General features: G+C 40.5%; 2 protein-coding genes and 1 long non-coding RNA gene across 4 annotated transcripts in view; 2 read left to right on the top strand and 1 right to left on the bottom strand.

Annotated features, from left to right (window-relative positions):
- LRRK2 (leucine rich repeat kinase 2) overlaps window positions 1–8,906 on the top strand; it is a 119,175-nt gene extending 110,269 nt beyond the window's left edge. The window contains exons 48-51 of the mRNA XM_032803987.2: window positions 1,267–1,419; window positions 3,575–3,783; window positions 6,450–6,521; window positions 7,238–8,906. Coding sequence (XP_032659878.1) covers window positions 1,267–1,419; window positions 3,575–3,783; window positions 6,450–6,521; window positions 7,238–7,359 — 556 coding nt within the window. The 3' untranslated portion in view covers window positions 7,360–8,906. The remainder of the gene's footprint in view (window positions 1–1,266; window positions 1,420–3,574; window positions 3,784–6,449; window positions 6,522–7,237) is intronic.
- An 8,388-nt stretch (window positions 8,907–17,294) lies between these two features.
- Window positions 17,295–22,388, top strand: LOC142047844 (uncharacterized). Its single transcript, XR_012657113.1, has 3 exons — window positions 17,295–18,636; window positions 19,635–19,755; window positions 22,006–22,388. It is a non-coding gene; the product is annotated as an uncharacterized LOC142047844 (long non-coding RNA).
- A 1,133-nt stretch (window positions 22,389–23,521) lies between these two features.
- Window positions 23,522–64,466, bottom strand: ERGIC2 (ERGIC and golgi 2). 2 transcript variants are annotated; one of them, XM_032803978.2, is made up of 16 exons: window positions 64,415–64,466; window positions 63,816–63,864; window positions 62,227–62,372; window positions 59,306–59,414; window positions 57,162–57,208; window positions 54,605–54,675; window positions 47,198–47,238; window positions 45,766–45,867; window positions 43,881–43,976; window positions 41,936–41,991; window positions 40,280–40,378; window positions 38,757–38,854; window positions 34,003–34,165; window positions 31,832–31,905; window positions 31,379–31,433; window positions 23,522–30,536 (listed from the first exon to the last, which is right to left on the bottom strand). In XM_032803978.2, exons 3-16 carry the CDS (start codon window positions 62,330–62,332, stop codon window positions 30,511–30,513), a joined length of 1,143 nt encoding a protein of 380 aa, XP_032659869.1. In that variant the 5' UTR covers window positions 62,333–62,372; window positions 63,816–63,864; window positions 64,415–64,466; the 3' UTR covers window positions 23,522–30,510. The 2 variants fall into 2 exon arrangements, with proteins under 2 accessions (XP_032659869.1, XP_074921012.1); XM_075064911.1 differs by lacking the exons at window positions 63,816–63,864; window positions 64,415–64,466 and having other exon boundaries at window positions 59,306–59,975; window positions 62,227–62,314.
- Window positions 64,467–72,089: the final 7,623 nt, after the last annotated feature.

Here is a 72,089-nt window from a genome sequence, read left to right as displayed (position 1 = left end):
GGGGGGCTATTTTAAAAAGTCCAGGGTTCCCACTGCTTCTACCGCCCTGGCCCTTTAAATAGCTGCTGGAGCCCCGCTGCCACTACTCCAGGGGTCTGGCAGCTATTTAAAGGGCCAGGGTGGTAGAAGCAGGGGAGCCCCAGGCCCTTTAAATTGCCCCCAGAACCCTGGGATAGCGGGGGGCTCCAGCTGCCTCTGCCTCTCCGCTCCTTTAAATAGCCTCCGGAGCCCCACCGCTTCCCCCAGGCCTTCGGCGGCCCTGCGAGGTGGGGGGAGCAGGGGAGGGGCCAGGGGAGCCTTGGCCTTTCCAGCTGGGAGCTCAGGCGGGCCAGAGAGGAAGGTCCCGGGGGCTGGATGTGACCCGCAGGCCGGAGTTTGCCCACCCGCCCACCTGTTTCGGGACCAATTCTACACCGGCTTCTAAATTTAGCAACCGGTTCTTCCGAACCAGCTCCAGCTCGCCACTGGTTATAAGTTATGTGTATACGTCTTTGCCCAATATACATACATTGCATATGGTTCCTTCCCTCTAATTATTAAGAGGCTAAAATTTTATTGTGATGAAGATAGCAAAGGTCTTATTCTTATATGAGACTGTGAGGCTGAGTTGTTGAGCGTACAGTCCTCACCCAAAATCAGTGAGGCAGACGGATGCTCTTTTCAAATTGCAGAGATATGATGATAAAAGTGTGCACAATCATGGGATTTGTAAGAGATTCAAATTACTAAGTACTCAAAAAAGTTGCTACTAGAGTTAAAAACAGACGTAAAGCAAACTGGGCAGAATCAGGCTGCACCCCTTTGGGTCTGGTCCTGTGTTGTGCTGATCAGCTTTCCAAAGGAAGTCAGAAGTCCTTAGCAGCTTGCAGGATCTGGCCCTTTGTTAGAATAGGAAGAAGCAGTGTTTGCTCTGTTGTCACCTGACAGTTATGTTTAGGGAAAATTTGTTAATAGATACTGAACTTGGTTCTGCTTCCACAGAATTCAGTGGTAAAACATCCATTGACTTTGTTGGGAGCAGGAGCAAGCACATTGAGATTTCCCATATCTTGGACCAATAGTTACATTATAGGCCTGAATCTGATCTCACTTAAAATGATTTTATACTGGTGCAACTCCACAGATTGTAAACATTCATATCAGCTCGTTTATTTTTAAATTGATCCAGGCCCGCTTTGTTTTTAGGCTTCACGTGTCTGTAATTGTAGCCAGAGCTTACCTGTTAGGAATATAGTATATGTTTAATATTTTTTTCCTCTTCCTTAGATTTTGTCACAAGGCTTACAGTGATGCAAACATTATTTCAATAGCAGTGGACAAATCTATCTACTTGGCTAAGAAAAACAGCCATTTTGTGGAAGTTTGGGATAAGAAAACAGAGAAACTTTGTGAACTAATTGACTGTGCACATTTTCTAAAGTAAGTGTCTTATTTTATACTGTCGGTATTGTATGTAATAGATGAATAGTGGATTCTTCTGAGAGATTGTCTAGTGAAGGTACTTCACATTTTGGGGGTGGTGGGGAAGGGAATCACCGGTGACACCAATTCTGTTGTCAGGCATGGCTTTTCCTTCCCCTCTTATAGAATATCAGGGTTGGAAGGGACCTCAGGAGGTCATCTAGTCTAACCCCTTGCTCAGGGCAGGACCAATCCCCATTTTTTTATTTTATGTATTTAGCCCCAGATCCCTAAATGGCCCCCTAAAGGATGGAACTCACAACCCTGGGTTTAGCAGGCCAATGCTCAAACCACTGAGCTATCCCTCCCCCTGTCTTCTGGGCCTAAGTTTTGGACTGGTCCAGGCAGGCTCTCAGGACCACTCAAACTACTGGGCTATCCCCCCTCCCCCCACAAAAGGAAGAACTGAATTCAAGGAGAGTCCTCAAGAGATGCCCTCTGAAGATTGTGGAGGGATATCACAGGGGGAACTGTCTCTTCCGCCTGACCAGGGACTTGAATCCTGGACCCTCAGGTTAAAAGTGTGATATGCTTCCAACTGAGCTAGCCAGGCTCATCAAAAAAAAAAGTCATTGAGTCCAGCCCCCTGCCTTCACTAGCAGGACCAAGTACTTATTTTGCCCCAGATGGCCCCCCTCTAGGATTAAACTCACAACCCTGGGTTTAGCAGGCCAATGCTCAAACCACTGAGCTCTCCCTCCCCCTCTTCTAGCCTTAAGTTTTGGACTGGTCCAGGCAGGCTCTCAGGCTTTTTCCATGGCCTTCATTCTTCAGCTTCTATTAATTTTACATCAAATGTTTATTTCACTGACTACATATGACCCCAGATTAATGCTTTAACTCTGTGGGACTCCTGTCCATGCCATGAAAGCTATGGACTGACATAGGATAGTTAGGTAACATTATTATCTCACACTCTTTGCTCCATGCCCAGATTGAGAACACAGACAACATATCTCAGAATTTCAGATAGGGTGGTTTAATTTTGCTATCTATTGCTCCTGTTCTTCAGAGCCTAAACCTGCAAGGTATTAAATTCCTCCTGGGCCTTTTGAGTGCCCTCAAATCTCATTGAACTCAAGAAACTGAGAGTGTGATGCTGAGATGAGGGCATATCAGGAGTTACCCAGGAGTTACTCAACAGGTCACGGCTTCTGCCTTCAAGAAAAGAGGTTCTAAGATGCCAGAAGTGATCACCATTAGTATTAATCCATGATGTAGTAGCTTTTCCTCCAATATATAAAATGCACATACTGGATCCTCTGGAGACCATAACTATAACACATATACTATATGTAAATATATACAACTACACATATATGGTACACACAACTATATGTATGTACATTAATTGAAAATAAATCTACTCATGCTGATTAAAATTACTCATATTAGCACACTGCAAGAGGAAATCCTGGCTCCTGAAGGGATTGCATTTTTTGGTGGGGGAGGGTGTTTTAATTTCTTTTTGTCTGTACAGGGATTTATCTTCCCCTCCCCATTGCCTTGCCAGTCTTTCTTTTTCATATAGGAGAGAATTTAGAATATGGAAGGGAAGGTTTCGTTTCTGAGTTTCTTTTGTCCCCAATCTATAAACAGTACTAATTAAACTGGCAACCAAAATACCTTAAAATAGAGTCCCCATCCTCAAATTACCTCCTAATAGGCTACACAAGCCTAGTTAATTTAACTCTTTGTACACACTTATCTTCTTACTTAACAAAGCTGGTGAAAAAGAGTGTTGTATGTCAAGTCTGGTTCAGTCTCATGCTCCTGTGAGCAGTAACATCAGTGTCATCCTCTCCTTTTAAAGACTAGAACAGGGTATTATTCAAATACAGCTTTGAGACTCAAGGAGAAAGGAGAGCTACCCGTGTCCAATTTAAAGCCCTTTTCAGGTTGCCCAAGTTAAGACTGATGGTTCTTAAAACTTCAGTAGTTTTCTTCCCAACTTGTTTAATTTAAGGAAGTTTCTTAGGTTGGGATTCATGCAGTCTGCATTGACACCAGATGTAAAATGTTTTGTCCTGTGTAAGGGTGTGAACTTAGCAGTTATCCAATGAAATATCATGCATGCAAGCAATTTTAATACAAAATCTCTTCATATTTTTAGGGAGGAAGTGGTGAAACTAGATGAAGAATCAAAAAATACAGTGGCTTATTCTGGAAGAGTGAAGACCATCTGTCTACAAAAAAATACTGCCCTCTGGATAGGAACAGGGGGAGGACATATCCTGCTGCTTGATTTAACAACACGTCGTCCTATACGAATAATACATGATTTTTGTGATTCTGTTCGAGTCATGCTGCCAGCCCAGCTAGGTAAATATTCAAAAGAAACAATCTTTCATTATAGAATTATTGACAATTCCTGTTTGAGATGCCATTCCATGAACTAATTAGAATATTCATTTTTTCCTTCACTCTATTCTATTTGCATGTTTAATCTAACCAATCGAAATCCTTATGTGAGTAAATACCAAAGACTGTGCTACTGGTGCTAGATGTGACAGCAGTGGCTCATGCACTTTTTCTAGGAAAGCCCCACTTGTGACCAGTAGCATCTCATTTATGCCCCTTTTGTGCCATGCCCCTACATTCTTGCCACCATCTGTCCACTTTATTTCTCCTGTTCTGTCTGCCTGTTTTCTCTTCCTTCATTCTCTCCCTTTTTCCTTTTCTTTCTTTCTCTCTCTCTCTCTCTCTCTTTCTCTCTCTCTCTGAATATGTATATATGTATGTATAATCTTGTTGCTTTCTAATCATTCTTTTTTGCTTATTTGATTTGTGGTGCCCACTCTCAGTTCCCACTCAGCAAAACTCTAATTGGTGCCTCAATAGGGCAGAGTTACATGTGCAGCTTGCAATTCAGCTGTTTGAAGTAGGAGCAGGGAATAGAAACTTGGGTTAGGGGGCTGCTGTCAGAGCCCACAACTTTGCATATATGAGCTGCTCCTGTCGCCATGGCCACCTCTATTATAAGCCAATGTGGAAGCAGGGACTGAAAGTGGGTAGTTTTCAAGGAGTTACTTCTGCTTTATACATAGCCACAGCAGCACAGGTGCAGAGGGGTCAGATTTGGGGTATAGTAATTTCTCCATCCTCACTGTTCTTCTGTGTCCCCCAGACTAATCTAGACATCTCCAGGTTACAATACATTATAGTGCAGGGATGGAAAACTGAAGTATGTGTATTATAATAAAATACTCTGGGATACTGCACATGGCCTACATTCACCTTCTATGAAACACCCCTGACCTGCATCTCCAGTGTCAGCATGGAATAAAGCATACCCATAGTAGGAAAAGTGACTCTAAAGCTAACATTGTGGAGTTCCCACACTTACTATATTCCTGTTAGTTAATTCTATACTTTAAAGCTCTGATATCTTCTCATTGGCATCACTGTAAATTTAACCTGGGATCTGAAAACCCAATCTATGTTCTGTCTGCAGCACTGACTCTATTAAATATATTCTACAGTCAGACATAGCTGGTGATGATGATGATGATTCATAGGGAAGAATAAATTTCAATTCACTCTGACTAACCCTTCAACAAACTAGTATTATTGTAAAATGTACTTGTTAGGATCCTATCACTGTAGAATTCGACACCAAAGTGACCCTAATCCGCTCTGGTCAGACTAAATGATCACAATGGTCCCTTCTAGCCTTAAAGTTTGAGTCTGAGCCTTCTGTATCACAATTAACTAGTTTTCTGCATTCTCCATATATGTAATAAGATTAACAGCATGTCACTTGGTAGAACATTTAGGGTATGTCTACATAGCAGTTGGGACATGTAACTCCCAGGGCCGGTAAACATACATCTGCCAATTCTGCTTGAGCTAGTGCCTAAAAATAGCCGTGTGGAGGTAGTGGCACAGGCTAGCCACCTGCATACATGCCTAGGGCAGGTGGGCAGGATTGTACTTGGGTGGCTAGCCCAAGTCTCTGCCCACGGTGCCATGGCCACACAGCTATTTTTAGCACATGTGTATGTCTACCCACACTGGGAATCACACCTGCTAGCAGCTGTGTAGACATGCTTAGTCTGCTCTGTTTGTACTGTGAGTTGAATAAAAGTTCATATTGTTCCATGCTTCAACACTAAAAGCTAAGTATGGCATCTGTCACCAAAAATTCTCACTTGACTGCAATTTTGATTTTATTTTATTTTTAAACTTTTGGCAATCTGTAGTATACTCACAAACAGCATCTTCTTTACAATCTGTTTACATTAACTGTATACACTGATAACCCAGAATTTCCTCTAGTGGTTTTCTGTAACAAAAATGCATACTATACTTACCTAGAATCCTGAAATGGGAAATCTATACAATCCAGAAGGGGACAGGCATACTGTTCCAGACGTCAGTCACCCATAACAAGCAGAGCTAGCCCAGCATGAGGAGGGCGCACTGTTATTTTCACAGTGGGATAACACTGCTCTAGCAAGCACTCCCTGTGAGACTCAAGAGGAATTTTGGCTGATTCAGGCAGAATACCTCCTGGGACTTCCAGCATGGCCCCTTAAACCTTCCACAATCCCAGTTTTGGTAGTAAACCAAAATCTAGCCTTATATATGCTCCGTAAGACACAGGGACGAAGCCTGTCCTCACTCCCACATTCATAAAACTTTAACATATTTTCACTGCAATTTTTTCTTTTCCCCTTGAGGCTGGATGGATGTAAACGAAGATAAATGATTTACAATATTTATGTAATTTGTCCTTGATCTTTGATAAATCCCTCATATTAAATGGGAGCGAGCACACACACACACTCTGCATTTTTTCATGTCACTTTGATTGATAATGTTGAATTTTGATTTTTTCTAACAGTAAAATATATAATATGCGCTAGTTTACTGAAATCTGCTTTCTGTTCTTTCAATTGTGCATGTAATCTGCTTTTTCTGCTCTTAAATGAAGGGAAATCCAAGTGCTAGTTAAAATTAAAATCTAACATTTTATTTTTGAAAAGGGAGCCTCAAGAATGTCATGCTGGTTTTGGGATACTGCTATAAATGTAATGAAGACAACAAACATCAGAAAGGTATCTGGTAATTTATTTTACTAATCCATATTATTTAGGTTGTAAAAAATACTGTACTTTTTTTTTTTTGAAGATGTTTGTTAGGAATTTGATTATATCATTAGATATATTTTCATTGCAGCTTTCTGATGATTTATTGTTGTCTGTGTGTTTCTAGACTCCTGCCAAACTGAGCCTGTAAAATACAGCAATGTCATAATCAATATAAAATTTAATGTGATATTAGGGATGGGTTGATTTTGATAAAAGAAGAACCAGACAAACCTTTGCCCAAAATTCTAACTGAACCAGAACCTCTTTTAAGGGTCCCTGATTATAACTGTAACAATATCCAAAATTATACCTACAGTAATCAGAATTGAGACTAGGAAGCCTTATCCAGCAAGCCCTTTTCATGCAAGCAGTCCTTTCATCCCCTTACTCCACTGAAACCAATGAGACTGCTTCAAGAAGAAGGGACTTACTCCCTGCATAAGGGTTGTGGGACTGGGCTCCCACCAAATATAGTCTGAGCCATAGTAAATTTAGGGTTCAGATCTGCTTTAATTCTATTTTAATGATTTGGGCCTGAATCTCATTCACGCTAAAGCTCATTTACATTTCCAGATCTGTTATTTCTGACTGTAATTAAAAACAAAGCAGCAGAGTCACATTTGTAATGCGATAATTGTATCTGTGTAGTACTTTTAAATGTTTTTTTTTAATTATTTTTACAGAGCTGCAGTCGTGTATGTCTGTGTGGGACATTAAGCTGCCCCATGAAGTACAGAACCTGAAAAAGCACATTGAAGTGAGACAGGAACTGGCAGAAAAAATGAGAAATTTTTCTTTGGATTAAGGAACCCGAGACGAGTGGAGAGTCACCTTGTTTCCCAGTTTTTCATTGGTTTAAACTTTTACTATATATTACATTACTTTTGTGTTTAAGAAACAAAGGGAAGTGACTGTCATCCCTCAAAATCATGAAATATCAGAAGAAATAAGGAATACTTTTATTTATAATATTTTGATTTTTATAATATTTTGAAGGAGTCAAAACTATTCATTCAATCTGTTTTCAGCAACATTGATATAAATCCAAAGTATCTTCATTGGTATGTTTCTGATTTTGGTTACACCAGCATAAATCCAGAGTGACTCCAGAGGATTAGATTCTTCTCCTAGTTACAACCATCTATATGCAGAGTAACTTCATTAAGTTGACACTGTAAATGAGAGCAAAGGTTAGGGCTCACTATATATTCTGCTACCTGCATATGTGAAGTTTACTGATGGTTAATATTGTTAAACTCGTGTTTTAATAATTTTGATTGAATGTATACAGCCTAGTTTACAAAGCACAGGCTGAATAGGTCAGGCTTTTTTCTTTCCTATGTACATTAGAGTTTGACAGTTTTCAGTCTGTTCATAAAAGGCTGTGCACTGCAACAGCAAAGACAAAATTCAGAATGAAAGTGTCTTTGAAGATAGTGCTTTTTTTGACTGAATGTATGCCTGGCACTGGGCAATGCAATCTCATTCACAGAAACACTATTGTTTCATAACATATTAACACATGTAATTCTACAAACTCTCTTTGCATGGTCGGGAGAATGCAGGGTAAAATTCTTGTTATGAATGTAGCTGTGCACAGAATGTGGTATGACACGGTTCTTCCCAGGTAGCCATCCAATGTGCTATAAAGTGCCTATGGAGTATTCATGCAATAGAATTGTCCAGTTTGCTGATCTCAGTCTGAAAAAGAACAAAAACTATAGTATTCATATTTACCATGTGTGCAAAGTTTACCATCTAGCCTTGCTAGGAGCACCTTATATTGATATTTTTGGAGTATGTAGTGGAGCCTGCAGGCATCTAAGATGGGCTAATTCTTGCCTTGTGTAACCCCATGGTGAAGCTGCTCACACACACACCTACCTTTATTCTGGAGATATCATTTCATTGCTCTATATCCATTAATCCAGTTATCTGACAGCATGACTCAGTGCCTTACTTTGTCCTTCAGACCACAGACACTTTTCTCGAGCCCTAAGACTAAGAGCATCTTCACCATAACAAGCCTGCAATGCCAGGGAGCAAAAAACCCAAAGTCATTCTGAAATTTTGTCTCCTGCCAAGCAGAGCAAGGTGTTCCCACCAAACAGGTCCCCCTCCCTCCAATCTTTTACAGTTATAAATAATTCCTAAACTAGGATAACAGAGAGCATAGAACCTTCTCAAAATGAATCCGTATTTGGCTATTTGGAGTCTTTTTGTATCTGCACTGTTTATAATGTGTTTGTGTTGTATAATGTGCTATGAATAATGCTATTTATATGGGATTTTATAACTCAAAAATACATTATTTTTATCATAAAGAAATAAACTTAAATATCTGATATTTCACGTGCTGAAGTCAGTTTATAGATCATGTTGAAGTGTAAGCCTTGTATCTATTTATTGGAACACTATTTTGTGGATATATGTTTTCATGGACAATTTTCCAATAGTAGGCTTTATTTCTCACAGAATTTCTATATAGCTGGGGCCTGACTGCTTATGTGCAGGAGTCTATCAGATTCGCAGCCATGAAAATTGTGTCATGGACCGTGAAATCTGGTCTTTTTGCGTAACTTTTACCCTATAGTGTAGGGTAAAAAGTATACAGAAGTACACAGTGTTTCTCAGACTGGTGGTCCTGACCCAAAAGGGGTCACAAGCCTGTTGTGGGGAGGAGTGTTCACAGTATTGCTATAATTACTTCTCCACTGTTGAGGGCAGCTACTCTGCCTTCAGAGCTGGGTGCCTGGCCAGAGGCTGCTGCTTTCTGGCCACCTAGTTCTGAAGGCAGCACAGAAATAAGGGTGGCAATACTGTGACCCTTCTACAATAGGCTTTCCGACTCCCTTTTGGTTAGGACCCCCAGTCTGAGAAATTGTTATAGAGAAATCACATTTTTCGCAGGGTGGTCATGGCATAAATTACACATCCATGTAATTTGCTATTTTTGCTGTGACCGGACATTTTTTGCAGGTTGATTTTGCTGCAATTTGAGTAGCCCTCTCCTAGGCATGTGTACAGGGTGTGCTGGGTTTGCCCCAGCACACCCTAATGCAGGGTGGGCAAGCTCATCCTGCCCAGCGTGCCTGAGCTCCTGGCCAGGGAGGCTCCCCCACAGCCCCGCCTTCCCCCTCCCCCCGGCGCTGCAGTGGCATGGCTCCGGTGGGACCTGAGCTCCTGCCGCTCGGAGCCGTGTGGTAAGGCGGTGGAGCTGCGAGCTCCGGCAGACTGAGCAGCAGGAGCTCAAGTCCCACCAGAGCCATGCCACTGCAGCGCTGTCCAGGGTCACTCCTGGATGCGGCTTGCTGAAGCTCCAAGAGAGGAGGGAGGCAGAGGTAAGTGACATGGTAAGGGGGCCGGGACCGGGGGGATTGGATAAGGGGCAGGGGTTGGATAAGAGTCCTGGGGGCAGTCAGGGGACAGGGAGCAGGGGGAGTTGGATGGGGCAGAGGTTCTGGGGGGGGAGGGCAGTCAGCGGACAGGGAACGGGGGTTGGATCATGGAGTTCCGGGGTTGGTAAGGAGGTGGGAGGTGGATAGGGGTGTGGCGGTCAGGGAGGCGGGGAGGGTTGGTGGGGGGTGGGATCCCGGGGTAGTGGTTGAGCGGGCCTCAGGGAGGCAGTCGGGATAAGAGAGCAGAATGGGTCGGGGGATTCTGAGGGGGGCAGTCAGGGGCAGGAGTGGGTGGGGCTGGATAGGGGGCAGGGCCAGGCTGTTTGGGGAGGCACAGTCTTCCCTACCTGGCCCTTCATAACAATTTGGAACCTTGATGTGGCTCGGTGGGCCAAAAAGGTTGGCCCACACTGCCCTAATGATAATCAAAAAAAAAAAAAAAAAGTGGCTTTATGTTTTAAACTTAATCTCATGATACGCTCTATATAGAAAAGCCCACGTCGCTTGCAGCATGTGTCCCATATCTTCAGCTCCGCATTACCAGTGTCCTCGGCCTCCCTCCAACTACTATTCTAGAAAATTCTTTGACCTATGTATAGCGGCTGCATCAGGCCTGCCCAGCGCAGTGTCTACAGTTTTGTAATCTTTGTCGCGTGTACTCTACTGAAATAGCTATAACAACGCGTGTGGGCTTTAACGTTAAATAAATTCGTGTGATTGACGCTCGCTTTAAATTTTAAAGTATGTATCAGTTCGTTAAGATAAAAAAAGGAGCAGACAAGCTGTTCGTTTGAAAGAACCTTTTCGAAACGAGCACATGTAAAAAACAAACTAAGTACAATGTTCCAACAGCGCCTCGACTCATTCATAATTTTGTACACTGAACAAGAATTGGCTTTGTCAGTTAATTACAGTGATGTGACTGAGGCATTTAAATCCATAACACCTGGTGAGCAATGTCTCATTCTCTAGGATAGGAAGATGAAGAAACCTTAATCTGTTTTGGTCAATTGGGGTTAGCTCATTATCTGGTTAAAGATAAAGATCATGAAAATTGACTGTATCTTTGTATACACCTGGTTATCACTACAGCAAAAATTTGGTATTTTGTGTCTCATTTTTTAAGTAAAGTCTAGTTGTTAATTTAAAAAAAAATAAGTTTAGTTAAGTTTTAGTTTCTTTAGTTTGTTTGATGAAGAAAAATAATGTCCTTTATGATTAAGTATTCAATAAATGTTTGCCTTTAAAAAAAGAAAAAATTCCCTAGGTGCACATTCTAATAAAATGTACGGCACACGCCTATGATACCTCTATTTATATCAGCTCTTAAGCTTTCCTCCAGAAGCAAGTGATTTTATTCAGATGCTAACAGAGAGTGATGTAGAAAGTTGTCAAACCAACCTAACTTTGACAATTGTTTCTTCTTGATAGTTGAGTTACCACCGTTTCAAAGGTAAAAGGCTCATAACAGTGGTGACCCACTAGGACTCAAATGGGGAGAAAACATGCTAAATATAACAATATTGCAACCACCTTATAAATGTTTTGCAGAAGTCTGTTCATAACAAGAGAATACCTTTTCCGCTGCCTGTCACAGTACTAGAATTGTGTTACAGCAGCCCTGCTCCCTAAGCCTTTTATGCTGTTGATGGACTGTTGAGTATAACGTAAGTCCAGTTCCCTCAGCTTGTGGAACCCAGATTACAGCCATCAGCAATAGAAAGTCTGAGTGGAGGGATGGGGAAGTAGTGGCACAAGTTTCCTGCAATGTTAGTGATTGTGCTGGTTCTTTTGCTGATACAGAAGGTTGATTTTCACTTTTGGTGGTTCACAGTTCTATAGTTTCAGTATCAGAGTGTTGCTCTTTTAAGACTTCTGAAAGCATGCGCCACACCTCGTCCCTCTAAGATTCTAAAACACCTTCCAAAATCTGAAACTTTGGGTTGAGTACTGCAGCATCTTTAGAAATCTGATATTGGAACTTTTGTGTTTTGTCAAATCTGCAGTGAAAGTACTTTTAAACCAAGTGACATAGGCTGGGTCATTATCCAAGACTAGCATAACAGAAAATATGTCAGAATGTGGGTAAAACCATGGAGCAGGAGCCATACAGTTCTCCTCCAAGGAGTTCAATCACAAATTTAATGAATGTTTTTGGTTTGGTTTTTTTTAAACAAGCAACATCAGCATGGAAGCATGTCCTCTGGAATGGTGGTCAAAGCATAAAAAGGCATATGAATGTTCAGCACATCTGGCGCACAAATGCCTTGCAATGCCAGCTACAGACGTGCTGGGCGAACACCTCTTCTCACTTTTGGAAGCCATTGTAAATAAGAAGCAGGCAGTATTATCTCCCCTAAATGTAAAAAAAATGAAGTAGGACCGGGTGGACTTGTAGGCTCTAAAGTTTTTACAGTTTTATTTTTGAATACAGTTATTTTTTGTACATAATTTACAAAAAAAAATTAACTAAACCCATATTTTAAAAAAAATGCATCTCAATTATTTTGTGTACTTGACTTAAACGTGTTTCATAAAGAGACATACCATACCATGAACTGATTACTCATCAGCTGAATATTGGATTCTTTTTCTATCTGTTCCTCTCCTGGCTATTGGCTTTGAATTAAATTGAATCTACTTATTAGTTTCTAGCAAATGTTATGGAAGTAGTTCATCTATAAATTAATTTTTAATTGGCTTCTCAAAACAACCCAGTAGTTCCAGATTAATGACATTGTAAAAAGATATCCATGATTAATCTTTGTAAAGAGCAAGCACCACCTCATGGAAAACTGAGGAACATTCTGTGTACAAATAGTTCTGTGTATCCTCTGGGATGCTCAGCTGTTAAACGCCTCTGTGTAGCTATTTACATTGTCTATACCCACCACCTTTACTGACCCAGACATCACAGCATTTGCAGCATTAATTCTCCTTTACCAAGAAGAGAAAAGAGATTTCACCACCCAAGGATTTTTCTTGGTTCTGGCTCTATGAACCTACATCTCTGTCTCCCAGCACAGCCTTCCTACGCCGCCTCCTAGCCTCTGCACCAATTGGCTAATTAGTTCTTTAATCCTCTGCCATCCATTCTAATATGCTAATTAGGCACAGTCAGGTCCATCCCAGGGGAATTAATTGGTGTGTAAGTGATCAGAGTTCTGGCTCAGCTATTAGTCCCCAGTACTGTCACAATCCACTGAAGGGGTTTCTGCAACCTCCCATTTGAACCCATTCCAGTACTTAACTAGCCTTAGACAAATTTTCCTCATATCTAACCTAAATCTCCCTTGCTGCAGATTAAGCAATAAATTTCTTTTCCTACCATCAATGGACATGAACAATTGATCACTGTATTTTTTAGAACAGTCCTTAACACAGTTGAAGAATTTATTGGGTCTCCACTTAGTTTTCTTTTCCCAAGACTAAACACACCTAGTTTTTAACCTTTCCTCAGGTTACTGGGAAATGGCTCCTAAATTATGAGTTCTAGAATTAATACAACTTTTATATTTAACATTTATAGCTTGTAGAGCTGAGGATTGAATTATTTTATTTTAATGAAAGTTCTGAAATTAGATTGAGAATTTTCCCTGATTTTGAGGTCTAATATTCTCAACTGCTGTTGAACTGTCTAATGCCATTCATTGTTTGTTAAAGTTGATCTACGTACAAGGCTATAGCATCTGATCTAATATTTCCCATAGTGGGAATGAAAGGAACAGAAAACCCATTCCTTTCCCCAAGAACATTAGTGAAATGGGGATTGAAGCAACACAGCTTCTCTTCACAGTATCATCCCCCAGAAAGCTCCTTGGATTTTCTTGATAAAGTTGCTGCTGCTATCCTCAGTATTGCTGACACATACTCCCACCCAGGACCATTAGAACTGCGTGGGGATACAGTGCTTGTTTTCTGCCTAACGTGTGTCGTCCTGTGGATTTTTCTCTGGGAAGCTATGGTGTAAGCCACTATTTTGTTTGTAGATGAAAACTGTCATAACAGCCTAGTGCTGTGGAAGCTGCCTCACTCCCAAATTAGCCTGATCTTGTCGGTTATTTCCCCTAGTAAACTCTTGAGCTCTAACCCTACTGTATGTCTTTTCAAATTTCACGCTGTGCAGGCATTAAAATGCCAGAACAGCAAGGGCCGGGTCCAAAACCCACTGAAGTCAATGGCAGTCTGTCACTGACTTCAGTTGGCTCTGGCACTAAGAGAGCAGATGGGGAAGCTAATTATATACACTATCAATTTTCTTATCCTAGTGTAAGCATTTCCTGAAGCCTGCCCCCATACACAGAAGCTGAATGTTGCAATTTTAAGCCCACTGCTCTAATATCTAAGCTAGGGCTTTGGGGGATAAACAACTATTCTTGCTGGCAACACGTCTTGTAAAACCTTTTGTTTCCTTTCTAAACTTTCAAACATCACTTTTTGATATATTTTTTTAACAAAAGACAAAATAGAAGTTACACAAACAAAGCCTTTTGTTTTGTTCATGAATGGACAAATTAAATAAATAATTGTCCTGTTTGATTTTATACATGGTTCCTGTCTTGCCATACATGATCATATGAAAAGTCAGATACACTAAAGAAGTAGGATACATAATATATATGTAGGGCGGCTTGGGGTCATTGATAGGTGTCATTACAACCACACGCCAAACTGTCCTCTTCTTGTATCACTAGTAGCAACTGGCCCCTTTGGGTGCTCAGAATGTAGAATAGTGTGATTCAGATGTTTCTTGCCATATTGGATGTATCAAGCGAGAAATATGGTCTAAGCACTGAACTGCACCGAAGCGTAAGCGGTCAGCTGCTCATACCTATATTGGACCCTGTGCAAGATATGCTGGTTCATTTCTTTGTATTTAATAAGGCTAGTTGAACATTTAAGTAACTCTTGAAACACCTGACATTTACTTTATTGTGTAGTGGCACATATAGCAAACATCAGTATGACAAATGGAAAATATATATATATGTATATAAAATCCAAAGGGCTCTGTGAATCACTCAAAAACATTGCGGACGCCAGTTTTATGTCCAGCCAGAAAATACTGGAGGTGATTTGAGGCATTTCCAAGTTCCTGGGAATTGATGTCATGTCCTAAAGTGAGGCCTCCTTTGTGTGCCAGCATAGAAAAAGGCAGTAGTTTATGGGCTTGGCTGTGCTTTGAAGGTGCTTGGGAGTAATCAGAGGTCCACTGCCCCTTTAATAGCGCTGGGAGGTATCATGGCTCAGATAGACATGATGCTGCTGGAACAACAGGAGGAATGTGACCCATGAGCCACCCTTGCAACAGTGCTCTGACATGTCCTATGGTGTTGGCTGGTTTATAATGGGACAGATCCTTCTTTGGAGATAACAGGTACTAAAGTCAGCCCCTGCATTCCCTGAGTAATCGAACCACTATTGAATTCCAGTAATTCTGTGGGGGAGGGGTGCAAGAAAAAAGATGCTCCTTGCGCCATCTATCCCACTGCAATTCCCCCCCCCCGCCGTGTGGCATTTTCAAAAGCACCTAAAGAGTTAGTCCCCCAGGTCCCACTGAGCACTGGTCAATTTATAATGTATCAGACCCTAGTGATGATTAATAATATTTAAAAGGTCAATGGGAATTGGGCCCCACGTTCCTGGAGGCACTTTTGAAAACATGGCCTTATAGGCCTACATTAGCTAACCAACTCCATAGTAAACTCTAGCCCCAGTTATCAAAAGGCTTTTCCCTGTGTAACGTTACCATCGTTGGTAGATGACAGATCATTAACTTGCCAAGACTTTTAGCTTTGTATGCTCACTTCCCTATTACGTGGGAAAGTATTTTCTGGTGGAATCCAACTTTTAGGGTAAAACAATTGACCTAATAAACTAAAATCAAACAGAAATGCAAAGTAAAAAAAGAAACTAAGTGAATTGCTGTAGAATTAGCAGAATCACAGCGTATCAGGGTTGGAAGGAACCTCAGGAGCTCACCTAGTCCAACCCCTGCTCAAAGCAGGACCAATCACTCTTTGTATAATATGCTGAGCAGTGCATTGTTCCTGCTTTTCAGCTTTAGTAGCTGTATGTAGCAGCGTATCGCAGCAAATGAAAATACCTACTGTTATCCAACGCAAGTTATACTCCACTTTGGGAGGGGGATACCAACTGCATGTGATCTAACTTAAAATGTTATACTTTTAGCAACAGTCGCATGAGAAATATAAGCTATATAAAGGAATATCAAGGGCCAACTCTCATTTCGGCCTTCAGAAGTATTTGATGTCATTATTTTTCATGAGAATAATTGTAACTTAAAAATAGATAAAAGGGAGGGGGGTGCGCGTGCGCAAAAGAGACAGTGACATACCAACGTGTAGTAGTGAGCCTGATCAGGATAATTGAGCACTAATATAACAATAATGTTGCACTATTATATACTTAACAATACATGGCATCCAACATAAATGAAAAATATATTGTAATTGAATTTGGGCCATGTGATTGCTATAGATATTATTGTTTAATGAATTTCAAATCATTTAATAAAAGAGCTAAAATCCTGACAAACTGATTTCCAAACTTTTGTTTTAAAACTCTTCTTCCTTACAAGAAAATGTATCTTCAACATTGTCATGGAACAACAGCATCACCTACTGGCCAGTAAGGCACCTGCTAGGTGACTGACTGACCCTGCAAATATCGCAAACAATACACCACCTTCTGCTGTTAATGGCTATAATCAGAATTATGGTGTCTCAACTTCCTACCCTGTTCAACAGTGGTGTTTGTTTTTAACTAACACATTTGTTTGTTTTGGATTTTAGTAATTAACGACTAGCTAGCTAGATGAGGCATGTATCTTCAGTTTTAAAAAAACAAAATCTCTACAATGCCAGCATCATAAAATAGTCACCTCCATTACTGATTTATTTTCCCAGAACTAGTTTAAGAACCTCATACAGAAACAAATGTCATATTGGTGTATTCATATTATTTATTACAGAAAAGTTTGTAAAAGAAAACTGTGCTCAGTTCACTCATCCTCACAGAGGCACCTAAGCCCCCTTCCACACGGAGGAGAGGAGACCCATGTGTGGAAGACCTTCCACACGCAGATGTGGCTGGGGAGGGGGGGTCCACAATCTGACCCAAAAATGGTTTTACTTATGGGTTCCACCCTGCAGTCCCTAAACCAGAGCTGTCCCCTTGACGTCTCCCAGGATTTAAGCTGAACAGGACTTGGCAATAATTCTCTTTATATTTACTGTTTATAGCCTGAACAGTGTTGTCTCATAGTATCACTCTTCTCAGCTTTACATGCTATTTAAAAAATACAGTCGTCTAATCTTTATACAGATGTTAGTGGCCATCATTAGACTTGCACAGTTAGGCTTTACGGGGCTGTAAGGGAAATAAAACGGGCAGTTCTAGTTGTACTTTTTGGCACTGTGAAGAAATTCTGCACTTCCTGACAAGAATTCCAGGAGACATGGAGCGTGCATAATAGCATTTCTGAACTATATCTAACCAGCTGTCTGGGGACTTTGTAAATGTGGGCATTGCTTTTGCTTGTCTACATTGCTTTGCTGTTATTTTCTCATGTAAATTCTTCATCTGTCTTATGCTCTGCTTGTAGCACTGTAGATATTATATAGATAAATAGTAATCGGCAAATTTTTTTCCTAAAACAATATTTAAAAAGCCGAACATTTCTCATTTCCCATGGATAAGCTGCATAATACCGTGACACAGGGAACAAGAGCCAAATGAAACACCTAATCAAATAAATATTTGAAAGAGTGAAACTATTGCTCATTGTTACTGCTTAACAGAACAGGCTTGTGAAAAGGGTCAGGTCTTCAAGTACAATGTGAAAGCCTGCAACAGCTCTTGCTGCTCTTTATCAGAGAGAGAGAGGAGCTGTAATGTACAATAGCCCAGCTGATGGAGTGGTTGTCCTGAAAGACTATATGAAAATAGTGAAGGTATCTGTACTGAGAATGATCAATGTGATTGTTACGTAAATGATGAGGTTCTGAAGCCAAGCAGAAGGATTCGGATGAATGGCAACCTGTGATATGTATGCTCCATTAAACAATCCTCAGAGCCAGATTCTGCTCCTAGTTGCACCTGTCCAGCGCCATTGCAGACGTTTGGCTGACAGCAGACTCTGGACCACAGTATATTATTGTGAGGATTGTTTCTTTTGTATATGACTAAGATTTATCCAAGTAAGAAAACAGGCAATGAGAGAAGATACTGGGCTGTAGTTAGAGCTTTGAGAATAGGTGAGCAGATATCGGTTACTAGCAGAATGACTGATGTCAGTCTTCAGGCAAAACTAGGTGAAATTGTGACCCTGTTGAAGTCAATGGATGTTTTGCCAATGACTTCAATGCATTAATTTTTAAACAGTTTGCTACAGCTCAATGGGATAAAGAAAATCAGAGTATTCAGGTATTTTCTGGATTGCACAAAATTCCTAGAGTTGCAACTGACTAGATGTCTTTGTTTCTGTTTTTAACCCCCAGCCAGTAGCCATCTGGCTACAAGCTGTCATAGCTGTATCTGCCATGAGTCCAATACTGTTGTATGTTCACCTCTGACCTGTCCAAGCCAGCCCTCATGGAAATCAGGAGTGAGGCTGGTAAAACACAGACCTGACGATTCCTGCTGCGAATTTTTTTATTGTGGTATGTGTCTAGTTTTCAATATTTGCTAAATGTGGTTTTGGGATTGAAATGGGAAATTGTCAACTTGATTGAAAAAACCCCAGCCAGCTGTTGATTAGAAAGCGTAATAGCCTTGTGAGTGCCTAAAAGTAATAAACAGTAATGATGTTAATAAAGAAGAATAAATATTATTGAAAATACAGCAGCTTGCTAAAATTCAGCACCACTAACATTATTTAAAGGCTGAACATGTTTCTTTTTCAGAACCAAGGAAATGTTGCCATAACAACAAAGAATATGAGGTGAATTGCATGCTTCTTTCCAAATGCTGCAGCTGAATTACACTGGACATGCAAGGCACAATAGCTATGAGAGCTGATTGACATTTTAGGGGATGAGAAAGGTGAGATTTTGTCAAACATACAGGAGTAAGAGAGAGTGAGAGGTTTCTTTAAAAGTGTGTGGGAGAGTGTATGAGGGAGAGAAATTTCACTTTCAGCTAAAATATTTGGTTCCCTCACCCCTCAAAAACCCTGAAACTTGCAGTCTATCATGTGGGGGAGGGAATAGAAACAGTGATTCCCAACTCACTGTAACATCCACCTCTACAACTCAGAACTTTTGGAATCCAAGTTCTGTACTAAACAGGTCTCTTGTGAAGTGCACACACACATATACTAAGTTTAAAACAGGACATTATGCATTCATTTAACTTTTTCATTCAAGGGGACAGATAGCTAAGGAGACACACTTCCTCTCCATGCTCAAGTTGTTTAATAAGTCTAGGGAAATCATTTGGCTAAACCCCTTGTGCAGTGTTTTGAAACTGCAAGGGTTATTTCCATACTCTGCATTGACCACTGAGGCCTCAAGCCCTCAAAGATTGCTGCATGGGTAGATCCCTGCCTCTACTTAGCCCCCTACTGACTACAGGTTTATTTAGCACAGTCATTCCTACTGACTCCAGTGGGAGCTCCGCACAGGTGCAGGGGGGTAATTTCATATGGTTCTCTTTGCAGAATTGGGGCTTTCTTAGCCTGGGAGAAGGCATGGAAGGGGCTCCAAACACCTAACAGTCCCACCCAGAAGACAGCAATAATTTGATTGGTCTTGCTGTAACAGTCCAAGCCAGTAAAGCATGTAAGTGGAGGTAGAACTTTAAGGACAGTCTTCTATTTGTATGTATTTCTTATGCAGTTTCATCAGACAGCCAGAGTAGCTAAGTTATGTTTTCTTTATCTAACTTAAAAGGTGAAAAGAAACACACACAAAAAGAGCTCAGAGACCTTGTAAGGATAACACTGAGAGGCAATCAGAGAATGTAAAAAAAAAGATTAAACTATTCCTAACACTTTGGTAGAGTAATATACAGTGTTTAAAATCCTGATATTTTACAAGAAAATAATACCCTTACCACATGCCTGCTGAATTTATTGGCTGTAGACTTAATATTTTGTTTGGTCACATCGTACTTTCTCATCCAGTCACATTTATCTTTGTTATTTTAGATTGGCCAGACATTTGCTGATTGAGAGAATCCATGCCTCTTGGACATGTGCAAGGCAGATGGCTTAACAGTGCTAGTTCAGCACAGTTCCAAGCAGAGATTGGTGCAGCAAAGAACATAATACTGTGTATATATAATTAACAGATTCATATTTTCCTAATGGTCTTTCTTTAAAAATGGTACCTCAAAACTCTACAAACATGAGTTAATAACCATTTATCTGCACCTCTTGGTACATCACTGCTGCCAAATAAGCTGTGCAGATGGGGCTCTGGGCTGAAGGATAGGAGACTTGGGTTCCAATCTTAGTGCTGCCACTGTCTTCCTAGGGGTCTGTCTACAATGCCATTTTTAGCTCCACACCTCAAGCCCTGTGAGCCAGCATCAGCTGACCCAGGCCAGCCACAGTCATATTGCAGTGTGGACATATGCTGTGTGACTTCAGACAGGTCATTCAGGCTACAGCTACACTGCAGTGTAAGCCCAGGGTTAGCAGACCCTGAGTATCTTAACCTAGGGCTTGAGCCAGGTTAGGGATTGTTGAATCATGGGTCTCAACTTGGGGTTCCATCTTCTACCCTACATTATGTGGGCCCAAGTCCAACCACCCATATCTGAGACTTCCTAGCGCCCTCTCAAACATGGCCCTTTGTTCATGGTGCACCGTGGCAAAAGTTGACTGTCTAGAGGATTGAAAGTCGGCCCATGGGTTACTTCTGCCAGACTCCTAGAGCACAAGTCCGCTATTAACAAATCTTTGTAAAACACTCGGATGCTCCTGTTGAGGGGCATTGGCTGGGTAGCTGGCGTTGCCACAGGAGCTACTGAATCTGATCTGTAGATAAGCAAAGGGCTTTTGATCTCCAGGGCTGCCTGGAGCTTATAGCCACACCCCAACCTTTAAAAACAAGGTTAAAAAGCAATAGGGAATGTTGTTATGTAGGGCATACGATACTCTATAGATTCTGGTGTGGTTTGTGTTTTAAACAGGAATCAAGAATCTAGAATATGATGAAATTCTGCTAGACTTGTACAGAGATAGTTTACATAGAAGTTATGCTGAGCTACAATGCCCAGTGTCAATAGCACAAAAAAGCCTGTTTCTAGTTAATTCTGTTATAGTGAAACTCCACTTAGGAAATTTCCCTGCAGCCCAGGTAAGTGGGCTTTGCACAGAGTTCCTGCCTGGGAGTTGGGGGTTGAAATCTGCCCATGTGCAGGTGACAGGGGAGCTATCAGCTCCCCAACCAGAAGAGAGACTGCAACCCCTGCATAAGGATTGCAGATATGGGGCTGTGTAATCACTGATTCCCCCGGAAGGAGCTGCACCAGTGAAGAATAGTACAAAGCTTCAGTTCTGGTGGACTTTACCTTTCCAGACAAGAAGGAATGCAAGCAAGTACTTGTTAAAGTAGCAGTTAACATCAGTAACTGTAAAAACAAGGTTCAGATGGCAAAATGTGCTGGTGCCTGCAAAAAAACCCAATGTAAGTTACTAGGTTTTATTCAAATATATTTATAAAGCCTTGTAAAATTCTTCCAGCCTCTTTGTGCCACCCGAACAGAGGGATCAATGCCTGGGCCAAGCTGTGGCTTCACAGCTCCAGTGGTGTTGTTCTGTTGGTTTCATTAACTGGACAGTGACCCTGTGATTTTCCAACCATACATTATATATGCTCCTTGTTTTCTTTAACCCTGAGCCTTTCAAATGTTTGAGATTTTTCCCTATATAGTAACATATTGTGAAATAGAACGTAAATGTTAACTTGATGGGGTTTTTTTTTTTTTTTTTTTTTGCATCTTAGATAGTTGGATTTTGTATTTAAATGTTCATTATTACCAACTCACTGCTCCTTACTTCCCCCTCTGCCCCCCTCCCCCAGGTATAAATTACACTAAAAAGAGAAGTGGAGAATACATGCCTTTGCTGTAGAGAAAATCTGGTAACTTCTGAACCATTTCCGTCTTCTGCTCAGGAGGAAAAGTATTAAAGTACTCGTACCACTATATCACTTCCTGCACCTGCCAGATCTTCAGCGTCCTCAGCGTTTTACTAGATATTTTGCTTGTTCTAAAATTACAAACTTGAGATACTTATTTCCTCTGTATATAAGGCTGTTTTAAACCAGCAGAGAACTGAGTCTAACAAGCATTATTAAGACACATGCCAACTACTCAGCTCAAATTTGGTTTCTTTGTAAAAGGAATGATAGTTTCAATTAAACTTTCTGTCCTTGGTGTCTGACAATCACATCTGAAAAATAAATACAGCTTTGAATTAAATGTACATCATTCAGAGTTTACTGTCAGCCGGTACAATACCTGTATTGTTAAAAACAGCTAGCAGATAATTTTGCATTAGTACTGAACTATTATTTGTATTAAATCCTGAGATTAATTTCAACTGACTGGGAGCGAAAGATAAGGGACCAGAGCCTCATGTGGTGTAAATCCTTCACTGGCCACTGAAGTCAATTTCCATCACCTGAGAACCACTGGGAACACATCGTACAGAGTGGTTTTCACAAACCCAGAAAACCAATAAGTCCTAATTCACTGCTTGCAGCAAGTGGGTGCTAATTGCAGTTTTATACTGGCATTTATATACCAGGGGCACACACTGTGTTGTGCCTGTAGGCTGAGCATATTACACACCAGAGACTCCCTGCATCCCTCCACAGATGCCCCACAAGCTTCCCGTGCATCACCCTCCCACCTCCCTTTATTTCAGGAACCTGTTGCAGCCCCTCTCTATCCCCTCTCTCATGTCAGGGGCTCTGTGTCCTCCCCATCCCGCCTTCCCCTCCTCCACACCATGGTGAGGGCTGTGTTCTCATCCCCCTTTCTCCCTATAGCAAGATTCTCCCATTCCTACCTCCCCACACACCAGGGGTTCCATGGGCTTCCCATCATGCTTAATTCTTTCCTCTCTGTCTGGGAGAGAAGTCTTTCAAGATGTCAATGTTTTTAAACTGTAATTAGGAGAATCAGCAGAGCTGAGATGGGGGTATTGTTACATTGGGAAGCGTTAACGGCAGCTACCTCCCAGTTCCTTGATCTATAGACAACTACAGAGGTGGCTGAAACTGCTGAGTCTGCTAACCAGACGGCAGGTGCTTTGTGTGCCACACCCACCACGTCCTATTTCCTGAGCTTCAACAGATAAGGTGAATTTGAAGCCTAGAATATTCCCTGAAATTCTGGAGGTGTTTGGGTTCAGTGTTGGCCATTATCACATTAGACAAACAAACTGAATTGCCATCCAGTGAAGTGTAGAGCCTCACTTTGCTCAGCCAATTGCTGTAGCCCTGGCAATTTATCTACAGAAGGGGTGTGGCCATGATGACAGCTCTGGTCAGAAATGGAGCTATTTCACAGTCTAGAAATAAATAAATACTGTTTACACATTGTCACACCTGCAAATCTTTTATTTCCTGGACCGACACCTGAAAAACGCTGTTACAGTACGAGTGATGACTTCAAAACACAGTTTTCTGGTTAGGTTACTCCAGCCAGAAATACCCAAGGAAATGGACTTAAAATCCTGGTACAGAAATATTATCAGCTTCTGTTTTTGGAAAGTGTGAAAAAGGGGCACATTTCCACAGAACATTGTTTGTATATAATACTGGGAATGGTCATTGTACACTTCCTTTGCATTTGCAGATTTGAGGAAAAAAAACCTGTGAAAATTAAGTTGACAGTAACTGACAGTTCCATCTAGTACCAGGCAAATGGCAGCTCCACGGCACAGTCTGCCCAGGAACCTGAGAACAAAGGAACACGAATACCTGGCCACGCACTCTTTCACCAAAATCTAACAATTCCACAGCATTTGTAGTGTTTCCACTTTCCAAGTGCTTTACAAACATCTAATCAATCCTCACAACAGCCCTGTGAGGTAGGTCAGTATCATTATCCCCATTGTACAGATGGGAAAACTGAGGCAGAGAGGGGGAGTTACTTGTCCAAAACCATTGCGCACATTATCAGAGTGACACACATGATGTGGCTTAGAGTGGGCTACTTTCCTTCTCTCCTCACAATCCTTCTCTACCTCCTGTGGGAGGTCAATGAGAAGGCTGTAATGAAGCATGTGGCCTGCAATTTTCTGATAAACACAAAATATTCAATTATTAGGTTGCAGGTATCCTGGGAAATGCAGCATTATGCTGCGCAGTGTCATCGTACAAAACATCACTCAACTGGTTATTGAGAATGTGAGAGTACAAGGTGGGGATGGTGGAATGGGGGAAAGAATCCCTCTTATTCACAAAAGAGGGCCAATCAATAAAAATGTGAACCTTAACCCATTTGCACTGTTTCAGGCCCTCGAACAAAAATCCAAAAAGGGCTGCTGAAGAAAGGAACAACAAAAAACAAAAAAAACACCCCTCCCCACCACTTTCATTCCAGTCTATAATCCCCACTTGCCAGGAGTTCAGTGGGGAATTTCAGCCCTACCTCTTCCCAGCAACAGAGGTCACAGAGTCATTCCGATGAGCAAACAGAGAATAAGACTTCTGGAGTTTCTTCTTCTCTCACAGATTCCCTCATACATTATATAACATACGGAAACTACTAAAGCAGTGATGTGGCTGCACTATGAAATAACCCCACCTGGCGGGCTCTCAACCATGGACAGTCAATGCAGAAGGCTGGCACAATTACATTTGTATTTACCCTGAGACTTGCATTCAGGCACCTAGACACATGTTCCATTCCCTTAGCCTTGCAGAGACCTAGCCAATGCTCTCAGCACAGATTGCATTGGCTGTGTGCTGGAGATGCTGTGCAAGTAGCTTTGACACAAACCAACAGCAAACATGTTACATTATTACCCTTTAGGTCAACCTACTACTGTCCCTCCACACCAGTGGTTCTCAACCAGAGATACATATACCCCTGTGGGTACACAAAAGTCTTCTAGGGAGTACATCAACTCATCTAGATCATCTAGATATTTGCCTAGTTTTACAACAGGCTACATAAGAAGCACTAGTGAAGTAAGTACAAACTAAAATTTCATACAATGACTTGTTTATACTGCTCTGCATACTATACACTGAAATGTAAGTACAATTTTTATAATTATATGGTAAAAATGAGAAATAAGCAAAATTTCAGTAACAGTGTGCTGAGACACTTCTATATTTTTATGTCTGATTTTGTAAGCAAGTAGTTTCACCTCACTTAAAAACTTGGGGTACATGACAAATCAGACTCCTGAAAGAGATACCGTAGAATGGAAAGATTGAGAACCACTGGTCTAGACTACTCACAATTCTCAGCATGCACCTCAGGCGCTGAGTCTGGAATGAAATGGTGCCAGTGAAAAAGGCAAGGTGTACACAGAACCAAAGCAGTGAATTAGCTCCCTCCTTGGCTAAGAAAACAAATTCTTCCATTGCCACGCATTGCTGTGCACAGAGCAGATTCTTGTGTTTAAACAGCAAAGACCCCTCAACTGCAGTCATCTCAAGAATTTAAGATTAGACACACACCACCTTACAGGAGCTAGAAAAGACCTCACTGAAAGAGAATAATCTGCCACCTCGGCCAAAAGGAGCTGGGAGTGCTATGGAGACAGAGCACTGAGCCATGGGGTTGAAAAGAGAAGGAGCAACTACCCGGTCCTGCTGAACACAATGGCATCACTGACTAACTCAGGAGCCCGATAACCCCTGCTGAAGCCGAAGGCCAAGTGCCATGATGCTAGACCAAGTAGAATTCCTTCCATATGTTCTTAAGGGTGGGTGGGGGTGTAGAACACACATGTGCAAGGATGTTCTGTCAAAATACCAAACTACTCCCAGGGCCCCAATACCAGGGCAGGAGCCAGCACTTAATGAATTTTGATGGAAGGATCATTACATAAAAAATTAATATATGGAATAAACTACCACAGCAAGACCAGGTGCACATAGTACAATTGTTCTCAAATATTTTCACACCGTGGAGTCCTTGAAGGCAGAGACAAACCTTTTCATGGACACTTTCCCTCCCAATCAAACAATTTCGATCTCACATCTTCCAAGAAGCAGCTACACTGCTTGGTTGCATTAAAAATATATTGAGAAGGAACTTAAATGCCATGGGTGTGACAGCTCAATTACATCCCCTTGCTTTGTACTTGCACTGCTTATTTCCTATTCCTACATACACCGCTACCTCGATATAACACCACCCGATATAACATGAATTCGGATATAATGCAGTAAAGCAGTGCTTTGGAGGGCGGGGCTGCGCGCTCCGGCAAATCAAAGCAAGTTCAATATAACACGGTTTCACCTATAACATGGTAAGATTTTTTGGCTCCCGAGGACAGCGTTATATCGTGGCAGAGGTGTATAAGGCTTTATACTTTTTTAGTCCCAAAGCTTTCCTCTTTGCTTTCAGCCCCACTTCAGGACACTTGAAAGTTTGGTCCTGTCCTCCAGTGCAACTACTATCCCTCCAGAGTTGGTGCAGTATACAAAGAGCATCACAGCTGAGTTTACACCACAGAAATAGCTGTAACAGATAGAAAGACAACAAACAGCCAGGTAGAGATGTGTTGGTGTTTTGAGTAAGATGGTCAAGGTAGTCCCTGAAAATCCAAAGAGAATCCTGCACTGGGATACAGCTAAGAGAGAACAGTACCTCTTGAGAGTGAAATGCCTCACAGTTGTGACTGAGCACATCTGCAGAAGCAGCTCCACCTGGATGAGCTTCACACACCATCACTGGTCCATGAACATTGAGTGTGAGTGTACAAACACACACACACACACACACACACACACACACACAGAGCCAACATTACAAGGGGCTGCCCAAGTATCCTCATTTAAACTCACAAATTAGGCAGTTTTGCTTGGATGATTTTCACACCAGTGATTTTCTTAATTCCACCCCAGTAAATGCCTCCCACAACATTTCCTCTAGAAAAGTCTGAAGCAGAATTTCTCTCTCCCTTATCCACGCACTCAAATTATTCCCTTCACTTTGCCTCCTCTGAGTCCAACTCTGTATTTGAAGCTACAAAGGCAAAGGAAGAAAGCAAAGTAGAAGCAGTAGTGAGACTGAGCATTGATTTAGCTGCAACAAAGGCAACCAGTCACCAGGCTGAACAATAAGGAAGTGAAATAAGCCACAGCCAGGAGGGGCTCGGAAAGGGTGGCTAGTACATTGTATGGCTTAAGTGGTATGGCACTAGAAGCCAAGAGGTGGGACAGATTAAGCTTTCCAAGGCAAGGAGGCTGTAAGTGCAAATAAGTTATTAAATGATCTTAATGAAAGTCAAAAAGCAGCACAACACATCTAAAAGCAAACCTGGAGCAGCCCAACAGCCTTAAAAGGAAACAAGCACTAAAATATTTGCTGGATGTTCAGGCCCTGAATGTTGAGACTCACGCCTGTCTTTGATCGTGGGTATGGTCATCCTGATTCTGACTTTCACATTTCTCCCATGGACACATCATCTGTATTTTCTTTAAGTAATATGGTAGATGCCATACCAGGTCAGATCACTTTTCCATCTAGGCTCACATCCTGCCTCTGGCAGCCACCTATGGCAGATGAGGAAGGGAATCTGACAACTTAACAGTCAGAAACATATAATATATCACAAGTCTGTGCAAGGGCATGGAGAGGAAAGAAACAGAAATTTGTTCCTTACCCAGCTCATAATAAGTTTTCCCCACCCAAGAATTATTGCAGCTAATGTACCTGCAGATTGTATTCATGAGTCCATTTTTTTATTCTTCCTATTTGCCTTGAAAAGAGTTCTACTTAACTATATTTTGCATAACCATCTTGCTTTTATCCATTTAAAATGTCTTGTCTTTTAAGTGCCCTCTGGTTCTTGTATTATGATACAAGATACGAACAGTCTCCCAACTGGCTTCATTGTACTTATATTTATAGCTATATATATCTGCATTATTGCATCTTACTCTTTGCCTTCCCACATTTAATAGCCCTAACCAACATTTTCAGGAAGTTTTGGGGTGCCTTTATTTCTGGAAACTCAACCTTGTGTCCAATTTTTGGTTGGAGTATTGCTGTTCAGCACTGAGGCTCTAGCTACATCGAGAGCTTACAATGGTGCAGCTTCGGCGCTATGGGCTCTCTAAAGTAGCTGTTCTAATACGCTCAATTTCTAGAATGCTGTTATAACAGATTCTGAACTATTCTGTCTTCTGACCTCTTAGAACACAACGCAGCTTCTAGGTGGTGAGCACCTGAAAACCAACCATTCTGAGGGCTTGGAGTATATGTCCAGTGTTTGTAGGAGGTTTCTAGCACCTGGGAGATGGGTTTAATTTGGACACAATTATATTGAAATCCCAAAACATTCAAGTAACTGGAGAATTGGTCTGAAATCAGTAAAATGAATTTCAATAAAGACAAGTGCAAAGTTCTACACTTAGGAAGGAAAAATCAAAATGCACAAATGCAAAGTGAGAAATAACTCAGCAGGCAGTTGTGGAGCTGAATAGGATCTGGGGGTTATAGTGGGTCTCGAATTGAGTATGAGTCAACAATGTGATGCAACTGCAAAAAAGGCTTACATTCTGGGTGTATTAACAGAAGTATCATATGTAAGATACAAGAGGCAATTGTCCTGCTGCACTTGGCACTGGTGAAGTGTCAGCTGGAGTACTGTTTCCAGTATTTGGGCACTACACTATGAACAATGTGGACAATCTGGAGAGCATTCAGCGGAGACCAACAAAAACGCTGGTCATCAGAACCAGTGCAAGCAGAAGCAGGAGGGAGAATAGTCTGCTAGAGCAGCAGCAGTGGAAGATTCTGGCTTGAGGGAAGTTGGAGCTGAAGAACTTACAAAGAAGTAACTAATTCAGAATGAATGACTCTCTGAATGGTTTAAATATTCCCTCCTGTGGATGTTTCCTTACATTTGTTTATGGTAATTGTCATCAACCATCATGCTGTCCAAATACACATTTTTATCTTTCTTTGGTCACAATCTTCTCTAAACTTGACTAACTCAAGAGAAGTTATATTTAAGATGCAACTTCACTAGTTTCCTGTCCAACCTACCTTCCAGAATACATACTGAACAACGCTAACATTCATACTGGTCACTGGGAAGCCACACTCTTACACTTAGCCCTACTCCTTTGCCCAGCTACACAAAGCAATGAAGCATTACAAGAAACCATTGTAATAAGCTGACTTAACTTGCAACCCTTGTGTACCTTTTCGCATCCAAACAGAACGGCTGTCCAAGGTGCGGTTGCAATGTTAGTTAGCTGCAACACTTGGTACAAGACCTTCAGTTCAGATCTAGAGGAGCTGGTGCTGACTATAATGGCTTCACCCCAGTATGGACATGTAGCAACAAGCATGGCAGCTACAATGGTACAACTGCCTCTAACTATCCCACAATGCAGTGCCTCATATCTGGAAGTTACCCCAAAAGCCCCTGCTCCTAGCAAAGGTGCTAGGCACTATATGATGGAATGCTCTGGTATCACAGTTGCAATACAAGACTCATGTGACTGCACTAGACTGGTTCCACCAAGAATGGAATTACTGTGTGGGTGCACTACATGGTTGCAAGGGCACGTGATGCACCATGCCACTTCATGCAGTCTCACTGTGTGATGGTTTCCTTGCTTAAGGTAGCCAAGACTTTTGCTTCCCATCTCAGTCAGTTTTAATCTATGACAAAACTTTACCTCCGTCCTCAGATGCCCTAGTTTCTTTAAATTTGGGACTTTTTCAGTCAACCAAACACTCTATGCACAGGTTCTTCCCTTCCCACTCTTTATTTAATACTCTTCTGCACAATTCTCACAGCTTAGAGAGGCCTTAGCTTTACAAAAATCAGGGTGGTACAAATCAGCCTATACTCTGTGTACTCTTTGGTGGAGTAGCTGTGTTTCTTAATGATATGTTTTGGTCAGTAGTTCAGCAATAGTACTTAGTTCTTTACTTTCTTAATGCCACCAACTCCACTGACGTATTCCAGCATAAAGCTCAGGATGCTCCATTTACTTTAAGAACAACAAAAACCCTAAAATTTTCATGACCTGTAAATGTTAACTTTTCCTCATCACCTATACTACAGAGAAATTTATTCAGATTCTCTGCCATCACCTGTTCCTTGGTGATTGTCTTTACTATACCCTGGGTGGTCCAGCAGACTCACTGGCTGACTCAGTTTACTTGCTTCTGTAGTATTTAGTAAAACTGCTTTGCTGTACTTAGCCATTTGTTTTTCAATCTCTTCTCCCTCCTCTTGCTCTCCCGTTTTTTATTTGTCAAAGCTTATGTTCCAGCAGCAGGGAGAGTACGTGTCTTGAAAAGCAGTGTTGTGGCCCACCTAATCACAAGACATTCATTTCTTTTCTAAGCCATAGCAGAGAGGTGGTTTCTTACTTGCTGGAGATCGAGTTTAGCCCTGGGATAGGAAAACAGATAACGATTCCGGTCAAACACCTTTTCAACAGTGATTTATTATTCCTAGTTCCTTGGCTCAAACTCAGAGAGAATCTGAGTGTTGGCAAAAAGTGGCTGTGAGAAGAGACACAGAGAAATGCCATATTCCCTGCTCTGCAGTACTTTTTCCTCTTGTAGATAGATAATGGTGCTACTGGAGAATGGCAGTGACTGCTTAAAGTGCTATGGCTCTGTCTCAGTCCCTGAGACTGCTTCTATTTCAGGGTTTTCAATAGTGCCCCCTCCACACACACCTCCATCAGCATAGTATCTAAGCCTTCTCTACCTATTCATTTAAAAAAAAAAAAAAAAAATATCTCATGCCCCATTTCTGAAATCACAGCAGCAAATCCTGGCTTCTTAAAACTACAATTATCACGGCCACCCTTGCTTGCTGCACTGCACACTGCATGGGGCTCTCTCTGTATTCTGCATGTGTGTTAGCTTTCATAGGTGTTTGCCTGACTTCGCAGGCCTGGAATCCAGATCACTACACTGACACTTCAGTGCTGATGGCAGTTTTTGCAAAGACATTCAGTTTCACTGCAAATATTGTCCCTCTTCAGTAATGCTTCTGCTAGCTCAAGAAAAGATTGGCTTCGCGGGAATTCCTGGCCTCCTCTGACTCCATGTGCACTTAAAAGAGACAAATTACACAGACTGTTTTTTTTAAAAGGCTTGATTTTTGCTTCCCATGAGCACTGTCTCAACATATTGCACAATGTTTTCTTTATTATAAAAACTGTCTTCTGTATCAGGCAGAAAGAAAGAAAAAAAGTTTGCCAAGGAGGTGCTAATGCATACTGTTGTCTGTAATTAGAGGTACGTGGTTGTTTATGTGGCCATCGGGAAGTAGGACCTAAATAAACAAACAAAACAAAAACATTATTAATATCTTGTTCAAGAACTTCATCCATTGCATTTGCTTTTTTTAAATACACATTTCCTCCATTCTCTGCTTTTCTGTATCCTTAAATCCATAAAAGCGTGTGTGTTTTTCCCCCTTGTATAGTAGATTTTCCAGAGAACATCACTGTCCTTTCATTACAAATCTGGCTAAGGACCCATGTGTTCCAACTATTATAAAAAACTTTTGAATATGCTCCTAATGAAATCAAGGGAAGTTTTACCATGGATTTAAATAGGAACAGGATTAGGTCCTACAGTTGTAATCGTTCATTACAGCTAGCTACCTTTGCTAATACACAGTTGTTCTATTTCCTTAATTTCTATGATAAGAAAAGAAAATATTCTTACAGGTTTGTGAGAGCCCAGTTTGAAACGACAGCAGATAATTTCCACTATGAATCTTCCAATGCCATGTAAAACGCCTGTAATATCAAACAGGGTTTGAGTTTTCAAAAGGAATAAAATGAGGACTGTGTAAAAAGAGGCTTCTGCAATAACAGCACCACTACATCAGGTTTAAACTTAAACTCTGTTTCAGTACAACTGATCACCATACAGGCACTGAAAAAAATAAAGTAACATTTTCTATATATTTTTCATTTCCCCTTAACAAAGATTTCTATTTTGAAATGGAAACCATTCATTTTTTTCCATGCAAATGTAACCTTAAAAAAAGCAATTTCATGTTAGAAAAGCACCAGGGAATTAAGTTAATCAACAAGGAGATTTACATTACTATTTATTCATTGGCTTGGAGAAAACAAAAATCAAAAGCTTTGATTCAGACCGAGCAGTTTATTACACCACCCACTTGAAAAAACTTGACAGGAAAAATCAGTTTCCCACAAGAAGCTGAAAGCTGTTTTAACAAGTTTAGTTTTTAAAATTGGACAGAAGCCTATATGAGCTTCACAAAGGTCTTCCATGTCATTGGTCATGTGCCACACACATGCTGCCCCTTGAATGAATCAGAGATATGCTCTGAATAACCAAAAATCCCAAGTCTGACTTCAAACCAGTTACCACTACTGCAAGGGGCACAACTCTGATTCTTTGAGTCAGAGCTGTGATTTCTGAAGAGCTTACAGAGCTAACGAAGATATTCAGTGAAACAACATGGGTTCTTTTGGTACCAGCAGACCTTGTAACATTAGCAGTTGTAATAGGAGTTCAAAGGAATTTTTTGTCACAGGAAGCAATCCAGAACCAATCAGCAATGTCAATCTAGCGAGGCTTTCTGTAGCACTGCTCTAGGCACCTTTAATATCATGCTTTTCCCTCTATTTCTTTACAAGTGCCAATAAACTATTCTTTCATATAAGGTAAATGGAATTGGGTTCAGAGACCGTTTGTTGAGCCAGTGGCTCATTGATAAATCCAGAAACATCACTCAAGCAAGGCAGGGAAAAAGTAAGTAACAGCCTGGGAATAAGATCACAGGGGAAAAAAGGTGGTTTCAGGTAACAGGAACGAAGTGCCATGGTGTGGATGGGGAAAACCAAACAACTGCTGGGTATCAAGCATGGTTACAAGCTCAAAAACTAAAGGGGCTCAGAGACCACTGAAGCCATTATTAATTACCTATGTAATCTGGCTAATGATTATGGGGTTTTTGAATTTCTCTAATTTCAAAATTACAGGAACTGTGAGTGACTCATTTTCTCATTGGAACACAGTATACAACCCTTGTACAACCCTTCCAGTAGACAAACGAAGTGCTCTGAAGTGTTTTGATAATGGATAAAAGTATAGTCCCTTAAAAGAATACAATGGCTTTTGCCCGAGTTATGCTAATTCAACATTAAACACTGTCAGCATAGACAAATATGTTTTCTCAGGCAAACAGCATCCACTCAACAAGACAGCAAATGTTCAGGTTAAAAGTGTCTCTGTTTCACCAGTTTTAGTACAGACTAGGAAGATACTTTCCTCAAATTAAAAGCAAGGGTACCAGTAATTCTTAGGCAAACAGGAATCTGATTCTTTTTATGATTCACTATGGCCCTTAGTAATCAGTGAATGGAGATGCCTCTTCAATTAAAGCTAGTTGTTTCTCTCAGTGGCCAAATCCTATGATCCATTCAAGACTTAACAAGGAAAAAACTTCATGATGCCTTTAATGGGAGTTTTATCTTAGTAAGTTTTGGGCAAGGTTAGCAGAATTAGGCCCGAACTACGGTATAGAGTCAGACAGGATATTAGAGGTCAGACCAGTTTGTAGTGTATATCCATGAACTTCCAGAAGAGAATAAACTATGGTTTAGTTAGAAAAGAAAAGAAATGGCGAGTTCACCACAGACAACAGTGTACTGGGATGTTCTATACACAGTATTAGAAATTCATAGCATTTCATGCACAAACCAATATCCCACTCACTAGTTGCGAATGGCTACCTAACAGCTTATTGCAAGAACTCACAAAACAAGTAGCATAACCAGGATGGCCACTGAATATATGGCCTTTAGTTGCTTAATCCTATCTACCTGGTAGGACACAAGAAGGAATGCACTGATGGTTACCTGTAGTTGAGAAAATTCCACCAATAATACCACAGAGTCTTATTAAGAACTGCCAGAAGGGCATGTGTTCTTCTGTTACTGTCACCATAAGTGAACTGATGTCGTATTTCATGAATATCCCTGATACCCCATGGCTGCCAGCTGCATGGTTAATCACTCTTTCCTGAGGGCAAAGAGAGAAACATACACAAGTTAGGAGTCTCACATCAGTCACAGCAATATCTAAGGGACATGGTTGATAAAGTTGTTAGGACAGTCAGTAATCAACATGAGACAATAGAGCAACAAGGTGACACCTTTTAAAAGCCACACAGTAACTAGATTGTGATCAACGTAGGGGTGAGATACTATTTTATACTGTAGACCTTTATGCTAGCAAGTCATTATTCACTTTCCTGTTTACGTGCCCTTTGTATTGAATACCCTTGTTCAATACCAGTAACTAGTACTTGCCCTCGTTTTATTCTATAACTAAGCAATTTACACACTCCTCTCAGGATACAAGTTTACTTAATACATTTGTTTAAGGATCAAGTTTAAAACCAGATCATCCCTGTCCTTTATGCAGGTGTATGGAGTACAGATACCCATACACCTGCATAAAGGACAGGGATGATAGGGTATATAGATAGGGTATATAAAGGCCAGGGACTGCTTCCTCCCTGTGCCCCTGTAATTGCCTCAGAAAGGAAGGAAAAGACATAAGGGTCATGGCTCTGTCCCATTCCATGAAACAGGCCAAGTACACCAGGAGGAAGTGCAGCCTCGCAAACATGTCCCAGGATGCTCCAGCCTTGCACTGCTCCTAATACAGGGTTGGGCCATAAAGAAACATTCTAGCCTGTAAGTGTTTTTTTTCCTTAAGTATGAAGCATCCAGGAGCATTTTAAATTTCACAACATGTAGGCACTGTACCAACTTTACAGAGAGGCAAACTGAGGTGGCTGAGAAAGGTTATGGTCCAGGTCTTAAGAACCAGCTTCTAGATCTGTGTGCCTCATCTGAGACACATGGGCCTCATTTTTAGAGTTTCTGAGTAGCCACAGCCTCAAATGAAGTCAAGAGGAGCTGCAGTTTTATTTATTAGATCCCTACATACGAATTTGGGTGCTGACTCTTCAACATCTAAGGCCCAATTTTCAGAGTTGCTAAGCATCCACGGATTGTATTGTTTTCACTCGGAGCATAGATGCTCAATACTTCTGAAAAACCAGGCTCATATATTTGAAAATTTTAACCCAATGGGTCTAAAGACAGGAATCCAAAATTACAGACCACTTTAGAAAATTCCACACTAAGTAACTGGACACAAAAATCAAACAGCCAGGTAGGTCAGAACTCATGGGAAAGGACTCAAAATTCCTGATTCCCAGCCTCTTGCTCTATCCACCAGACTAATCGAGTGTCCTTAATCACTTTTATAACTTCCTCCAATTTGTGAAAAAACTCTTTTATACCAAGGGGCCCAGAACAGTGCACACTATTCCTGACAATCTCACCAGGGCCATTTACATGATACCTCTGACATGTAGTCCAAAGACATTTGCTTTTCTGTTGGCATATTGTGCTGCAAGGTCACATCCCCTTTGTGGGTTTCTTTTGGTAACATCACTTTCCAAGTTTGAATATCTGTGTTTCAGTTTGTTTCTCCCAGATGTATTAGCTTGTACTCCCAAGTTGATTTTCATCTCTCTAATTCTCACCTTGCTCTGCTTCTTGTATATGATTTCTTACTAGCATAATTCAGTATGTTCTTAAAAATTAACAGAGGGGTAGCCATGTTAGTCTGGATCTGTAAAAGCAGCAAAGAATCCTGTGGCACCTTATAGCCTAACAGACGTTTTGGAGCATGAACTTTCGTGGGTGAATACCCACTTCGTCGGATGCATGATGTATTCATCAACGAAAGCTCATGCTCCAAAACGTCTGTTAGTCTATAAGGTGCCACAGGATTCTTTGCTGCTTTTAAAAATTAACATGCTTCTTACTATCCTCACCTTTCTGCCTCTCCCCAATCATTAAGATGGTCAAGTAAAAAGCAGTTTAAAACCGAGAAGTTCAAGTTCTTTTGAATGGTTTTCAAGAGAAAAGTCGTTGCATCAATCTGAAGTCATTCTGAAAAATGTGCTGCTATTTGCATGGTAGCAAGAGCTGTTGATAAAATAACCTGTCAGGTGGGAGCTGCTGAGGAAATGCACAGGCAGCAAAGAACTAATTCACTGAAGATATATTCAGCAATGAATAGGCTAAAGAAGTAAGCTATGTAAGAAAAGAGCAAAACTAAACAGAAAGGTAATGTATCATGGAGCAGTTTCATCCCATCTGAGAATTTAATACACTCCTTCCTTTTACTAAAGAGCATCCAGTATAATGGAAACTCAAAATCACAGACAACTGATTGAAAAATTCAGACCTCTCATCTTTCTCCAGTACATTCAGTTGACGTGTATAACCATGTTATATTTATGATATACAGTTACTGTTTGTTACCAAACCAAAGTAAGAGAATGCCAGCTTCATATATCAATTTATAAACTACATATGAAGAGCTTTTATTAACTGCAACACTTACAAACCAATATCACAGAAGAAACCCATACATACTTTCATAATTTTAGAGCCAACAGGGTGTATTAAGCAATAAGGACAGATGCCGACAGACTTTATTAGGCATTTAAAAAAAAAAAAAAGCTGGATGGAGGCAGTTAAGGTAAGTATGCAGAGCAAAGGATGCACTAACAACAGTTGGTTCTTTTCTGATTGCTACAGACAGCCTGTTATTCTAAAGCTATATTAAAGAGAAAAACAATCTTTCTTGAGGGCATTTTGGTCTAATATTTCTACTTCCAGCTGCTGCAGAGGGTTTAAGTGCCGGTTCCTAGCAATACCAGTTACTTCAGTTGAGCTACAACACTTTACAGCAGCTGAGGATATGCCCTACTATAAAGAGAAAAGTGGAGCTTGTGGTACAGGTATTGGTTATCGCTCAGGCCTTGTCTACAGTAATACAATTTAACATATTCAAACAACAGCATTAATTAACATTACTTTAACCATGGCTTTGTAGTCACCATAGACAAGGACAAGCTATGTTCCCCACTGTATCTGCTACTGATGTTATTAGGCTCTACAGAGGTCAGGTTTTAATCATGACGAGTTGGCACAATGTGGATCCTGGGTTTTTCAGTCCCTGGACACATTCTGTAGTCTGCCACAACAACACTTACACTCTATACAATTTTTCTCTGAAAAACTGTTCTCTAATAGCCTTCCTCAGCCCATTTGTTAATTTAAAAGAAAAACTATACTGTTAACAGGCAGACTTGCCTGGTGAGACATATCACTGTAATCCCACCCACAACCTCAGTTATTCATAAAAACTTCCTCCTAGGAACTTACGATTCAGTAGTATCTTTCAGACCAACTGAATCCCAAGAGATTTACAGAGTTAAAGAAATCACTACTACTAATAAAATAAATATTTTTCCTAGCAGAAAGTGAGAGAAAGGAGGAAGAAAAGCTGTGATGTAAAGTGAGATGGAAAAATCAATGAAGTGGAGAGATTTAGAAAAACTGTTCTAGATGGCAGGAATAGTGAGATTGCCATTTCTCTGCAAGACAAAATGCTAGATGAGCAGGAGGAGTGAGGAGACAAATATATCTTGCATGATCCAGATCATTGATTATGTGCCTCTAATTTTTGTTCCTGTTTTGAGTTCAGTTCTTTACAGAATAATCTCTGCACCTTTTCTTCAATGTCCTTAATGTCCCACTGCTGAATAAAAAACAAAAAAACACTCCTTTTTCTCCCCCTTTGATAATGCAGCAAAAACAATTGTCCATGAAGCATAGCATAGAGCTCCCAATGCAAAATGAAGGCTGTGAGGAAACGCTGGATTGTAGAATAATCAATTTCATACAAGTTACTTTTTTTTTTTTTTTTTTTTTTTTTTTTTTAATTAAAGTGCAGTATCCCTTGCCTGCCTTTCATAGTTCAGCTTTTCAGGAGCTGTTCCTTCAGCTTGTAAATATCAAGATCAGCCCGAGTTCAACCACTGATTAGGGAAATGATAATGAGACAGGTGTAACGGGAGTATATTAGAATGCTTTCTTCTTATTTACATCAGTCTTTAAACATTTGCATGACAGATTTTGGCAAGGAGTAGACTGAAGTAACTAATAGCTGGGTTTCCCCTTTTACAGATTTGGAATTTATAATGAACACCGAATTTAAAGATAATAGAAGTTTGACAATCAAGAGACTGGGTGATTAACAGTAGGTGCCTGACCGAATGCAAATCAAAATAGCTGGGAGCAAAGAACAGTAGCGTTCTGTACCCTCCAGTTTCTCAGTCCAACAGGAGTTGGATAAGAGGACTAGAGATGGATTACGTATTTATCACACAAGCATATTAGAATAATTTATGGGAATCAGTTTTCATTATTAGCCTCAAATTAAGTAAGAAAGGCTGGTTGCTAATCATTAAATCTAACATTGGGACCCAGGATTTTTGGATGCGAGATATTAATGCAAATAACTGAATATATGTTGCCACATACATACATTTTACGTTCAGTATAACATCACTGACAAACATCCCAACATATCCTGGAGTATTTCAGTAAACTGACCCTGCCTGAACAGTTTTTAAAAGCAAAAACCAATCGAGTCTCAATTTTCCCATCTAGCTTTGACAAGTACAAACACACTAAAACAAAACTTTTCCTTGGGTTGGTTTCTAACTGGGACTTACCCTTTCTGTCACGGAAAACTGGTGAGTTTCTGCTGAAATTTTATACGTATGAAGTTTTGTTGGCACGACTGTGATAAAATATTGGAACATCTGGTTGTCTAAAACAAAACAAATCTTACTATTGAATTAACACTAATTATAGAGTAAAAATCATTTGAGAGAGATATTCAGATGTTAAACAAGTATTTTTCTGAAAAGACCATTAAGAATATTATCTATTAAGCTCTGTCTATCCTGGGGGCAATTTCAAAAAGTCCAACTGCTGACAACACTGGTGTGGCTCCATCAATGTTAATTTTGAGGGTTAGACCTTAGGATAAATTTTTGCACATGCCAGACTTCACACATTATTAGTAGTCCCACTGAAGTCAATAGGACAGTTCAGTGTATGAAGTTTAGCATGTGCATAAATCTTTCCAGGGTCCTATTGTAGACAAGCCACAGGCTGCCACTGCTGTTTTAACCACCATCTCATGTAACCCTGCACACAGAAGCAGGGGTTATGGCAGTGGTTTTAAGAAGGTGGCTGAAGCCAACGGTTTGTCTATGCAAGTTCTTCCAGTGTTCCTAACACTAGTGGGTCTGCAGCGATTAGATTTTCAGAAAGTTTCCCTAGAGAAGACAGTTCATTAGAGAACTCACAGTAGACAATCAGCATTTTGTAATATATTTGTAATATAATCCCTCTTTAAATCAACATCCTAGCAGAACAAACCACCAAACAACTGAAATGATAATTTCAAGTGAAATGGTATTTCAAATCAGCAAAGTAACATCAACAGTTGATCTGCTGTCTGATCAAGGTCTGTTGAGTCTAAAGTTTTGAAGTTTTTTAGCATATTAAAATATTCATGTCGCACAAATAAGAAAGTCCATTTCTTTTCAATAGTTTGGTAAGTAGTCTTACCAGTGACATTACAATAATACTTGGTTACTCTAAAATACAAAAACACATCCAAAGAGTTCAATATGTTTAATTGTCAATGAATATGTTAAACAGTGACTAATCCTCACAGTAGCTCTGTGAGGTAGATATTAGCCTCAATTTATAAATGAGGAAATTTAAATGACTTGCCAAAGACCACACAGTGAGTCGGTGACAGAGATGGGAACAGAACCTAGGATCCCTGAATCTCAGTCCTATAGTCTAACCACTAGACAGTCTCCTTCATGATGACACTTGACTCTTGCAAGTCCAAGTTGTAACATACAACTGTAAAACTTTTTGAAATTTGTCCATATAGGTGAGTGCTCACCCATAATTTAAATACAGTACATTTGTATGTGCAACTACAAATCAACATCAGAAGTAACAAAGGAGAAGCAAAGTACTGTTAAAAAAAGATTACACCATGAATGATGCAGGATAAATAAAAGGAGTAACTAAATGATGCATTCCTTATTTACCATAATGTACCATTTGTTAATAGCAGAATTCAAGAAAAATGCTAATATTTTTAAACTAAGAATTAAAAAAGCAGCATCTCAGATACTAAATTATTTTTCCATCATGAAACACTTACGATCTGATGCAATTTTTTCTGTCCCATCCAAAGGATTAATAATTCCTGGAATGAGCTCTCCAAAAGACAAATGATCTATTCTATGAGAGAAGTTGTATGCTGAAAGACAACACACAAGAACCACCAAAGGTAAGGGGTTTATTTTGGTGAAATATGAAAAAAAATTTACATTTCACACACACACCAATTGGAATATTTGATGCCATTAGGATGGATATAAAACGTTATCAGGATTTGCACTTTTGTAAATATTTCCACAAATCCAAATGTGTATTTATTATAAGGAAAGCTTGCTTTACTGGCATCATCAATATTTAAAAATATGTATATTCAATTTTAACTCAGGACTTCCCTCCATTTTTATAGGCAATATAATGTAAATCAGGGGTCGGCAACCTTTCAGAAATGGTGTGCCGAGTCTTCATTTGTTCACTCTAATTTAAAATTTCACGTGCCAGTAATACATTTTAAAGTTTTTAGAAGGTCTCTTTCTGTAAGTCTATAATATATAACTACTTTACATACAACAATAGTTTAAATAAAGGTTTTTTAAATGTTTAAGAAGCTTCATTTAAAATTAAATTAAAATGCAGAGCCCCCTGGACCAGTGACCAGGACCCCAGGCAGTGTGAGTGCCACTGAAAATCAGCATGCGTGCCATAGGTTGCATATCCCTGATGTAGATCAAAACGTACAGGCATTTGCAACAGCCCAAGAGTTAAAGGGCCAAGAAGCAGCCAAGGAAACCTGGAATTACACTACAGTTCACATTTCAGGCTGACCAGAAGTGTTGGAAAGATTAAATTGTTTTATTGATTAAATGCACAAACTTACATAATACAACCATAATGTTATTAATTTAGTTCTTAACCCTGAAAAGGTTTGTGCAGATGATTAATTGCAATGGGAATACATGCACGTAAAATTAAATTCATATGGAAGCCTTTTCAGGACTGGAGGCTTAAACAGTAAAGAGTCAGGAAGCAAAGCTAAGTTGTCACAGTAACGCGCACACACACACACAATTCAGCAGCCTGACTAGTTATCCAAAACACTGAAATAACGCTTTATGAGGTCAAAAATTTTAAACTTTTTATAGTCTAAATATTGCAGGGGAACAAGCTCTCTGAAAAATACAGATTATACAGTACTTTTGAAATCCAAAATATACTATTATAACATGCTTTTTATTGTTATTTACATATTACTTTAGATATAATTTTACATTATGACTGTTACACAATCAGCATAAACAGATAGATTGTGAATGTCCAATGCGTGAAAACATTTAAGTCACTTTATAATACACCACTACCTCGAAATAACGCCACCCGACATAATACAAATTTGGATATAATGCAGTAAAGCAGTGCTCTGGGGTGGGGTAGGGCTGCGCACTCCAGTGGATCAAATCAAGTTCACTATAACACCGTTTCACCTACAACACGGTAAGATTTTTTGGCTCCCAAGGACAGTGTTATATCGAGGTAGAGGTGTATAATATCCTGAAGTGTATTCTCTGCTTTCTTTTACAATGCAAATCGCTCAGCTAGAATATCTCAGCAATAGTATGTGTCCAATACTAATGTTCAAATCAGTAGCTAGGAGATGCTATGAACCAATAGTGGTTTTTGAAAGAAGACAGTAAAAGCTTACAGTCATGGCTCACAAGGGCTGCCAAGTGCGCATGGCCTCGGGGATGCGGAATTGCCCTAAAGAAAGCAGAAACATGTTTTATAAAGCAATGGTTTAATGGACACTTATGAGAAACTCAAATAATAAAAACTGGGGTTTCCATAAAGCAAATCACCAGTTTTGCCTTGATTTCAGTAAAATTGCTCTTTATAATGGGCATTGATGTTTTCATTGTTGCTCAGTACAGACAACCAGAGTAACACCTGAAGACACATTAAGCTCACGAAAATCTTCCAATACACACAAAAAGTTACTTTTAGAAGCGCCAATAGGTTTTGTCTAGCCAGAGCGCAGCAAGGGGAAAAGCTGTCAAATCCTGGCATGGTCCAAATACAGTACAAGACCAACCAAATTGCCAATGCTTAATATGGGCTTCCCTGCACTTGCCTTGTGACTAGGCAGATTATCAGGTTCATTGTGGGACTCTATAGTATGTGCATTGGGAGAGGTTGGAAGAGCAGAAGGAAAGAGAGAAGGAAAACAAAGGGTGCACCAGCATCACACTGGAAAAGGGCCAGTCTGGACTGGAAAAACTAGTACGCTTCCCCAGCCCCTCTTCACACTCAAAAAGAAGTTTTAATTCTAGGCTTGCTTTTACTACCGTATGACCTAGTGTAAGGTTTACCCCTAACAGAGTTAAAGAAATCCTCCTTCACCGTTCATACATTAAAAGTTGAGTGACTATCCTAAGCAGATGCATTCTGGAGAAATGGGAGATGAGATAAAAGATTGGGAGATCAGGCAGCAGAAGGCTACGATAATCAAGGAAAGACACAACCAGAAGGAAGGAAGCAACAGAACTTAGCAAGAGCATAGATCTGAAGGGGATGAGAGAGAAGACAGGTTATACTGGGATGCAGGAAGGACAGAAGAGATGGCAATGGAAAGAGTAGGAGGGGAGAGATTAGAGCTTCAATTTTGGACAGACAGCTTGAGAAGACAGCTGGACACCTAACAATGTATGTCAGAGAGGTAATTTTGAGAGACAAGACTAAATAGAGGTGTAGGTTTGGGATTCACTCTAGCAGAGATGGTAGTTGAAACCACAAGAGGACATATGGTTATAGAGTGGGTCCACAGAGCGAGAAGAGAAGGTTTTGCAACTCTTAAGGATGTCAGACAGGCATAGAGAAAAGAATGAGGAGCTGTTTAAGGAGATACGTTGATGCTGAAAGAACAGTCGGCAAAGCAGAAGAAGAATTAGAGCACAGGCCAAGAAAGGGTCATTGCAGAAACCACACATGGCCTGTGAACATGACACCCCTAGCCATGCTAGTGCACAATGGTCTGGCTTGGTTATAGGCATACATTTCTAATATAGATTTCTAGTTTAAAGTGCTTACATGATAACAGAAGCATGTCAGGAAATTGTGATCCACATTTAGTCATGACTCTCTAACACACTTCTATAACTATATCATCTCATCCATACAACTAACAAAAATCTGTGCTGGAAAACATATGCCCTTCACTATGACAAACAACTCTGCTCTCGAACAGTCAGAGGTATAGTAAGGTTGGGCCCAATTAGATAATAGGCAAGTATGAGCATTCTAAAAGTATTAGCTGTCACTTTATCACACGTTAACAAAAGGCACTAGTTCATCTAATTAGCTGTAAGCGTTCAATTTATGGATATATGACAACATTGCTGAACACAGGAGAAGCAGCTACTTCAGCAGACATTTCAAAAAGTTCCATAGTCCGTGTTGACTAGAACCAGACGTGAAGAAATTCGGTGTTTGAAATGAGAGATACCATATGAAAAATATGACCAGAAAGGGAATCTGTATTATGATAGAAGCAGCTAACTAGGCAAAGTGAGCCAAAGAAAGTTTTTTCCTTAACTACATACACATCTGTCTTGGTCAATTTGTGGTATATTCAGTAAGTGAAAAGAACATACTTGCCCACAGTTATGTGAAAGTTTCCTGCCACTTTATTGACATAGAGATGACCATGAATTCTGCACGCATCTGGAGGCAGTAATGAATTATCCTCCCTGTTTGAACAAGAAACAGGGAAACAGCTCAACACACAGTAATTGAGATTATTTTATATGTAGGTGAAAAAATAGCATCAACGTAAAGTTTAGAAACCCACATTCTTCTGCCATGGAAAATAAACCTTCTGGTACAACCTAGATATTCAGAAAAGGGAAAACAAACTGTAATTACAAACTATGAGCTTTTAAAACATCTGGACTTCTATGTTAACAAGCACATTTTATAGTAGATTAAGCTCACAAAAAAAAGTTACACACCCTCATCGAGAGGAAAACAAATTAAGAGTAGCTCATTTTATAAACACTCTCCTGGCCAGCCTGATGCCACTCAGAGTTTCAACACATCACTCAAATGTTCAAGACTCCTAGGAGATGAGGCTAATCAGATGGACAAGAACCGAAACAATTACAGAGAAGACGCTCGCAGGCCTTATGGATATCTACCATCTCATGAAACACTTTTCAGCAACTCAGATTGAAAATAGTTTATTCAGGTAATGCAGCTGTACTGACCAGGGTGAACAGCACAAAACAGTTTTTTTTAAAAAAACAGTTGCTGAAAGCTAAGTAATGACTGTCTCAAGAAAAGTTTTCAACATCTGTTATTAAGAAGTTTTGCCCTGCTCACAATTGCTGGTATAACCATGTCACCTGAAATAGTTTCCAGATCTACTTCTGAAAACAGTGTAGTTTAAATGGTGCCCCAGAAGATAATGAAATGGGGCATCACTTCTGAGCACTCCTCAGCAGTGGTTTAAGGTGAAAGAATACAGTTGATCCCCAGACATGGGAAAGGAGAAAACAGTGTAGTAACTATGAGAGGGAGCATTTATTGTCACTGGAAAAGGAGAAACATTTTTTTTTTAAATTTACACCAATTAAGGGCAGGCACAGAATGTTTTCTATATATTATTTAAATGATTTTTAATTAAAGAAAAAAATTGTGTGTTATTGATTTAATATTTTTTTTATTTATATTAGAAATGCAAGTGCCTAATAAAGCAGGTTAAAAACCAGTAACCCCAGGGGCGGCTCCAGGTATTTTGCCGCCCCAAGCATGGCAGGCAGGCTGCCTTCAGCGGCTTGCCTGCAGGAGGTCCTCGGTCCTGCGGATTCGACAGCACGCCTGCAGGAGGTCTGCCGAAGCCGCGGGACCAGCGGACCCTCCACAGGCATGCCGCTGAAGGCAACCTGCCTGCCACCCTCGCGGCAACTGGCAGAGCATTCCCTGTGGCTTGCCGCCCCAAGCATGCGCTTCGCGTGCTGGTGCCTGGAGCCGCCCCTGAGTAACCCCTGTCGATGACTGAAATGAAAGAACTGAAACAGAGGACTCTAAAATTGTTTTAGAAAGGTCGTTTATCAAACTAAGTAGATACAATTTGTTTAAAATATTCAAAAATATTTTGTAACTAATTTTAAGCAGCATTAACATGACCGTTAAGTGATGAGTCTTGAATCTTGTGGGGTGCTGAACATCATAAAAATGCTAAAGAAATACAAATGGATTCATATAAAAAAGCAACAACCTTTCTGGCAAGCGTTTGCCGGCACACTAAGGATGTAAGTAAAATACAATCCAGTTCAGAATGTTATTGATTTCTTCACAACCCAGACCTGCAAGTTTCTAAAACATTAAGACAAAGGTTTGGATTCAGGGAAACCTGAAGCAAGGGAGAGGCATTCAAGTCTCTTCACCATCATAACTTTGTCTTCAAAAATGAATTAAGGAAAGCAGTCAGTCATGTGAGAGAGCGAACTCAGCTGCATGCAACAATTTCTCTCTCACCTTGGTGGCAGTGCTGTTGAAGCACTTTTAAAAGCACTTTTGAATATCACATCTTGAAGGGAGTGTTCTTCCTGCAGCCTACTCTGAATTAACTGCAGCATCCTAAAGATCACACAGACAAGTACAGTAAGTGGGAATGCATGCAACGGACTAACAGAAAATAAACTCATAGTTACCGCCAGATACATTAGTTACATATTATAAAACCACTCAATTCAGCAAAAGGATGGTATGTTAAATATAGACATATGCCAAACATTCCTACTGCTCAAGTATACACAATTTAAAAACTAAAAGTAAAAGCACTGGTGTTGGACTTACCATAGTATACCATGAGGATGCTAAAACTAGAAAACGATTCCTAAAGAACTAAGTATGAATTTAAAAAGGTTTTAGATTCTGTGACAGAGCTTTCAGATGCGAAGGACACAGTTAAGGTTTGTTGATGAGAGAGACAAGCTTTCGAGCTTACGCAGATCTCTTCTTCAGGAAAAGACCTGAAGAAGAACTCTCTAAGTCTGAAATACCTCCCACTCCCCAACAGAAATTGGTCCAATAAAAAGATATTACCTCATTCACCTTTTGTCTCTACTATCCTGGGGCCAATATGGCTCTATAACACCTCTGCATACAGTTAAGGTTGGCAGGCCCAACCATTCATTTACTTTGGCAGTGGAACCACTGGTAAACTCAGAAATTTGGGATTCCACACAGACATCCCTCCTCATCACCATCTCAACCAACCTCCCAATTCCAACAAGAACAAATAAGAATGAACCCTATGCCTAAATTCATACTAAACAAAGCATTGCATGCAGTCTCCAGGGTCTCGCATTAAAGCACATATGCACTTGTCTGCTTACTGTTGTGTTATACAGGACATTGGAGCAATTCTCTCACTCTCTCCCCAGCTGCATCAAAGAGTTATTGGAGTAAGGAGAGAGCAACAATAAACTTTAAGTGCTAACAGTAGTCAATTCAACTGCTGAAGGTGGCCAGTTATTTTGGTTTAGTGACACTGACCTACATCTAAACATGACAAATGAGTTTATAAAGAGACAAATCAAAACTACCACACATGCAATTAAACTAGATAAAATGCTTCAGGACTGGTTTATTCCAAGGACTGATGGATAGTTCAAATAGTTTTATATTTTAAAAAATGAAAGAGTACTCTTTCATGGTGAAGACACTGAATGCTGACTGGCCAGCTCTAAAAAGCCAGAGAAAAAATAAATGAGCTTTAGTTTCAATGGGTGTGTACTGCGCTATTATGGGCAGTACCTGTGCAAGGTAACATATGGTTTGGGGTTTTTGTGTTTTGTTTTGTTTTTTAACCATGACTTAGGTATACTCAGTGACAAAAGAAAAGCAGACCTATCACTGTCCAACCTATATGCATTCACATCAGTGCTTTAGAATTATCTATTACCTCTGCCACTCTCTTTGCTGGGGAGTCAGATCAAATATTACCTGCAACAAAGAAGACACATAGTAACACATAACAAGAAAGCAGTACCAATGACTCCACCGCACCAAACTTCTCTCCACAAAAATCAGATGAGAAAAAATGAGGGTGACTTAACAGTAATGTTTTATTTTGTGCTAAAATATTTATCTAACGTGGCCCATATACAGGAAATCCAAAGCAGACTTCAAATTTTAGCTTTTCATTAGTTAATCCTAACAACGTGGAGCTATGAGACAGATTTTTATAACTATACATAGTTCAAAAGGTAGCAACTATAGTTTAAAAACAAAAGAAGCAAGTGCAGTCACTGTCCAATACTGAACAGCGTAAAACAAGGCTCAGCATTTGGTATATTGAAACCTCACCCTACTTTTTCCCATGGCAAACACACCATTGAACACCATTTTAACCTTTTATTACAGATACAGCAAAGAAGGAAAAACAGTTAAAGCATCTGAATTGTAAAGTATTAAGTACGGCTTTCATTTTAACAACATCCCTTGTTTCCTTTCCCTTTAGCTGGAGAGAATTTTTACAGTCTGTTAGATGATCTTAAAGACGGTAATTACTGTCCTTTTGGTGAAGAGAGAAGAAGTTAGTTGAGATGGGCTGGACCTGTTGTTGCTGCTGCTGTTAAAGTTAGACCCCACTTCCTAGAAGACAAAACAAGGCAAAAAACACACAAAACGGGAGAGAAGAAGAGCAAAGACTGAAAATGTGGCTTCTGTCTCTGATGTTGACTTTCACTTGCAACCTCACTGCTGGAAAAAACACAGACATGGCATATGGTCTTATTAGCTACTCTGAGACCTGGCAAACTCAAACCAGCATTGGGCTGTTAAGGGTATTTCTTTTAGCTGCTTCTTTCTGGTCACAGGCTGACAGTAGTGTTGCAAAATACACAGTCTCAGTCAGCTAAGAGATGCTTGTTAGAGAGAAGGAAAAAGGAGAGTGATAGGAAAGAGAAGAAATAAGGTTGGGAAGGAAAAGAAGGAGGGGTTCTGTGACCATGTCTTACATCTCAGATGCTGTTTGGGATTCAACTGGAGCTGGTAGAGGTGACGGTGTCATCTGGGTCCCTGTTCCCAGCCTCACCTAGGCAGGACATCTCTTAGAATTAGGACAAAGGAGGCCTGGGGTCCCAGGAGACAGTGGAGGTGGCAGTCATGATGGTAAAGCTCACTCCAGTAGCCTCTGTCTACTCTTTCATAAAGTTTCTCTCTTTCAGGACCCACAAAGGGAATGGTGGGAGGAACAGCCCATCTTCTCATTATATTGTCCACCAATTAGGCCTAGTTTTGACACACCAATTTTGGTTCACTGAGTTCCAGACCCCCATTTTCTTGTTTACCAAGCATGATCTTAACATGGTCCTTGAGCTATATGTAGGCCTTTTGTTTGGGTTAATTCAGTCTGTCTCCCTTTCCTATTTTTTCCCCCATCAACATTTATTTTTATAAGTCATTATGTCATCTTATGAACTCTCACTCACTTCTCACAGTTGAGCCACAATCAGAGTGAATTTGCAGGCCCAATTATCACAACAGCCCCTAGTGGGCCCGAGACTCTGTCTTCCCTCTCCACTCATCCATTTTTAGGGATATGGCTCAAAACATGGGAACTTATATCCTTTGTAAACAGCGTAACTGTCACCATACATTTCACTGCTAAGTGTACTGCTTTGATTACACATCTAATAATTGATGGCATAACACTTCCACATTTGTTTTATATTAAGCTCTGAAAATATGGCTCATAAAATCAAATATTTGAAGTTGTTCCTGGCACAGAATTATCAGTGAAGTGAAAAGGTTCAATAATGGCATATGCATTTCCTCAGCTACTGTAAACTGAACAGTCTCCAAGAAATAACAGACAGAACTACTTAACGGGCTTACTTAACCAATCTACAACTAAACAGACAATTGTGATGCAGCATATACTCCCAGGGGACAAGGTATTTAACCCCATTCACTCAGGACCACTGTACTGACTTGCAGTTAAACATACACTGTAAGTCTACACAGCAAAGAAAAACCCATGTCTGGCCCGTGCCAGCTGACTTGGGTTCACAGGGCTCAGGCTGCGGGGCTGTTTGACTGCTGTGTAGACTTCCAGGCTCGGGCTCTGGGAGCCTCCCACTTTACAGGGTGGCAGAGCCCTGGCTCCAGCCCAAGATGGGAAGTCTATAAAACAACGAAACAGCTCTGCAGCCCGAGCCCTGCGATCCCAAGATGGCTGGCATGGGCCAGCTAGGAGTGTCTAGTTGCTGTGTAGACATACCCACAGGCTGCTTCAGAGAAGCAGCATATATTGCTACAGGATTCAATGACTTGATGAAACAGCATCAAGCAGATCTCATATTCAGATGCATCACTGTTTGCTCAATTGAAAGGTAAGAAGCAGGTGGATTTGATTTAAATCACTAGTCAAGAAGACTCAATTTAACCATGGATTTCTACATAAAAATGCATTCTTGTTGGTTGTTATAACCTTAATACATATTCTTCACAACTCAGAGATAGATATAGGTTTCATTGTTAGAAGATACACTATACATTTTTAACGTGATTTATTTTGAAAACTTTTCAGATTAGTTTTACAGCTATGTCAGAAAATGAATGATTGTTTCGTTATTTCATTTAGCAAAGGGGTAATTGAAGCAGATACTATCTCCAATTCAACAGGTTAATCATTAATATTTGAAGGATTTTCTTGCCATGCTGTATTAGGAGGAGAACATCACCAGGCAGACATTTAAATTGTTTTATTTAACTATAACAACGTTAGGGATTCTGGATTTTTTTCTTCAACAGCGAACAGAATATTTTAACAAAACAAGCATATGAATTTTTGAATTTAGTTAAACATTCAAGTTTTTCTGAAAATCAGCTTTGTTTTTGTTAAAATTGTTTTTAATCAAAATAGTTAAATGAAATATTTAAAAAAAAAAAACAAAAATTAAAATCGACTATGTCAGCCAGGTCAACATGAGAAACCTAAAATACTGGCTTCTCCAGCTAACTCACTGGTCTTCATCTTCATTTTCCTGTTTGTTTATAATCTGGAAAAGAAAAACAAGCTTTCCTGTTTTTTTCTGGACCCAAATGATTTCTCAATTTGGAATGAATTAGTCCAAAGGAAGAAAATATTCTTTCTACGCTGGCAGAAGAAGCTACTGCTGTTAAAAGTGAGATTATCACTTCAACAGTCTCTGAATTCAAGTGCTAACGTGACTTCCACCAGTTCACTGGTGTGACTTTCTTTAAAACTTCATCAGCAAACATATATTTCTTTAATGGTTCATCCTTAGCTCTGAAGTTTATTATAGTTGGCATTATGGAGGGATGATTGTTGGATGTCCATCTCAAAGCCAACTCCTCTTCTTCAGCAGTTAAGGTTTGACCCTGGTACCAAGTATTGAGAATATTTGCAAGAAAATGAGCTCGAGATAGCGCTTGTCCCGTTCATTTTTTTAATGCTTGTAATTTAACTCTGTCATTGCATATTTCTCTTTTTAAGATCTCACTCAGTTCATTCCAAATTTCAACAGCATCAGCAATAACACAGCCTTTTCCCTGCACTTTGTTCAAGGCTACAGAAATAGGCTTCAGGGTACTCAGTATGTATTCAACATTTCTCTTAAGCCCAATGTTGAGAACTTTGGTTGTGATCGTGCCATCTATTTTTTCCACAATTTGTTCACAAACTGTCATCAGATTAGGCCAGTTCTTGATAGAGTGCTCAAAACAGTCCACTACTGAGTTCCATTGCACATCTTGTAGAAGAGTTAGCTTGGTTCCTCCCACTTTTCAGAGCACCTGCTGCAAAGTGGTTGTTACAGAAATATTTTGCAATTTCAACAACATTAGCCTTTATTTCTGGAAACTTAAGTCTTTGGCTAGGAAGTGCATCAAATGAGCACTGCAACTGTATGTTATTAGCTTGGGACTCTTCTAAATAATTTCTTCTCACCTTGGATACATCTGCAGCATTGTCTGTGACCAAGCTGCATACTAGACATTTGAATTTTTTTCAGAGTTTATCGCTTTTACTACTACTTCTTGTAAGTATTCTGCTGTGTATGCATTTCCTGATGTATCCGTTGTTTCTGTAAGGAAGGCATTCCCTTCTTCTGTCGTCACACAAGCAAATACAACAACTTGCACACTGCTCAATTTCTCTTTCATACACTTTATCCAGGAATTTGCCTGCGACATGTGCTCTGTTAAGTGGGCTGTATTCTGGTCTTAATGACTGAACTATGTTAACAAGTGTGGGTTCTCAATCATGCAGAAAGGAGAGTTTGTTGCATAAACAAACTGGGCTATTTTTCCATCAATTATCTCTCTTTGTAATCTGCTGGTTCTTATCACAAACTTATCAATGGTTGTTTCTGGATGATGGAGATTTTTTTTCTCTTAGCCACAATATATTACTGTAGCAATGTGACATACATGATCTGACTGAAACACTATCATTGGTTGATAACTCTGAAACTACAGAAAATGATGGTGATCTTGAAGGTGGATAGTCTTCAGAATCCTGTATGTTGAGGATGGATTCTCCTAAACAAAATAAGTCAATGCAGTTATTTAATTATTATTACCATAGTGCTCATTTAATATTACTCATTGAATTCACTGACACTCAGCACTACTTTAAAGGTGAAATTGTAAAAGGAAGATCTGCCTATTTCAGCTATGTTTTTTTTAATCACAACTGCATCTAAAATGATAGTACCATAGAGTAACAACTATATTTTTTGCTCAAACATGAGAATTCAAGAATAGTCCAGAAGGAAGACAGGCAGTCCTTAAGAAAGAAGTATAAAATAAAAAAGTTTACCAACCTGAAGATCCTGCATGTTCAGACATGTTCCTTTCATCATCTTCAACACAGCTTCCTCCTGAGAAGGAACACTTCTCATGATGTTGTTTCATTCGGGCAACCAGGCCTTGCATTTCTTTGTTGCACTGTTTGCATTTTGCAAGCATGCCTGTCTTACCCACAGGTAGAGGAACTTCATTAAAATATTCCCAAACTGGGTATCTTTTACGGTCTGCTGCCATTACAGGTTTTCCCTTCTAGTGGGAGGATGGTATGGAAGATCTTAAATCAATGAAGGCTACACTCAGAAAGACCTCAAGACATCTGAAATATGCTGCTCAAACAGGTTCGCTCCTGTTTCTACTGCCTGTCTCTCCCTTCTCACATTTATCTCCAGACTTCTTCTCCTGGTCCAGATCTATTCTGCCCCCAACAATCTTCTATTCATTGAATTTTTTGAAACTTCACACATTTAGAGAGAGGTAAGGGACTGACTCTGTGTACACAAATTTGCAGAGGGACAATAGGGTTGAGGTCTGTTATTTCTCACCTGTATATATTACTTATGTAAAAACATTTTTGCTGTTAACAAGCATGTTATCTCTGGAGACACAAAACCACAGTTTGAGAACTGCAAAACTAAGAGCTTGGCTACACTTGCGAGTTACAGTACAATACAGGAGCCCCAGGCTCACTATCCGTCCACACTGGCAAGGCATGTAGAGAGCTCTGACTCTGCAGCTACAGCGCTGCTGGTACTCCACCTTGGCAAGTGGAATAATGTTTGCTGCGCCCCCGCTGGAGTGCCGTGGCGCCAGTGTTAATGAGATGTTGCATTACTGCGCTCTGATTGACCTCTGGAAATGTCCCATAATCCCCTTAAGTCAAGTGGCCGCTCTGATCATTGTTTTGAACTTGCTGTAGGAATGTGGCTATGCCCTTTCAAAGCTCTGTTTCTGACAGTTGGCTGTTTACCTACTTCGGGACAAAGGAATGCTGCTTGCTTTGAGGGAGTGAGAGGGAGAGGGAGGTCTGCTGCTGTCTGAACTTACAAGACAGCATGCTGACATGCTCTCAGCCCCCCAAAACCCACTCTCTCTCTCCCTCCACACACACACACCCCACACTCCCTGTCACACTCCACCCCACCCCCTGCATTTGAAAAGCACGTTGCTGTCACTTTCATGCTGGGATAGCTATAACACACTGCTCTTTATGGAGCTGCTAATGTGGCCATGCCAGCGTATGCTTCCAGCTGATAGTATAAACACTCAGCTGCGTTTTCCCTGCTGCAGTCTCCGAAGGCTGGTTTAACTCCCAACGCTCTACAACTGCAAGTGTAGTCATGTCCTAAGCATCTCTGATGGCATCTTCTAGACTGAGCACTGAGTCCCATTGGGTGGATAGAAAGATTAACCTAAATAATCTATACAGAAGTCCCTGGAATTCCATAAGATTGGGTCTCTAATCCATGAACTATTGGAACTCATTTACAAAACCTTTCTTAGAAAAGTTACATGAATATGTTGTCTCATATTATAGAGTTAGAATTTATAATCCCTACTCCATGATGAGATATCTTTGAGCTATAATGTATCTTAACTAAAACTACCTTTAGATTCGATTTTTTTGATAAAATGCTTTTTGAGGTAAAAGCTTATTTAAAAAAAAAAATCATTGATTTTTATCCACCCTTGTAAGAAGATACCACAATAATTACCATCCATTAAGGAACTTGTAATTTCACTTCAGGTAGCACTGGAAGCTGGTTCTCCAACAGCTGGACAAGAACAACAACAAAACCCACACACACGCACAGATGCACACACAATGATACTTGAAAAAGAAATAACAGTCCATGAGGTAGTCTGTTGAACCACTTCAGAGAAAAATGTAAAAATCCCAAAATTTAAAAGCAAACTCAAGGAACCAACATTAAAAGAATAACCTAAACTAGGGGAGAAGACAACAGAAAGCATTTTCAGATTCTACTTTCTCTTTACAGAAATACAAAGCAAAAATCAAGCAAAGCTGCCACTGAGAGCTCCTCATGCATCTAATTGACAGGAAAATGAATATAGAGCCAATTGCTAGCTGTTATAATTCAGCAACAGAAACACTCTTGCTACCTAATGGTGATGTAATTTAATAGCTATAGAATATTCCAATCTATTCATGAATGTGGACCCAAGAGCAGGGAATGTGCTCTAGTTTTTTTTAGTTATAGACTTAAATTTGTACACTATCAATGAGCGAGCATGCAGAAAATATAGTTCCAAGCTCACAATGAAGGTGCATTTCTGGATAGCATTTCTTTCTAATGTGAGCATCTTAAGCTCACACAGCCAGTCCTGAAACCAGTTTTGCATAGACAAACCTTTGTGACCATGTGGAGCATAACTGACATCACTGTGACTCTGTACGGGTCCAACTTCAGGACTGGATAGTATTTTTGGAGGTACAGTTTAGCCAAAATGAAAAGGCACATCACAGCTAATAAAGAGCACCATCTTTATAGAGAAAACGGAATAAACTTACTGGTTCATAAACTAAACCATCTGCAGAGGTAACCATTGTTTCTGCTAAATCCAAAACATCAGCCCCCACATCTGTTTCAAAAAACAAAACAAAATGGAAAATATTAAAAGGAAAGAGAGATATGAATAAAAACAAAAAATATCCAGCAGAAATCAAGCTGGACAACATCTTTTCAAACCTATCAGTAAAACAGCAGATATTAATTAAGGTGAGAAAATCTATTCTTTATTTAGGGAATGCAAGTCCATACCAGTAAAGGAAAAAAGCTGGCAAGAAACTCATGACTGAAAAAAACTTTTAAATCCACCGAACAACAAACCAAACACCTAACAATACCAAAACATCATAAACACAGGGGAGAGACAGAGAAGGGGACAGTTTTTAGAATCATCTTTTGTCACTGATGTATCACTTTCAGAAAAGCACATTTACTGCTCTTCTTAAACAGTAAGTACTGAACAAAATATTGTATTAACTCTAATTATTGTAGTTCTGTATACATAAATATTTATGCACATTTACATACACACAAATTGATCAGTGCAAACTTAAATATCTTCTATTTACATAAACGCAGTTATCAAATCTAAATGACACTAGTCCACAGACAGACTAAGCTATTTGATTTTATTTAAAGCAGGAAAACACATGGGAAGATAGATTGGTATAATACAGGGGTCAGCAACCTACAGCACGCGTGCCAAAGGTGGCATGCAAGCTGATTTTTGATGGCACGCAGGGCAGACTGAGCCGCTCAGCCCGCCGCTCTTGGGTTCCTGTTACTAGCCCCTTGCCAGCTGAGGTCCCGCTGCCAGTCCCACTCAGAACCTGCTGCTGGCCTGAGGGAAGGAACCCCAGGCTGGCAGTGGGCTGTGACCCCAGCTGGCAGGAGCCAGCAGCTGAAACCCCAGAGCAGTGGCGGGCTGAGCTCCTCAGCCCACCACCGCTCTGGGGTTTCCACCGCCGGCTCCTGCCAGCTGGGGTCACAGCCCGCCGCCGCTCTGGGGTCCCCGCTGCTGGTCCCACTCAGCACCCACTGCTAGCCTGGGTGAAGGAACCCCAGGCTGGCAGTGGGCTGAGACCCTGGCTGGCAGGAGCCGGCGGCTGAAACCCCAGACCGGGAGCAGGCAGAGACTCTCAGCCCACCCCTGAAACCCCAGAGCTGGGCGGGTTGACCCACTCAGCCTACCGCTGCTCTCGGGTTCCGGCTGCTGGTCCCTTGCCAGCGGGGTCCCAGCCGCAGCCCTACTCACCTTGCTTCTGGTTGGAGTTCCAGCGTAGGCTCCCTGCCAGACAGGGTCCAGGCTTCCAGCCCCGCTTAGCCCTACCAGCCGCCAGCTCCACTCACCTCAGCTGCTGATCTGGGGTTCCAGCCAGTTAACAACTGATCACTCAGAAGCCTGTGTGCAGCTTAAAATATCCAAATACGTGCCACCATACATTGGAAAACTCAGCAAGGAAAAGAAAGGGGCAAGGATCACACTAAACTAATAAGATCTGCATTTTAATTTTAAATAAAGCTTCTGAAACATTTTGAAAACCTTGTTTACTTTACATATAACAGTAGTTTGGTTATATATTAAAGACTTATAGAGACACCTTCTAAAAAACATTAATATGTATTACCGGCACGCGAAGCCTTAAATTTGAGTGTATACATGAAGACTTGGCACACCACTGCTGAAAGGCTGCCGACCCCTGGTATAATACTAACTCAAAAAAGCATACTGATCAGATTTAACTCTTATTTAGCACCTTGTATCTCCAAAGAGCATGACAAACAGTAGTTGTGATAACAGCCTGATGAGATAACTAAGTATTGTACCCTTTTATGATATGGCAGGAGTGAGGCAGAGAGGTTTAAGGAGTTGCCCAAGACCAAACAGAGAGTCTGTATCAGAGCCAGGTTTAGATTTGCTAGCTGCTACTCTTGTGGTAGATTAACAAGTTTAAAATAACCCATAAGAGTAGGGAATGGGGTACTTGTAAATCAAACAAACAAACAAACAATTATGAGACAAACTTCAGCATCACACAGTCTAAAAATATTATAGCTGAGTTAAAGACCCACAAAAAGAGGGATTCAACACAGAATGTAGACAAAATCTTAACACCAACAATCTGGCCAGGAAAAACAGATTTCCCTGTCAATCAAGGATAGCCAAAACACACAGTGTAGACAAATGTAGTTTAATTACCCACTGCTTGTTAAAAAAAGCTGCAAACCTGCGTTTAACAATTATGAAGGCGCTGACTGAACTTGGCCAACCTCAGTATGAAACTGACCCTCTCTCCTGTCTTAGTCAGGCAGAGTAAGTTTATGATCTGCCTGACTTACTAGTTTGATAAAATGCTCCTCTATCTTTCAGTTAACTATGTCCAAACCTGTGACTCGGGAAAAATCTGGGACAATCATATTCTCTTCCTGAACAGCCAAAACCAACATCCAAGATGTCTGAACAAGTTAACATAGGCATGTTATTTTTAATCTGAAAGCAATACCAATTTTTTTTAAAAACCACAACCACCACCACTATCATGCTGATGAAATACTTACATTGACACTTCATGGCAACAGTAATATCTATATTCATTCTTAATTTACTGGAAGACAAAAAACAAAAATTTGCAATATTTATCAAATTTAGTACAGATGCCAAGACAAAATAACTATGTGAGAAAATGTACAGAAATGCACTCCAAAGGCAAAATGAATACCAGTACACTTAAATATTAAGATTTGGGGAAGCTTAGTCAGAGAAGTTTAGTGAGTAGTTTAGAAAGTCACCCAGTGTCTATTCACCATTTAAGCCTTTAATATAAGACAAGTGGCAAGGGGAGAACTAGTTTCACAGCAAAATTAAATATTGCAATTAACTTTAAAAACTAAATGAAATATGACTGGTTCAGGAGTTTAGCTACCTCTTATAAAAGACCAGTGGTTGCAAAAAAGCAGTCTCCATTGTCAGTAACATTTTGAAATATATTTTCATGAAACTGTAGTAGCACACAGCTCCCAATAAATTTAGTGGAATGGGAGGCACATGGGGGTCACAAAGCTAAAACCCTATGCAAGGATTTGAACATGTACTTCTTGTTTTATCATCTCCAGGAATAGGCACCGACTCTGTGGGTGCTCGAGCCCCAGAGCAGCCATGGAAAAAAAATAGTGGGTGCTCAGCATCCCCTGGCAGCCCTGCCAATCAACTACTCCGTGCGCCACGGATCAGCTGTTCAGTGGCATGCAGGAGGTGCAGGTCGGGGTGGAGGAGGAGTGGGGGCAGGTGGAGGCAGAAGGAGGAGTGGGAAGAGGAAGGTGGGAGCAGGAAAAGATGAGGTGAGGGTCAAGCACCCCTCGGAAACAGAGGAAGTTGGCAACTATGTCTGCAGGAGCAGGTTTTTATTTCATTTCAGTGAGAATCCTCCATGATCACAATTCAACAGCAGCTCTGTCTGATCCAAATTGGGATCTAGCTGCCAGAAAATGCTATTGCCTTTGATACAGACTTCTGGTTTTGTAACTAGGACTCTTCAAGCACCAAAGTACAGCCACTTTTAAAAGCAGGACTTTTCAAGCAGCAAACAAAAAGTCATATGAATCAGGACTATTCCTTTTACCTATCTGAGAAACTTATATGACCTCTGTCTCCATAATATCTGAGCATCTCACAATATTGAATGTGTTTATCCTCAGAACATCCTTGTGAGGTGAGTACATGTTATTAATCCCATTTTACTGATGGAAAACAGAAGCACAGGTAGGCTCAGTGACTTTGCAAAGAAACCTCCTCACCAATATATACTTAAGATGCAGGCTGCACAGTTTAAAAAAGGAAGTTTTGTTACACTCACCCAGCATAGCTTTTCAGCCAAACTTAAGAGACACTTTGACGAAGAAGCCAAAGGCTATGTAACTGTGTGCAATAGGAGGATGTCAGTCTATTAAAATGAATCTTTCTTTGAGGGGCAAAACCTGAGTTTTGCATGAATCTCACTTAAATCTATTATAGAAAGTTTTTTTCTGAGTAAAATAGATCTTTGAACTTTTGACATAACACAATCACCACTTCAAGCCAATTTTCAAAAATGTACATTGCATCTGTGAATTGGGTTACAGGCTTTAAATACACAAAGCCTAATCTTCAAAGGCGCTGACCACCTTCAGCTCCCACTGACTTCAAGTGGAGTTGTGAGCATACAGCACCTCAGAAAAATCAGGCAAGCACATGGAACTGACAGCAAAAGTATCTCCAGCCAACCTCAGTTTTCATGACATGTAGTAAGATGACAGGCAAGATAGCCCGGTCGCTGACAGCTAACTGCTTTAAAATTAATCTTCAGTACTCTGAACTGCACTCGAAGCAAAACAAGCAGCATACTGATAAAAATGCTGAAAGAGTGCCAGAACAGCACCTTGGGTTTAAGGGTTAGATTTGACTGAGATTACATCCAAAATGTTGCTGGATTGTAAGCAACCCTCTTCCCTCTTCATGGAAGGCATTTGTGTTTCTTTTTCTTACTGAACCTGGCTCCAGCATACTAAACAACAAAACAAGAAGTAAATCATGTGTTTCCATTTTAATTTCAAACTGTAATTGCTTATGAGTAGCAAGAACATTTTAAATCCATTCTTTTTCAGAACAGCTGATGAAATGCAGACAACTTAAATTTAAAAGAAATTCTAAGGAATAAAAAAGTTACCTAGTAAAATCCTTGTCTACTTCATATTCATATTTCATCCAGGTGTCTCGATACACCATAAACTCCATTATGGTTAATAAAGCCATAGCTGTAAATGCTATTAAAGAAACTGAGAAATCAAAAAGAAAAAGGATCAGCTAGTAAGGAAATGTTATTTATTGATGGTGTTTACAAGAAGAGACAATACAAAGAACTTAATACTTAAGGAAGGCATTTTTGTGCAGATAAATGAATTTATTGAGTTGAGGTCTTATGACTTATTTGTGATAAATATAGTTAAGTGCAAAAATTCTCTTAGAAACACATCATCAACTGAACAATTTTCACATTCACATAGGAAGAACAAAGATACTGAAAGTCCCAATCCAAAAATATCTTTTGGGTATGATGAGCTGTATCCTCAGAGAACGTTTCATAGAGTCCACAAAAATTTTCTCCCTCCACTTCAAGGATGCCACCTGATAACCTTCCATGAATAAGGGGCGCTGGATGGACTTAAGTCCATCACTGCTGATCCTTTCTCAAATACAAAGATAACCACAGAGCAAGATGAGCTTCCCAGCTACTTATTTATAGAAGTGTCCCATCATCATGGTATCCACGTGCTCCACCCTCAGCTCAAAGGCTTAGCATACTGTGTGTACAATACATCCATCACCATTCACAGGGCCTGAAAATCAAACCCAGCTCTATCACAATGACAGCACAGAGTACTAAACACAGAACCTATTGGGATTTTCAGTATTCTCATAGAAGATTTCCTTTAGTTAAAATAGCCTAAATAAAAAGTAAAGCCTGATGGTTGCAGCATTACCCTGTAACAGATATGATCATTTCCTGTATATCCTTGGGAGACCTTATTGAATTAAGTTTACGTAGCTTCAAGTCCATTGTTTTAAATGAATGGTTTCTGTATGATTGTGTTCTACTCCATGCACAACTCCTCCAGGAACTACAAACAGTGGATGGTGATTAAAGCAAATTAGCAAGGTTGCAACCCCCACAGTGAGACACCAGCTCCTGGGAAGCTCAGATAGACCAGTTAAAACTGGATTCTCCACAGACCAACAGACAAAGAAGAGACTTTTGGATAAATAGCCTGAGATCAAAGTGACTCTGGATCTCCTTTCTGGGCCAGCAAATGGACAGGACCTTGTGCCCCAGGCAGGGCCCCAGTCATTGTGGAAAGGCTGACATCTACCAGAGCCTGAGGTAAGAGTTGGGTGATCTCTAATAAGCTTTTTAGAATGTGTGTCGGCTCTTTAATATTTATAATATATTTTCTCTGTAATGCTTTCCCCTTAAAAATAAATGAACTTGCTTTAAAAGAGCTGGGTAGTAACATACAACTGCTGGCATTTACGTTGTTCATATAGCCTCTGGAGAGAAAACAAAGTGCACATGCTGGCCTGTTTAGGCAGTCTGGCTTGCTGGGAATACCACAGAATAGGCAGTGAACTATGCAGCCTGGAAAAACTTCAGTCTGCAGGGAAACAGATGCAGCTGTCTGCTAAAGAGAAGTGTCAGTTGAAGAGCTGGGAGCCTAGAGTGGATGCCCTTGAGGGATTACATGGGAGGGGGAGGAAAATATAGAGGCAGTTGCCCTGAACTGTGACAGACTCTGTTTACCTTTCTCTAACTTAAAATGGTTAAGATTGGGCCAAGAAATGCCTAGGAGGCACAAAATGCCTTGGTACCAATCAGATTTATAGAACCTGGACTTTCATATCACAGATTTATGCTTCTAGCCTCAGCCAAGAAAAACAAGTAAGGGAAATAAGAGGCATCACTCATTCAATAAGGAGAGGTATCCTGCATAAGTCACTTGTGCATAATTATCCAGTACAAGGCTGCCAGCTTCTTCTTTCTGGAGCAATTACAGATGCACAAAAGTCAGCCCACTTTATCTGTGTTTGAGTGAGCAAAAGAACACATTAGAAAGCACCAAAAACTGGATTAAATGGTCAGTTTCTAATCCAAGATGAACATTGCACATCTCCAAAGTTATGGCATAACTCCTCATTGTGACTGTGAAATTGTGCATAAAGTCATGCTATTGTGCATGCACACAGAAATACAGTAAAGATGTCTGAGGTTCATCCGGAGGCACGTGATGTGCATCGCCATTAGAATCATGACTTTGGCCTGGTCTGACATCTATAGATAGAATTGGTGTTTCTTGCAGCTTTAGCATTTGAGAGGAGCCCAAGTGAACACTGAGGCTGTAAGTCTGCACAAATACCTTCAGTGGAGGGGGTATTACAGAATTATTGAGTGCTTCCCTCACCTTGCTAACATCACCTCAGTCTTCCAAAGAGGATAGTTAGGAAGATGATTCTTTTTGCATCTGATGTTAAAGTGATATAGAGTTGGATATCAGTTGTGTATCACTGGTATTTCAGTCCATGCTGTTTCGCAATCTCACCTCATGGCTTCGTATAGATGTTGAACAGAATAGGGAAAAGGACCAATCCTTGTGGGACTCCACAAGTAAGGGCTTTGGAAGGAGGGACACAATAGATGGTCTTATTTTAGTGTAGCTACAGTATACATCAATTGTATTCCATTTAGAAAGTATGCACAGTATATTTGTGGGGGAAAGATCAATTCATAAAGCCCTCTAAAGCTCATTTTGTTAATGTATATCATAGGTGCACATATACCCCTTACATCTGGTTGATTCTTAACTACTGGACAGAATTTCCTGTGTGACAGGTTCATGCATTTTGTCCAACAACAGGAGAAAAACAGAGCCATCATCTGAAAGGGATTAGCTACGGCACAGTATATATCTTTCAAATCCACATTTGTAAACTGATGCCCATGTCTTCCCTCAATTGAAACATTTACTACCAAAATGCGCTAAAGAGACTCACCACATTAATCAGGCCAGGCATCATCAGGGTCTCAGTAAGGCTTACCTGTTCCACCACTTGTTGAAGTCTCTACATAGCTCTCAGGAACCTTTGGAAAGGCATCCAACTCTTTCACCAAATTCAGGGTCTTCTTCCGATTCAGTCGCCTCATCTTCAGCACATTCCCCCACTTCCTCCTTCATATATTCACTCTATATCGAGAATAAATTGTTAAAATTAAGAGACACCAACAATCCAGCTTCAGCCCTAAAATGACCGATTACAGGAATAAATTCCATGGTCTGTGTTATGCAGAGGGTCAGCTTAGATCAGAGGTGGGCAAACTATGGCCTGCGGGACACATCCAGCCTGTGGGACTGTCCTGCCTGGTCCTTGAGCTCCCAGCCTGGGAGGCTAACCTCCAGCCCCTCCCCTGCTGTCCCCCTTTCCCCACAGCTTCAGCTCGCCATGCTGCCAGTGCTCTGGGCAGCAGGGCTGCGAGCTCCTGCTGGGCAGCACAGCTGCGAGAGCTGCTGGCCTGCCCCAGTGCTCTAGACTGCATGGCATCATGGCTGGCTCCAGCTGGGCAGCATGGCTGCCAGTCCTCGTGCTCTGAGCAGCATGGTAAGGGGGTGGGGAGTGAGGGGGGTTGGATAAGCGTGGGAGTCCCGGGGGGCCCGTTAAGGTGTTAGGGCAGGTGTGGATAGGGGTTGGGCAGTCAGGGGACAGGGCGGTTGGATAGGGGGTGGGATCCCTGGAAGGCGGTTAGGGGTAGGGGGTCCCGGGAGGGGCAGTCAGGGGACAAGGAGCGGGGAGGTTGGATGGGTCGGGTGTTCTAAGGGCGGCAGTCAGGGGGCGGGAAGTGGGAGGGGGCGGGGGCCAGACTGTTTGGGGAGGCATAGCCTTCCCTGCCTGGTTCTCCATACAATTTCAGAACCTCGACGTGGCCCTCGGGCCAAAGAGTTTAACCATCCCTGGCCTAGATGATCTTAACAATCGGTGAATAATTTACACTTAGAGATCTTTTGATGAAAGATGCAGTGTAACACCTTCAACATTTATTATAATATATTCTTTCCATTTTACACAACTAAATGATTATCATTATTGACAGATATTGCAGTTAATTAAGATTAAATCCAGTTCTAAATTAAATGTACTAAAGACAAACTTCTGACAGTGAATCAGAGTCAGTGCCTTAACTAATGGAGAATGTCGAACATGCTGTGAAGGACTCAGAGGGATTCCACACTGCTTATAGCCTCCCATGTTCAGCTAAGGCAGATTTGTACTGTATGCTAAAGAAAGAATCATCCTGTCAATAACTTGATCACTACTAGTGAAAAAGCAGTATAATTCATAGTGTAAAATTCATTCAAGGATCAATGGGCAACTAAAAATTATTCATTGACAAAATTTCCTTGAATGAAGTCAAAATAAGCCTTTTTTTTTTTTTAAACTTGTATATTCTGGATACTCATACCGGCACATCTTTTTGTGCTCACAGAGGTAAAGCCGTTTGTTTTCACTGCCTGTGACAACATGTCTGAAAATTACACACCAAATTCTAACACAGGTCACAATGAATCAACTTCCAAATATGCCTACGCTTTTGAATTAACTCTCACAAACCCGCAGCACACAAGTTGTCTTACCTTGTCCTAATGATTGTCTTGCTGTTTTTAGGACAGGTGGAGTGAGGTACTAAAAAGAAAGAACAGAATCCAAAATAACCTGTTAACCTACACATGTCCAGACTCCTGAGACTGCCCCAAAAGTCTCACGCAAATTATGTGCATATGCCCATTGGGACAATAAAGACGCTGTCCTGACTCTGTCCCTAGTTCTGAGTTTTCCTGAAATACCCATAGCACAATTTATGCAGGTTGAGCCTAGAGGAAGGGTTGCTGAAGCAGGTCAGTGGAGACTGGAGAGATGTGGGAGGGTTTACAGGCCAGAGAGATGAGGATACCAACAAATAAGTGGGAAGAGGAGAGGGGAAGAAGAAGAGGCTGAGGCAGGTCAGGAGAGTGAAGATGGGTGGAAGACTGTTAGTCAGGTATAAAGGGGAATGAAGTAGGGTGGGAGTGGTGCTGGAAGGGGACAGTGGATGAAGCACGTTGGGGGGAGGGAGGGGAGTGCTGGAGAAGAACATATTACATATCAGAGAATCTAACACACAATATTTTAAACACCACAGATGTTTATAGTTTGCATCAATATCCAAAAAAGACCAGCAGACAGGTTGTCTTACCTTGACCCTTTGTCTCCCTTGATGTTCTTAGGTATTGTGAAGTGAGGCTCTGAAACAAAAAGAAGGAATCCCAAATAAGTCATTACCTGTGTAGCTATTTAGTTTATCTGCAATGCATCCACGTCCATAAACAACTTGAAGTTACACGTGCATGAAAATCTTTAGCAGTACAGGGCCGGTGTAACAGCAGAATCTGCCCAGCATCCAAACATGCCCTTTTTGCTTCTGCACATGCTCACCCTCCTACCATTGCCTTAATGGTCATATGCACGTGCCTATTAGACAAGCAAAGTCCCAATGAAGCCTCTGCCCTTACTGTGCCTTTTGCCCGAGTTACAATGCGGATCCACTTTCTGCAATGCCCAGAAATTTGCTAATCCAGTTTGGAGACAGTGCCAATCCCCAGACAGATTTTTGCCCCAGATCCCTAAATGGCCCCCTCAACGATAGAATTCACAACCCTGGGCTATCCCTCCCCCTAGAGGGATAGCTGTAGTTTCTGCATCAGAAAGTTCCTCTTTTAAGTCTTCTAGAAAGCATGCTCCACACCCCGTTCCAATCAGATTTTGGAAGGCACTTCAAATTCTTAAACCTTGGGTTGAGTGTTGCAGCTATTTTTAGAAATCTCACATTAGTACCTTCTTTGCATTTTGTCACATCTGCCATGAAAGCATTCTTAAAACGAACATGTGCTGAGTCATCATCTAAGACTTCTATAACATGGAATATATGGCAGAATGCAGGTAGCAGGAGACATACAATTCTCCACAAAGGCGTTCAGTCACAAATTTAATTAATACACTGTTTTTTAAACAAGTATCATCAGCATGGAAGCATGTCCTCTGAAATGGTGGCCGAAGCATGAAGGGGTATCCAAACATTTAGCATATCTGGCACGTAAATACCTTGCAGTGCAGGCTACAAAAGTGCCATGTGAACAACTGTTCTCATTTTCAGGTGACATTGTAAACAAGAAGCGGGTAGCACTATCTCCTGTAAATGTAAATAAACTTGTTTGTCTTAACGATTGGCTGACCAAGACGTAGGACTGAGTGGACTTGTAGGCGCTAATGTTTTACATTGTTTCGGTTTTGAGTGCAGTTGTGTAACAAACAAACAAAAAAAATCTACATTTGTAAATTACACTTCCACAATAAAGAGATTGCACTATAGTACTTGTGTGAGGTGATTTGAAAAATACTATTTCTTTTGTCTTTCATTTTTACAGTGCAAATATTTGTAATACAAAATGTTAAGTGAGTACTGTATTGTAATAGAAATCAATATATTGAAAATGTAGAAAAACATCCAAAAATATTTAATAAATTTCAATTGGTATTCTATTGTTTAATGGTGCGATTAACTGTGATTAATTTTTTGAGTTAATCGCATGAGTTTACTGCGATTAATCGAGAGCCCTAATAAAACTATTAACGATATATATGAAAAGATGCACTGTTCTTTTTCCTAACTGTACTATTTGGAGAGTACTTTACAGATTCCAATAAAAATTACTGGGCAAATCCTTCCCCAGGGATACAAGCACTGAGAACACTGAACACAGTGGAATTACTGTGATTTCTCTGTGCTAGCACTACAGATATTTCTACAGTTTTACAGTACCTCAACACAAACAAAAATTGCCACACAGAGAGCCCCACACAAGGAAGAGAGGATATGATACTTCCAAGAGGGAAAGAGGGATGGCAGGAGGAAACTGACAGAAGAATTTAAGCTAGTGGTTCTCAACCTATTTACCATTCTGGACCACATATGCTACTCTCTGTGTTATGTGGGCCACATCCACACAATATATATACTGTATGGCCATGAGATGTCACATGGATCACAGCTGTGTGCTGATTGGGCTGCAAGCAGCCTGCAGGTTGTGGATTGAGAACCACTGATTTAAGTAGTCTTTATATATCATAAAAGAGCATAAAGAATATTAATCCTTTTTTAAAGGATTAGCAGTTTATCTTTAAGGCCTCAGTTCTGCAAAAGTCTATGCACATGCATAACTGCAATTCATACGGGACTATTCCTGTGTGTGTGCACAAGTCTTTGCAAGACCAGGGCTACGGTCTGCTGGTACAGTAATTTCAAAGGGTGGGATGCATTAATCAAAAGGAAAATGTGGGTTGAATATCAGGAGAAATTTGCTAAGGATAAGAACTGATACAACGAGCAATAACCTTCAAAGGAAAAGGATGGAAGCCAAATGCATTTAAAACTAGACTGAACAAAGGTAAATTTTTCTAGTTGGTCATTTTAATCTTGGGATTATTCCCTTCCCACTTTCAGGGCTTCAGTCTCTCCCCTGCCTTGTATTTTGTGTGGTCATTTGCATCTGTGATGCTATCCAATCAGAATGGTTTTTCCTTCTCTTTTATACCAGTATTACTCCACTGATTACTCCACAGTGTGAGCAGAGAATCCAGCCCATAAAGTAAATGGCTATACAAGCCCCTGGAGAATCAGGCCCTTCAACACTGCAGAAGTCACCCATACTGATTTTAGTTTTGAAAGAAAAAAAAATTGGTCAATAGATTTCAAAGGGTGTAGACATTTTTGGAGAAGTGTATGGTACCTGGCATAAAGTGCCTACCTGTGAAACACAGACACTGACAGCCAGCTCCTAAGCAACCAGAGGAGATAGCGAACAGGAGCAGCAAACAGGGGAGTTTTGACAAGGAGTTTAGAAAGGGAGCATGAAAGCTAGATAGAATGTTTATTAGACTATAAACTTAGAGTAATAAATGCCTCAAAAAAAAAAAAAACAACACACACCTGCAAGAGTAAAAATAATGCAGGAAGAAGTGCAGCAGCAGAGTGGACTGAATGCAGCATGTATGATCACCTGAGTTGTGGGCAGGTGGCATGTGTGTGCATTTGGTGCAAACAGCTCCGTTGCTCTCCGAGATAAGTATGGGTTTGAGACGAGCATGGCTGAACTGGAGTAACTAAGGGAAACAGAGAGGTACACAGACAAGACCTTCTGGGCCACATTAGAGCAGTCTCACTCCCATTCTGACAGCCACTGCGCTACTGAAGAAGATGGAAGTCTTTGGGAAGGAGAACATCAAGCCAGAGCACGGGGAAATGATCCCACAGTTGGGACTATCCCTTCAGATGATGTTATGGTATCTTCTCACAATGAGGATACCTCTCCAGGGGAGGGGATCCCTGTTATTAGGGAGAGATAGGCAATAGTAATCAGGGATTTGACCATTAAAATATAGATATTTGGGTTTGTGATGACTGGGAGAACTACGTGGTGAATTGCCTGCTGGGTGCAAAGGTTGCAGATTTCTCAAGACACCTAGCCAGATGTATGTGCAACGCTGGGAAGGAGCGGACGCTCGTGGTACATTTAAGTACCAATGACACAGGGAAAGGTAGGAAAGAGGCCCTAGAGGCCAAATTTAGGTGGTTAGGTAGGAGATTAAAGTCCAGGACCTCCCTGGTGGCATTCTTTGAAATGGTTCCAATGCCATGCACAGCGCCAGTTAGACAGGCAGAATTGAAGAATCTCAACATGTGGATGAGACGATCATGTTCAGAGGAAGGACTTAGGTATATTAGGAACTGGAGAACCTTTTGGGAACAGAGCAGCCTAAACAGGAAGGATGTACTAGCCAGATTACTAGCATGTAAAAATAAAAAGGTCATAAAGGCATTTTAAAACTAAGGGTTTGGGGGAAAGCCAACAGATGCAGAGAAGCACACAGTTCGGGCAAACATACTCCTTAAGGGAGGATTTACTAAAGGGTATACTCTATATCAGGAGTCGGCAACCTTTCAGAAGTGGTGTGCCGAGTCTTCATTTATTCACTCAATTTAAGGTTTTGCGTGCCAGTAATATATTTTAACATTTTTAGAAGGTCTCTTTCTATAAGTCTATAAATATATAACTAACCTATTGTTGTATGTAAAGTAAATAAGGTTTTTAAAATGTTTAAGAAGCTTCATTTAAAATTAAAATGCAGAGCCCCCCGACCAGTGGCTAGGACCCGAGCAGTGTGAGTGCCACTGAAAAATCAGCTCATGTGCCACCTTCAGCACGCATGCCATAGATTGTCTACCCCTGCTCTATATCTTAGTAAAGAGGAGAGGATAAAAGCTGATAGAGTACAAGTAGGAGCTGAAGAGACGGCCACATTTAAAAAAAAAAAAAAAAAAAAAAGAGAGTCCCATTCAATTACATCACATGAAGGCAGACAAATAAATAGTGACACATTTTATAAGTGCTTGTATACAAATGCCTGAAATCTGAGATGGGTGAACTTGAGTGCCTGGTATTAAATGAGTATACTGATAAAACGGGCATCACAGAAACTTGGTGGAACAAGGACAATCAATGGAACACAGTAATACCAGGGTACAAAACATATAGGAATGACAGAGTAGGTCATGTTGGTGGGGGAGTGGCATTATATAGGGAAAAAAAGAAAGCATACAGTCAAAAATAGTAAAAGTCTTAAATGAATCAAACAGTATCATAGCATTGCTATGGATGGAAACTCCATGCTTGAATAATAAGAGTAAAGCAATAGGAATATACTATCGACCACCTGATCAGGATGGTGACAGTGACTGTGTAATGCCCAGGGAGATTAGAGAGGCTACAAAAACAAAAACCTAATAATAATGGAGGCTTGCAGCTATCCCAATATTGACTAGAAACATGCCATGTCACGGCAGGATGAAGAGAGAAAATTTGTAGATACTCATTTAACTTAAAACAGGAACTAAACAAAAATGAGGAGGCTAGTTAAATAGAAATTAAAGGAATAGTTACAAGAGTGAAATGCCTAAAAGCTGCATGGACACCATTTAAAATCATCATAATAGAGGCTCAAACTATAAGTATACTTCAAATAAAAATTTTAAAAAAAACAGTAAGAGGATGCTACCATGGGTAAACAGTAGAGTAAAAGAGGCAGTTAGAGACAAAAAGACATCCTTTAAAAACTGGACGTCAAATCCTACTGAGGAAAATAGAAAGGAGCATAAACTCTGGCAAGTTAGGTATAAAAGTATAATTAGGCAGTCCAAAAAGAGAATGTAAAGAGCAAGAGAGACAAAAATTAACAGCAAAAAAAAAATTTTTTAAATACATCAGAATTGTGCCAAACAATCAGTGGGGCCACCACACAATCGAGGTGCTAAAGGGAACACTCAGGGAAGACAAGGCCATTGCAGAAAAGCTAAAAGAAATGAATTCTTTTCTTCCATCATAACTACTGAGGATGTGAGGGAGATTCCCACACCTGACCTATTCCTTTAAGATGGCAGATCTGAGGAACTATCCCAAATAGAGATGTCAGTAGAGGAGGTTTGGGAACAAATTGATATATTAAACAGTAATAAGTCCCCAGGACCAGATGCTATTCACCTAAGAGTTCTGAAGAAACTCAAACATGAAATTGCAAAATTAACTGTGGTATGTAATCTATCACTTAAATCAGCCTCTGTGCCAGATGACTGAGGACAGCTATTGTAATGCCCACAATTTTAAAAAAAGGATCCAGAAGTGATCCTGGCAATTACAGGCCAGTATGCGTATCTTGGGCACCACGCTAACCGGTTGAAACTATAGTAAAGAACAACATTATCAGATACATGGACGAACACGATTTGTTGGGGAAGAGTCAACATAGCTTTTGAAAAAGGGAAATCATGCCTCACCAATCTATTAGAATTCTCTGAGGGGGTCAAGAAACACATGAACAAGAGTGATATGGTGTACTTGGACAAGGTCCCTAACCAAAGGCTCTTAAGCAAAGTAGGAAGTCATGGGATAAAAAGGAAGGTCCTCTCATGGATTAAAAGATCCAAAAGATTAAAAGATTAAAACTGGTTAAAAGATAGGAAACAAAGGATAGGAATAAATTATCAGTTTTCACAGTGGTGAGAGGTAAAAGAATTGTCTTCCAAGGATCTGTACTGGGATCAGTACTGTTCAACATATTTATAAGTGATCTGGAAAAAGGGGTAAACAGTGAGGTGGCAAAGTTTGAACACGATACAAAATTATTCAAGATATTTAAGTCCAAATCAGACTGTGAAGAGTTACAAAGGGGTCTCACAAAACTGGGTGACTAGACAACAAAATTGCAGATGAAATTCAATGTTGATAAATGCAAAGTTATTCACATTTGAAAACATAATCCCAACTATACACACAAATTGATGGAATCTAAATTAGCTTTTAACACTCAAGAAAGTGATCGTGAAGTCATTGTGAATAGTTCTCTGAAAAACATCTGCTCAATGTGCAGCAGCAGTCAAAAAAGCTAACATTCTGTTAGCAACCATTAGGAAAGGGATAGATAAACAGAAAATATCATAATGCCTCTAAACAGATCCATGGTACACCCACACCTTGAATACTGAATGCAGTTCTGGTCTCCCTATCTCAAAAAAGGAAAAATTATAGGCAGCCAGTTTAAAACAAACATAAGGAAGTACTTCTTCACACAATGGACAGTCAGCCTTTGGAACTCATCGCCACGGGATGCTGTGGAGGCCAAAAGTATAACTGGGTTCAAACAAAAATGAGATAAATTAATGGAGGATAGGTCTATCAATGGCTATTAGCCAAGATGATCAAGATGTCTCTAAACTTCCTACTGCCAGAAGCTGGGACTGGACAACAGGAAATGGATCACTCGATAAGTTACCCTGTTTTGTTCATTGCCTCTGAAGCATCTGGCACCGGCCACTCTCAGAAGACAGATACTGGGCAAGATGGACTGTTAGTCTGGCCCAGTATGGTTGTTCTTATGACATTATCCAAGGGGAAACTGTGCATCTCACAATCTTCAGGCATAGAGTTGCTTGCCGGGAACTAAGATGACTAATGGACACATTCTCTGCGAGGGGTATATTTTGATCAGTACTAACCTTTCAGTCAGTATCAATACTGCCTCAGATCCCTTTCAAAAGGATTGAACTTGAGATCATTCTGCCAAATATCCAACACTTACAGAGCAGAAGAAAGACAGACTGAAAAACTTTATGCATCCCTGAACCCAAGCCTAAGGAAACCTGATAAACATGTGGGAAAAGACAAGCCACAATATAGAACATGAATACAGAGTTACTCCCATTTCCAATATTTCAGAGGGCAGAGCAAGTTCATCAGACAAGGGAATCTCAAAATGAGTATAGTTTGAAAAGACAACTGCACTCCTCTTGGTATTAAATAAGGTACTTAAATTTAAGAAAGAGAGAGAACTAAAGTTAGAAGGAACAGAAAACAAATGAGTGGAAAAGGAGAGTAGCTCCAGTCTTTCAGGGCTGTGGAAAAAGCTGACTTGTAAAGGAGGACATGCAGAGGAACACAATTAAGTTCTCATTGAATTCTGGTCGTCTATCTTGGGCATTTTGGTGTCCCTGGTGCTATTTGGATAATGATTAACTGGACTGACACACAAAACAGATCACAGAAAAAAAGAGAAACCTGCTACAACAGGCACAAGACCGGGGCAAATGTGACTTGCACTGGGAGCCAGCTGGCTCCAGGATAAGGAGAATGCAAGTTACAGCATTCTTATGTCCAGCAGCCAATGCCATAAGGTGCCATTCTGCAGACAGCGATTATCTTGACCCAACTCCCTTTGCCCCCCTGAAATGTTCCCTACAATGGAGACTAGAAGAAGCAATAGGC

Source organism: Chelonoidis abingdonii, chromosome 1 (genome assembly GCF_003597395.2).
Source record: "Chelonoidis abingdonii isolate Lonesome George chromosome 1, CheloAbing_2.0, whole genome shotgun sequence".
NCBI classification, from domain to species: domain Eukaryota; kingdom Metazoa; phylum Chordata; order Testudines; family Testudinidae; genus Chelonoidis; species Chelonoidis abingdonii.
Note: the sequence above shows the minus strand (reverse complement) of the source record. Positions and strands in the feature narration are given on the sequence as shown.

Coding starts and splice junctions, on each gene's coding strand:
- ERGIC2 (XM_032803978.2), bottom strand. CDS start 62,332: ATGAGGCGACTGAATCGGAAGAAGACCCTGAATTTGGTGAAAGAGTTG. Junction 57,209..59,305: donor GTAGACAAGGATTTTACTAG/GTAACTTTTTTA, acceptor TTTGTCTTCCAG/TAAATTAAGAATGAATATAG. Junction 40,379..41,935: donor AGCCCTTGTGAGCCATGACT/GTAAGCTTTTAC, acceptor GTTGTCTTTCAG/CATACAACTTCTCTCATAGA.